The sequence below is a fragment of the Pocillopora verrucosa genome, chromosome 12 (assembly GCF_036669915.1).
Source record: "Pocillopora verrucosa isolate sample1 chromosome 12, ASM3666991v2, whole genome shotgun sequence".
In the NCBI taxonomy this organism is placed as follows: domain Eukaryota; kingdom Metazoa; phylum Cnidaria; class Anthozoa; order Scleractinia; family Pocilloporidae; genus Pocillopora; species Pocillopora verrucosa.
Window position 1 is genome coordinate 7,714,444 of NC_089323.1, and position 54,269 is coordinate 7,768,712.

The 54,269-nt window shown below is 37.9% G+C and overlaps 3 protein-coding genes, 3 long non-coding RNA genes and 1 pseudogene across 7 annotated transcripts; 5 read left to right on the forward strand and 2 right to left on the reverse strand.

The window, feature by feature from the left end:
* The first annotated feature begins 214 nt into the window (after positions 1-214).
* On the forward strand, positions 215-2,264 carry LOC136277499 (uncharacterized). The gene is made up of 3 exons (XR_010715920.1): positions 215-355; positions 848-1,029; positions 1,568-2,264. It is a non-coding gene; the product is annotated as an uncharacterized lncRNA (long non-coding RNA).
* A 4,536-nt stretch (positions 2,265-6,800) lies between these two features.
* LOC131777822 (uncharacterized) lies at positions 6,801-11,750 on the reverse strand. Its single transcript, XR_009339649.2, has 3 exons — positions 11,600-11,750; positions 11,079-11,201; positions 6,801-7,155 (listed from the first exon to the last, which is right to left on the reverse strand). It is a non-coding gene; the product is annotated as an uncharacterized lncRNA (long non-coding RNA).
* An 868-nt stretch (positions 11,751-12,618) lies between these two features.
* Positions 12,619-24,604, forward strand: LOC131777830 (microfibril-associated glycoprotein 4-like). Its single transcript, XM_066159199.1, has 7 exons — positions 12,619-13,032; positions 14,124-14,250; positions 20,332-20,421; positions 20,946-21,202; positions 21,327-21,444; positions 21,756-22,139; positions 22,600-24,604. Exons 3-7 carry the CDS (start codon positions 20,334-20,336, stop codon positions 22,860-22,862), a joined length of 1,110 nt encoding a protein of 369 aa, XP_066015296.1. The 5' UTR covers positions 12,619-13,032; positions 14,124-14,250; positions 20,332-20,333; the 3' UTR covers positions 22,863-24,604.
* Positions 24,605-27,064: 2,460 nt separating this feature from the next.
* Positions 27,065-29,491, reverse strand: LOC131777824 (uncharacterized). 2 transcript variants are annotated; one of them, XR_010715924.1, is made up of 4 exons: positions 29,473-29,491; positions 29,170-29,270; positions 28,648-28,770; positions 27,065-27,431 (listed from the first exon to the last, which is right to left on the reverse strand). It is a non-coding gene; the product is annotated as an uncharacterized lncRNA (long non-coding RNA). The 2 variants fall into 2 exon arrangements; XR_009339650.2 differs by lacking the exon at positions 29,473-29,491 and having other exon boundaries at positions 29,170-29,289.
* A 2,417-nt stretch (positions 29,492-31,908) lies between these two features.
* On the forward strand, positions 31,909-48,198 carry LOC131777826 (glutathione hydrolase 1 proenzyme). The gene is made up of 11 exons (XM_059094175.2): positions 31,909-32,212; positions 33,489-33,709; positions 34,224-34,325; positions 38,432-38,648; positions 39,605-39,737; positions 40,113-40,293; positions 40,642-40,775; positions 41,307-41,494; positions 42,428-42,659; positions 43,085-43,262; positions 46,550-48,198. The coding sequence occupies exons 1-11, from the start codon at positions 32,034-32,036 to the stop codon at positions 46,660-46,662; spliced, it is 1,878 nt and encodes a 625-aa protein (XP_058950158.2). The 5' UTR covers positions 31,909-32,033; the 3' UTR covers positions 46,663-48,198.
* Positions 35,446-36,141, forward strand: LOC136277335 (uncharacterized; annotated as a pseudogene).
* Positions 48,199-49,098: 900 nt separating the features above from the next.
* On the forward strand, positions 49,099-51,170 carry LOC131777827 (QRFP-like peptide receptor). Its single transcript, XM_059094176.2, has one exon. It carries the CDS (start codon positions 49,929-49,931, stop codon positions 50,892-50,894), a length of 966 nt encoding a protein of 321 aa, XP_058950159.2. The 5' UTR covers positions 49,099-49,928; the 3' UTR covers positions 50,895-51,170.
* Positions 51,171-54,269: the final 3,099 nt, after the last annotated feature.

Sequence of the window (54,269 nt, forward strand, 5' to 3'; positions counted from 1 at the left end):
TTATGAATAGTTAATAAAGAATGTAAATTAAACAAAGAGTGCCATACGGTGTTCCTCCGGCACCCAATTGAGGCCTTTATTTTCCTTTTTTTTAAGAACATTACACAATACGTGACTTTACCCATACTAAGGTTAGAATGAATGCTGGGATTGGCCAACCGTGTACCAGGTCCCTTAAGGGCATGTCGTTTCGCGCGACCTTCATCTTTGTTGTTTTTGCGTGAGATGCAGAGCCGAAAAAGCCTCGCAGATTCTTTGGAAATTGTATGTTGACAAATTATTTTCTCTCCTTGATAGGCCAAGGAAATCACTGTCTTGTGTTGGAAAGTGAAAATGACCGTAGACATCCCGAAAGGTACAACATTTAACGAAAAGCTTTTATTTCCAATTCGTGGGTTCGTACATACGTCCGTAATAGGTTGTTACACTTTCCGTTCCATCCCGTTTCGCGCGGCCTTTATCTTTTTCGTTATACACGGAGTCTTGGAAGATTCTCAAATGATTTAAAAAGTTTCCGTTGGCAGACCCTCTTTCGCTCCATGATGAGACAAAGAGAACATGTAACAAACCGAGATATCTTGTAACTTACGTAAATTTAAAGAAAACCTTTGTTTTTTAATTTCACTTAAAAACGTTATGTTCACGACATTTTCTGCTTTCATCACAGCTGTAATACGAGAATTTTTCCACCGGTATTTTTTTCGCCAATCAGGTACAGACACGTCATTAGCCTTTCGCGCCACTCTGTCAGGTTGATGAACGAACGGCAAAGTTACGATTCTCAATTCAAGGTCGTTAGTCAGAATTCATGGCTGCTAAAACACTGAAAAATCCGTTTCTCTTACAGACAGATACGTTTCAACAGCTCTAGAAGGGGAAGAAAACCAAAATGCAAAGAGACAAATCAAAAGTTACGTATTCAATGGCTTTGGTTAAAGGGCATTTCTCGCCGCTTAGAACGAAAATCGAAAGCTGGAAGTTTTGCCACAGGCCCATTTTGGCCGTGAACCTGAAAGATTTCTCTTGTTGGTAAGGAAAAAGTCAATAACTGAGAATTTTGAAGATTACGACCATTTTTGTTTTTCTAGTGATTCAACCCTTGTTTTCATCTTGAGTGCACTAACGTACTTTACAATTTTCATTCGGGTATTGTCGACCTTTTATTTTCATTCATTAGTAAAGTCGACTTTTCTTGTCAATAAAGGGCCACCGTGTTTATATGATAAACAAAATAATACGTGGTTGCTTGTAGATATGGAATTTCTCTTTGAGTGTTCATCTTGAAATCTCAATCGTTCGCTGCAGCCACATGTGAACTATCGAGTTGAACACTCATAAAGAAATTCCATTCCACGCGCGCTTATGTAATATTCTCTATTTAAGGCACAAATCGCTAACCATGCTCAAAGTCAATATGCAAATTGTCGGGGTTACGAGACAATTGCATTGTACCAGAAGCTATCAACTATATGCGAAGAAAAATGACCTAGAAATATCCGTCTATTCAAAATAGTGCAAAGATTGACAGTTCAGAAGCAAAAAACGAACGAATTTCTTGCATTTACAGGACCCATTACAGATGTCTACAGTCATTTCACATTCCCACACAGATCAATGATTTCCTCAGCTCATCATGGAAAGAAAAAGGTTTACAAACATTCAAGTTTAAAGAATTTGCGAAGCTTTTTTGCCTCTGCATCTCACACAACAAGAACAAAGATCGAGGCCGTGCGAAACAACATGCCCTTTGAGGGACCTGGTACAGGGTTGGCCAATCCCAGCGTTCATTTTGAGCTCAGTATTAGCTAAGTCGCGTACTATTCCATAATATGACCCATCCACTAGGTCAGGTCACAGTTTTCAGCCGGTTGGAAAATTCTTCATGTAATTTTCGCCGAGGAAGTGCAAAGTAGTGTCGATACGCAGTTTTTTTTGATTAAGATTATAATTAAATGAATCGCACGAGCTGCTCTTGAGTCTTACGACATGTGGTCACTCGTGATGGTTTTATAGGTTTCACATTTCACTCGCCTATGGCTTGTGCAATTATGAAAACTCTCAAAACATCACTTGTTTCCATAAATAACAAAAAACAAGTACGTTAAATCTTTTGAATAAATAAAAATTAAAAACAAACAGACAAACAAGAACAATAACAACCGTCCAAAGCTGGTATGTGAAGAACATTTACATTATACAATTTCGCTAAATAATGTGTGTACAAAATGGGACAATTTTAAAAAGGACTAGTGTCGTACAAAAAGGGGGGAATTCGAAAATGCAACATACTATAGTCGAGGTAAATGGAACCGTCAGGTCGACTGGTGTCTTCCTTTTTAACTCCGCAGCAGATGAGAATGTCATCAAATACAGGATCAATAGCGCTGGCGATGAGATGACGGAGCACTTCATCTGCAGAATCAATAAAACGTTTTTAACTTAAACAAAATCCAATTTAATCTCATTCAAACAAGGTAAAAATGCTCTTTTCCTCCTCTTTTCCTGCTCGTAATCTCAAAGAGATTACAGGCAGGATATTTGTTAGGGGGGAGTGTCGCCATCAGTTGGCTATGGTGATGGTTAAAAATCCAAACGCTATGAAGATAAATCGGACTTTCTTTATTTTCCAAAGCACTTTACTGAATGCCTGCATAACCACATATCAAGTACTGTGGTTGTTTTTCTAAGATCGAAGTTTCAAAAGCGTTAACTAACTTCTAATCGTTACTCTTATTAACAGCGGATTACATGTAGCAAAAAAGTGAATGAACAACTGGTCAACGTAACACAAATTATGTAACGAAAACTGATAATAATAAGAAAATAGCTCACTTTCTTGGTTACACGCTTCGAAGAGGAAAATCGTCGTAAAGTGACTCACTCTTCAACACTGCTGTTGCCAACTGCCGTAATAAATACGTTTTTCTGGGATATAATCTGAACTGGTGAGAACACCACAGACTGCTCGTGACCGTAGGGTGACCTGGTGCCTTGTGTAAGTAGCGCGTTAGGGCAGTTTAGTTTTCTAAGTCTAGCCTTGTGACTGCCTTAACTTGTAATCTGTAGTTCTGTAAACAGGAGTTATGTTTGCATTGAATATCGACAAGTGAAGGAAAAACCTTATACATTTGTTGAATTGCCAGATCCAAAGACCCAGCCCCAGTTGTCACGCTACTGCTCAAACCCCTAGGAAGTGAACCACGTGTGCTTTTCAACCACCTAAAAGTTTCGGCATCCAAGAGCAACATTTTGAACGCGTAAAACTTTACTCACAGCTTTAGATAAAATCTTTATGTCATTCTGAAATCGTAAATCAGCGACTTCATCACAAAATAAGAATAGTTTAATGTTATAAAAGCAATGAACCACACTTTCTATTGGTTTAACGGCCAATTAAAACCACTTGGCAAGAAGCGCTTTCGCGTGCTCATTAATTTCCCTGTAAACCGAGAAAATGTGTGGTTTATTGTATGTTTATTTATTTGACATATCCACCACAGTTTTCGTTTTTCTATAATCTCGTTGATGATATGAATGACGTCAACAAGGTCCATAATTAAAATAAAATCACGAGGCGCAGCATAAGGTAACCTGGTGCCTCGTATAAGTAACACGTTAGGGCGGTTTAGTTATCGATATCTAACCTTGTGACAGCCTCAACTCCTGCCTTAAATGGAAAGTTATTGTCGATTTGTTTACGTCAATAACACTGTCTATTTTACGCCAGTTTAATGCGCCAAAATTTTCGGAAAATCACATGCGCCCGATGTGATCGATAATTGCCTTGTTGTTTGAGCTTCCGTTGTCGTTTTGATTTGTGTTGTGTAATGACTTCTGCATTGAAATATCAGTAACAAATAGTTGTTTATGGATTCTATCACCCTGAATTTTTTCTATCGTATCAGCAATTATCTTCTTTGAACGTTGCGAACCGAGAGCTGACTTCTTCAGCTTCTTCTTCCACTTCGACAAGCTCTTCTTTAAAAATGTATCCAAGTTTACTGATCTAAAATTCGAAAAGTCGCCACGGTCCATATTTGCGAGGATTTTTTTCGCGAAATGGAGAGGATTGCTGAGTGTTGCGAAATAGATTACGTTTTGGTCATTTTTGTGAGCTTTAACCTTATCAACAACAGCCAAGAAGCGCCCGAGAATATCTATAGCTATTTAGAAAAAAATGCATGTATGTATTACATATAAACGTCCAGAGTATTTGATATAGTTTAAGAATTTTAGAAATTATATATTATTATATATATATATATATATATATATATATTGATAATAACATATATATATGTTTTTTTGTTTTTTGGAAAATACATAAAATTTATGACAGGAAAAAATTAGCATTACATGTCACGCAATCTAGCTGAGTTTTTGATGATCGGGAAAATGTTTTGGTCCATAACAGCGTAAATCATTAATGATGGGAACAAATTTGCAGAAAGGATGGACTTGTTCATTGCGTTCCGTGTGCTAAATCTCGGGAGAAATTACAAGAATTCTTTCAGAGTATATTCGTGTTGTTTTGTAAATAACACTGTAACGTATGTTAAGTTGTTTGTGTGTCCTTTTAAGCGACGCGATATGTCTGTGATGACCAGAGTGCCAAATTTTATTCTCTAAATTTGATTTTCTCCACACTGTGCGTATTTCATGACCTGATACTTCAACGAAAATTATCGAGAAGGCGCCTTCCGATCACCTCTGTCTACTTTGTAAGTCACGCAGGCGCGCAAGCGTTACAACCGATCACGTTTACGCATCGTTTAAAGACAACTCGGCATCTTTTCTCTATTCAGTTGTTATGAAAATCTAAAATCCTCAACGTAGTTTGAACGGTCAAAAGGAGATCTTAGTCAATTTTCATAATTATGCAAATAATGTTTGACACGAGCACAATTGAGCAAAACACTGATAGACTTGCGTTGTTTTTAGGATGATGGTGGATGAAAGCTAGATATAAACCCGCGGGTCTGAGGCAATCGGTGACCTCATTGGTGAATAATCTATGCAGTGATATACTCTTTTAGCCCGATTAACGCTTGCATTTTGAGAATTCTTTCGTACAGATTGGTGAATTTTTGATGTGCAAATTAGGGTCGAAGAGAAGGGTCTCCTCTGATCACGCTGGTATGAAAAATATTTCAGGTGAAGTTTCCATGTTTGAGTGTGAACTAACTGAGTACATCTTGTAACTCACAGCAAGACAGAATTCCGTGAGCTATATTATTGCAGTCGCTGCGCGCTGGACAAAATCTGTGACATTTACATTTTCGATCTCTGTCCGCACGGGTGATTTTTGGCTTGTGGCGACGCAGAAAAAGAGACTTGGAGTACAATTAAGCTATTTTTGAAACATGTGTCCTAGGCGTAAAAATTGACAATTATTAACCGTTAGTTGTAGAAAAAAAGATATTAACCGTTAGCCGTAATCTGGCCAAAATTTTAAAAGTTATCACCCCATTGAGACACTTAGTTGACCGAGCAGACGATCTTTGGAAGGCATGGGTGACGGAAGAAATTACATGCCGAGCCCAGTTCCGCACTTAGTCAGTTCTTCGAACTACAACTGAACTGAGACCGTAATCTGACCTCGTAATTGGGCAAAATAAGCTGGAGTGATATTCTGATCAAATTGATCATTATAGCCGATATAAACCCAATCTCCTGCTAACATGTACTTTCCTACTTGGCGATACATATTATGGCGCTAATCTCGATATTTTGTTTTTAAGAGGAAATTACCACTTAGCTTGTGCAGTCTCTAAATATATCTACCTCAACCAAATTTGAGGTTGATGGAAATAGTTTTCCTAAGCACTAACCGGCAACACTAGAGCGCTCAAAAACCAACTCCCCTCCTTTGCAGTCGTTCGATTTTGACACATGTTATTAGGAACGGATAGAAGTTTGAAATAGTGGGTGTGGCGTGGCTTAGCAATCGCTGGCAATGCTATTGGGAAATCCCACGGTACAGTTTTTGAGGACGGTCTCGAAAAATCCTTGATACGTTGTTTTTCGCTCTTTCAGGATTTCCTTTATTTTGGAGTTAGGTCCCACCGCTGGGTAATTTTCAACCAGTTAGCTTTTGTAAAATTGCTTTGCCACAAAGTTTATTTCTGATTTATCAGCTGCGAAATGATACAAATTTTCGATACGTTCCAAGCTATTGTTTGCTAAACCAGTTACTATATCAGTGATAAATTAAAATTAGGGAATTACGACTGCTTTTTCTTTTTCTTTTTTTACAGTAGTATACATGACGCTAATTCGTTAGGTCCGTTTAGCTCAGAGCTGGCTCCATACAATTTTTCTGAACTTTTTGTAAGTGAAGCACAACATATATACTTTAATTCAGAAAAATCGACACGCTGTAGGTAGAAAGGCTTGGAAATATTACCCCTATCTTTTCCTCAGTTTTTTGTAAGTTTGTTGACAGCGATTGTTTTTTCACGTAATAACAAAGCTATTTGCGTCAATCTGAAAGACGTGTGCAGAATTATTTCAATCAGCGACGACAAATCTTGCATTTTCTCATGTGTTTCAATTCTGCAGATCCTGCATCGCAATGGTAATTTAAAACGCTGGGAACTAGCACGAGTCAGCCTAAGGCTTGCCAAGATCTGAGCCCGTTTCAAACTGTGGCCGAATATTTAGTTCTGCAATTGAAATTTTTCCTATAACTTTGGAATCATGTGGCTATATGCATTACAGACAGCTTGCTTTGGGGTTATCAAATATACATTTGTGGAACTGAGTGCTTTTAAGAGAACCTAGATTTTGAACAAAATAAATAAGATATTTTGTGCTATCGTTTGTGATTTTATTGTGTTTACTTCAAGAATCTCATGACCATAACGTCATTTACATCAAAGTACTCCAATAGTTTTTTTTTTGAGCATTCCTTTTTTATTTCCAGCTTATATTTTATAACTGAGATTTGTGCTCAGGTATACACCCTTTTACAATAGGAGAACAAATGTATCCTTCCGGACAGCAATGTTTTAGGTCATAGCAACAAACAGCATTTGGTAGAGGACAACATGAATATCTCCAAGGAGGCCACCTTTGACAACACGTGTCAAATATACTGCATTCCAAATTATCAGGGCATAATCTATGTGATGCACAATCAAATGGTGGATTGTCCTGCAAAATAAATGAAAGTGTTGATTATTTCGTCGATCGATTGGACTACTGAATATATCCTCTTAACCAACAATTAATAAAAAATGTCTACATGTAAATTAAACAAAGAGTGCCATGCGGTGTTCCTCCCAATTCGAGTGCCATACGGTGTTCCTTCAAATCGAGGCCTTTATGGAAGACAAAATAATGCTTGACTCTTAAAAACATTACACAATACGCGACTTTCTAATTACCAATACTGAGTTTAGAATGAATGCTGGGATTGGCCAACCGTGTACATTGATTTATGTTGGAATGTGAAAATGACCGTAGTCATTACGAAATGTAAAAAATTTTAACGAAAACCTTTTATTTCCAATTCGTGGGTTAGTGCAAAAGTCCGTAATAGGTTGTTACGCTTTCTGTTCCATCCCGTTTCGTATCTTTTTCGTTGTGTATAGTCTCGAAAAGATTCTCAAATGATTTAAAAAGTTTCCGTTAGCAGACCGTCTTTCGCTCCATGATGGGGCGAGGAGCACATGTAACAAACCAAGATATCCTGTAACTTACGTAAATTTAAAGAAAACCTTTGTTTTTTTTTAATTTCACAATAAAACGTTACGTTCATGACATTTTCTGCTTCCATCACAGTTGTATCAGCATTTTCTTGATACACAGTCCGGCCTGTTTTTCTCTTCTTTGCATGATTTTTAATGACTGCTTTACTTCTTTGGTTTCCATCAGAAATACACATTTATCATATAAACTACGGTGTTATACAAGGATTTCCAGTCCTGAGAACAGCCGTAACAATATACGTGAAAAAAACCAGTACTTTTTCACGTGTAAGTGATTTCGCAAACCAGCTGCTGACACGTCACTTGCCTTTCGTGCCATTCGGTCAGGTGGATGACTAGACGGCAAAGTCACTCAATCCAAGGTCGTTAGTCGGAATTTTCTGGTATTGTGGCTGCTAAAACACTGAAAAATCCGTATCTCTTACAGACAGTGACGTTTCAACATCTCTAGAAGGTGAAGAAAACCAAAATACGCAAAGACAAATCGAAAGTTACATATTCAGTGGCTTTGGTTAATTGCATTTCTCGCCGCAGAGAACAAGAATCGACAGCCGGAAGTTTTGTCACAGGCCCATCTTGGCCCTGTACCTGACAGATTTCTCTTGTCGGTAAGTATCGGCAGAAATATTGGACAAGATGGCGGCCGCGCTTGCGCATTTCGTCCATAATGGCGTCCAAATAATATAAGAAACTGTAAGGAAATTTGTAAAATTTCTTAAATATAACAATCAGGAGCTCATGGTCCCGTCTGCTCTCGATCGAGACATATTCAGTACTGATTCTGCTATTCATCAAACCTCACAGGGACTCGATAAATAAAAGCCACTTACTTCCCGAGCCAGTTCTTTTGTCATTGATTATTGACCTAGGTCGCCATACAGTTCTTTAAAATCCGTCGTTCTCCATCCCAAACACTCGCCTATTACAAGAAAGTGCATCAATAAAGTCAACTGCTCTCGATCGAGTTGACTGCTACAGAGTTCGAAGCGTCCAAATATCCTGTAAAATTGCCATTTCCTCCCATCAAAAAAGTTCCCAACGCGCCAGAATATCCCTTATTTTCCATGTTGAGTAAGTGACGAGACGCCATGTCGAAAACTATTACTGAAATAGTTAAACACGAGCAACGCTGATCTTCGAATCGTCGGCCATATTTGTTTATGTTCTTGCAGGGAAATAAATTAGTTCTCGGTCCTTATCGGAATATAAATATGCCAGGCATTGAAAGCAAATTCAGTAGTCTTAGCGCGAAAATTAAATTAAAGCAAATCAAAATTCTGACATCATGTCATCGCTCTGCCTCGAAAAATCCCAAAGATTTACTTGCAGGTCTTCTTTTCTTTTTCTTTTCATCAAATAGAAGATCTGCGGTGCTCAAATTGTATAAGTCATGGTACGAAACACTCTTCTTTGCAGATCGAGCCGTGATCGCCGGCATATTGAATTCTCTTGATATTCTATTGTTCCAGAGTGTAATACGATATACCGCTGATAATTGTTAGCGGGCTCGAAATGTCCTTGATTTCTGGCGATGGACAAAGTCAGTAATTGAGAATTTTTTATATTGAATATTAGGACCACTTTTGTTTTTTCAGTGATTCGACGCATGTTTTCATCTTGAGTGCGCTAACGCGCTTTACGATTTTCATCAGGGTATTGTCGATTCTTTTATTTTTCATTCATTAGTAAAGTCGACTTTGACTTTTCTTGTCAGTAAAGCCACGGTGTTTATGCGATAAACAAAATAATACATGGTGAGCTATCGAGTTGAACACTGAAAGAGAAATTCTATATCTACGTGCGCTCATGTAATATTCTCTATTTACCACTAAAGTCACAACTCGCTCTCAATTCAATATCTAAATTTGTCGGGTTTACGAGATGATCGCGTACCTGAAGCTATTAATTATGTGTAAAGATAAACGACCTAGAAATATTCCTTTATTTTAAAGAGTGCTAAAATTGACAATTCACAGGCAAAAAACGAACGAATTTCTTGCTTTTACAGGATCCAAGCGATAGATTCACCATGATGGAATCGTTGTTTAGATAACTTCAGATCACAAATCGCGTAGCGTTACGTTAAAAATTCTAGAATCGTTTAGAGACAAAATCCATGATTGAACAATACTTTTAGTATACTTTTCAATAATCAAAATAATATTTACCGGTTCAAATAGTAGCCCTAATGTCGCAAAACCTCAGTTGAAGTCGGTAGGCGCTGTTTTTATATTCCAGCCATAGTCCTTGGCGCTTTCGTCAATTTCACGTCTTAAATTTCCATTATTTTCAGAATTGATTATTCTTCGGAATATATAATTCTCATTTGAACTCTTTAAGGTCTACTTTGAACGGGATGGAACGGAATTATGGCGTAACAACTTATTACGGACTTCTGCGCCACGAACCCACGAATTGGAAATAACAGGTTTTCGTTAAAATTTTGTGCCTTGTACCGATGTCTAAGGTCATTTTCGCATTCCTACACAGATCAATGATCTCCTCTGCCCATCATGAAAAGAAAAGGTTTGCAAACATACAACTTTAAAGAATTTACGAAGCTTTTTTGACTTTGCATCACAGACAACAAGAACAAGGATCGAGGCCGCGCGAAACAACAAACGCCTTGAGAGACCCGGTACAGGGTTGGCCAATTCCAGCGTTCATTTTGAGCTCAGTATTAGCAAAGTCGCGTATCATTCTATTATATGACCAATTCAAAGAAACAAGTTTTCAGCCGGTTGGAAAATTCTTCACGTAATTTTCACCCGAGGAAGTGCAAAGTAGTGTCGATACGCATTCTTTTTTGTTAAGATTATAACTAAATGAATCGCACGAGCTGCTCTTGAGTCTTACGACATGTGGTCACTCGTGATGGTTTTATAGGTTTCACATTTCAAAGAAAATTCAAAGAAACAAGTTTTCAGCCGGTTGGAAAATTCTTCACGTAATTTTCACCCGAGGACGTACAATGTAGTGTAAAGGTACAGGTAGTCGTTTTTAAGATAATAATCATAAAAATCCCACGAGCAACTCTTGTGTCCTATGATATGAGGTCACTCGTGGTGCTTTTAAAGGTCTCACATTTCACCCGCCTATGGCTTGTGCAATTATGAAAACTCTCAAAAGATCGGTTGCTCCCATAAATAACAAAAAACAAGCAAGTTCGATCTTCTGATCCTTTCCCAGAAAAAAACAAACGAATGAATACAAGAACAACAACAGCCGTCAGCTTCAAAACCTGGTCTGTAAAGAACATTTACATTAGACAGATACGCTTAATCATGTCTGTAAAAAATGCGACAATATTCCAGTAGAGAAGACAAGTGTCGTACAAAAAAAGAGGAATTCGAAAATGCAACATACTAAAATCGAGGTAAATTGAATCTTCAGGTGGACTGGTGTCTTCCTTTTTAACTCCTCAGCAGAAGAGAATGTCACCAAATACAGGATCAGTAGCGCTGGTGACGAGATGACGGACCACTTCATCTGCAGAATCAATAAAACATTTTTAACTTGAACAAAATCCAATTTAATCGCATTCAAACAAGGAAAAAATGGTCTTTTATATCAAAACGAGCTTACTGGTAAGATATTTGCTAAAGGGAAGTGCCCCTATCAGTTGGCTATGGTGAGGCTTACAAACCAGACGCTACGAAGATAAATCGAACTTTTTTCATTTTCCAAAGCACTTTACTGAATGCCCGCGTGACCACGATCTTAAAAGCTGTGAGTCTTTTTTGAAGATCGAAGTTTCGAAAGCGTTAAATAACTTTTAATCGTTACATTTAAATACACGTACATATAGCAAAAAAAGTGAATGAACAACTGGTCAACGTAACATAAATTATGTGGCGAAAACTGATAATAATAATAAAATAGCTCACTTTCTTGGTGACACGCTTCGTAAAGGAAAATCGTCGTAAAGTGACTCACTCTTCAACACTGCTGTTGCCAACTGCCGTAATAAATACGTTTCTCTGGGATATTATTTGAACTGGTGAGAATACATCAGACCGCTCGTGACCATAGGGTGACCTGGTGCCTTTTGTAAATAGCATGTTAGGACAGTTTAGTTTTCTAAATCTAACCTTGTGACAGCCTTGACTCGTAATCTGTTTTGATGAGGCAGTAGTTCTATTTGAATATCAACAGTGACTCCGCCATACCTTATTGAATATTAAGTGAAGAAAAAACCTCATACATTTGTTAAGTTACCAGCCCCAAAAACCCAGCCCTAGTTGTCACGCTGGCCCTGCTCAAACCCGTCTGGGAAGTGAACCACGTGAACTCTTCGACCACCTAAACGTTCCGGTATCCAAGAGCAAAATTCTGACTGTGCAAAACTTTATTTACAACCCGGAGTAAAATCTCCATGTCATTCTTAAATCGTAAATCAGTGACTTCATCACAAAATAATAATAATTTTATCATTCTTTTTGACAAACTTCACTCATATTTATCGGCATAAAAGCAATGAACCACATTTTCTATCGGTTTACCGGCTAATAAAAACCACTTGGGAAAAAATGTTTCGCGTGATTAATTACCCTGTAAACCGAGAAAATGTTTGGTTTATTGTATGTTTATATATTTAAGAAATCCACCACAGTTTTCGTTTTTCTAGAACCTTATTGATGATATAAATGACGTCACAATGTTCAAAGCTAAAATGAAATCACGAGGCGCAGCATAGGGTAACCTGGTGCCTCGTGTAAGTGATACGTTAGGGCGGTTTAGTTATCTATATCCAACCTTGTGACAGCCTTAACTCCTGTCTTAAATGGAAAATTATAGTCGATTTATTTACATCAATAACACTGTCTATTTTACGCCAGTTTAATATGCCAAATTTTTCGGAAAATCACATGCGCCCAATTTGATCGATTATTGTTTCGTTGTTTGAGCTGCCGTTGTCGTTTTGATTTGTGTTGTGTAATAACTTCTGCATTGAAATACCAGTAAGAAATTGCTATTTATAGATTCCGTTACCCTGAATTGTTTTTATCGCATTGGCAATTATCTTCTTTAAACGTCGCGAACTGAGAAATGGCTTTCTTTTTCTGAAGATGTTTTCTTCCAATTTTTCTTCTACCTCGACAAGCTCTTCTTTAAAAATGTATCCAAGTTTACTGATCTAAAGTTCAGAAAGTCGTCACGGTACATATTTAAAAAATTTGCGATAATTTTTTTCTACGAAACGGTGAGGATTTCTGAGTGTTGCGATATAGATTACGTGTTGGTCATTTTTGTGAGCTTTAACCTTATTGACGATGGCCAAGAAGCGCCCGGGAACAGCTACAGCTATTGTAGAAAAAATGTATGTATGTATTTCATATAAACGTCCAGAGAGCTGTATTTGATAAAGGTTTAGTATTCCTGGAATGATATGAAAAAAATGCCTCGTAAAACACTATAAATGTTTGAATAATTCTGTTTGAAACTGAAAGAATTCTTTCAGAGCGTATGCGCGTTGTTTTGTAAATAACACTGTAATGTATTTTAACTTGTTTGTGTGTCCTTTTTAGCGACGTGATATGTCTGTAATGACCAGAGTGCCAAATTTTATTTTCTAAATTTGATCTTCTCCACACTGTGAGTATTTCATGACCTGATACTTCAACGAAAATTATCGAGAAGGCGCCTTCCGATCAGCTTTGTTTACTTTGTAAGTCACGCAGGCGTGCAAGCGTTAAAACCGATCACATTTACGCAACGTTTTAGGACAACTCGGCATTTTTTCTCCATTCAGTTGCTATGAAAACCCAAAATCCTCAAAGTAGAAGATATACAAACGAATTTTGAATGGTCAAAGGAGGCCTCGGTCAATTTTGTGAATTATGCAAATAATTTTTGACACAAGCGCAATTAAGCAAACTTGCGTTGTTTCTAAGATGTTAGTGGATGGAAGCTAGAGAGAAACCCATCGGTGACCTCATTAGTGTATAAACTATGCACCGATATAATTTTTTTAGCCCGACAAACGCCTGCATTTTAAGAATTCTTTCGTACAAATTGGTGAATTTTTGATATGCTAATTAAGGTCGAAGAGAAGGTTCTCCTCTGGCGAAGTTTTCATATTTTGTCTGTGAAATAACTGAATACATCTTGTAACTTGTAGCAAGGTAGAATTCTGTGAGCTACATTATTGCAGTCTCTGCGCGTTGGGAAAAATCTGTGAAATTTACATTTTCGATCGCTGTCCACACGGGTGGCTTAGCTAAAAATGATTTTTGGCTTGTTGCGACGCAGAAAAAGAGAACTGGAGAACAACTAAACTATTTTTGAAACACGTAAGGCCACTTCTAAGGCCACTTTGAATTTGTTAGAACTAGTTGGTCGGACTGTTCCGTCAGCAGGAACGTTCAGCCCAGGGTTAGAATTAAGCTGAAGCGTTTGTTTCTCTTTCAGGAACGCCTTTACAGATCATGGGCGTAGTTCAACTTGTTGTGCGAAAGGAAGACGGAGAACGAAGAGGGCAGATTATCGCAGGGGTGAAGTCGCGGCAGGTTACCGCTGACCAATCAAAAGACTGAAGGTAAAATATGGAGTGAGAAGAAATACTTCGGTTATTTTCCGTGATTTTTTGTGTCCAAAGGTCTTCTTTGTTTTCTCGCTGCATTCCTTAGTAAAGGAACACTCTTCCAAAACTTGCAGTGATGCTCCGACCAGGAATCTTTCTATAACCACTCACTTATTTGCCGCTGAACAAGTCCATCGCTCAGAATTCTATTGTCTTTCGCGAAATGTACTTGCAGTGCCCATTAATCAGCGGGCGGTACAATAATTTGCATATCTTGAACTAGTCGGCTGTGATTGGTCAGCAGATTAAGCTTTGGGAATACAAAGGTCAGATTTCAGATTTCAGCTGCTGTTAATCAAACGATTGGATGCGTAAAGTAAATCCCAAGGTGAGATAAAGTGAACAATAGCAAAAATTAACAATAGCCACGCTCTTATCTAAGCGTTTCGCAAATTCGTTTGCAGCGATTTCTTATTTAACTCAGTACGGACTGACAGACTCCCGTTGGTTAAAATGTTATCGGAATTATAGAAATTAGTATCATAAAATAGAAAATAGAAAATAGAAAGATATATCATGAAGAATAGGCGGTTTAAAAAGCGTAACTTGCGATCAGGCGGTTTTCGAGTGAGCAAGGCTTGCGGTTGCGGACTGAAAACAAAAAAACGCCTGATCGAAAGTATTAAAAAGCGGTGCTCAGAAAGCCAGCTAACCTGTGGTCAAGTGAAATTTTAGTTTCATGTAATCTTTGTCTTTGTCTTTGTGGTTTTGGCGCGCCCCCGTATTTAAGAGAATAAGGAGCGCGAAAAAAAAGGCCTAACCGCAGTTTTATTGCGAGCGCGATGCGTGGGTCACTCGCTTTTACTTGACACTTGCGTTGTCATACTCCACAGAAAAATTTTGATGACTAGACGGGGCTTTTCCTCCTTGTTCATCCATCAAGAAGAAGAGTTGCGCGATGACAAAAAAACCACAACGACAACAATTGCAAAAGAGACTACGGTGGAACCCCGTTAAAACGGCCACCAACGGGCAATGGAAATCTATCCGTATTGACAGGAGTAAAAGCATATCACTCACTTGTACTTCATACTTGCGCTCTTTTACTCCACCGATTAACGCAGTCCGACCAAACAGAAGAAAAAACAAGCAAACTAACTAACAAACGGCCGCCTCGAACAGATTGACGGCCGAAGGAACAGTTACAAAATTATTCACATTTGGATCCGTTTTGATTAATCAGAACATATAAAAATTAGTTTCATTCCATTCAGTTGCTATTCAGTGTTCATGTTCGATTTTTCTGGCGTCGTTGCCTCGGAACCGGCATTGGCGAACTTCATAAGCCATCTGTAAAAAAAAAGCAAATAATTTTAAGCAAACACGGTATTAAACTATTGCGTTTGTGTTCCAACAATAACCACCCACATCTAATCAGTTGTGGCTTTTTCATAGAGTTTGACTTTCCGGCATTTTCAAAAAACACTCTACTAGACTATCACAACCATAAAAGACCAAAACCGTGAGCTGATGGATGCCAACAGTTTTAATGACTGATTAGGAAGAAAAACTAAAGCGCTTCTGTTCATTGCCTATTAAACGGTTTTGAGTCATATTAAAAAAAAAAAATAGCTCTATGTTAGCGTGTAGAGTATTATGTTGCTCGCACCAATCAGATCGTTGCATTAGGGTATGTATCTTGCACCAATCATATTTTCGCATTAGGGTATGTATCTCACACCAATCACATCAGCATTTGGACATCATGCACCAATCAAAGCGTTTGGGTATTGTTTCCTTGTAAATCGGATGTAATGGAATCTGGGGGCTGTGCACAAAGAATGATGTTAACCAGAAATCTTCGGCTCATTTTATTAGTGTTATGATTTTGGCCTTTGCAGGAGCTTCGTCGAGTTAGGTCGGTATTTATCGGGATATGAAATCGAATGAAAGGTTCGCATTCATTTCATTGTATAATTTTCAAGTTAAAATATGTTTTTTCCGCTTCTTTTCTCACAACGCACATGCCAAACAACTTACATTCCGTCACATACTATGGAAACAACGTCCAAAATGCAATCAGAACATACCCAATCATTGCACCACATGAACATTAGGCAATTTATCACGTGCTTGAACTGTATTCTACCGATTAAATTCCACTTTGCCATATTAGACTTCGCTCCATCACATGCCAATTCCTTGTGAACAACTTGGATTTTATCACGCATTCTAACCGCATTATCCAATACCACTGGTAAAAGTTCACATAAAATTTATGCTACTGATAATGAATTTTCCACGCATTCTCCCGCGTTTTGAGTTTTTCTTCGAATAAAATTCGCTTTTATCTACCTTGGAATTAGCCCGATCGCGTGTTAATTCCCTGTAAAAATTTGCATTTTATCACGTATTTCACACACAGATTTTTTTGTCTTCCTCTTAAAGTGAAGTAACGCGATATTTTCGCTCTTTCGAAAGTAATAAAAACAGGAACACAAAGTGTCCCATTTCGATCTACCCAGCTAAAAAAAAAAATAACTCTTGCATGCGCATGCCTATGTTTTTTGTAACCATGGTTACAGCGCTTAAAATAGTTTTATTAACGATGGCACGACACCACTTTTAGCCACCGATATTTTCTACTGTATTTTTTTAAGACCCTCACTTTAATCTAATAGAAAAAAAAGACCCCCTATACGGTATTTTCGTGGTTTAAATGTTTGGAACAGTTACCATATCCTTTGACAGCCGATTTCTATATAACAGTTATCGTTTAAAGATTTTTTACGACGGCTCTGATATTCTGCTTGTTTGAGATACAACTAATAAATAAATAAACCCCTTCGAGCGGCTGGTAAATCGGCTGATAATGTCCACGATTGAGACATTGTCCAAAAATTAGAAATATTTGGCCGAGAGGCAAAACTTTTAAGACAATCTTTCAGCCAAGGGCATTGCCAGCCGAAATACCAACAAGCCAGCTGCAGAAAGGGGTTTATTTATTCCATAACGTACCCGTCTTATTAATTTTCATATCACGCGAAACCGCTCGTAAAAAACAAGTGCTTATCTGATGCAGATGCGCAGTCGTGACCAGCTTTTTAACATTTGACTATACTCTAAAAAAGAGTGTTTTTCTTCCGTATAAGATAATTGAGCTGGCTCTCTTCCACTGGTTTTATTTCTTTACTGCAGAAATAATACGAGGGCAGACCGGGTTTATAGCGTAGTAACTGTTCGGTGATTTTGCACCAAGACACGTTAAGTAGCTAATATAATGGCTACTAAGACTAGTTGGCTGTTTAACAGTTACACTTGCTAACTTTTTCAAAACTCCTCTGCTGGACTTTTAGTGAAGTATTTCATTGACTATTATACTTGTACAATGTTACTTAGAGAAAACCAGTCAAACTACAAATAAGTAGAACAGCTGAACAGTAAGAAGGCCTGTGGCGTCTATGTTCACCACTCATGAAACCGTTCTGCTTTATAACCATAGTTACAGCACTTCAAACACTTCTCTAGAGGGTAAGAAGACATGATTTTCATTTCTGACACATCCAAAAAAAAAAAAACCCTCAAAGTCGACACGTACCCCTTGCATTTTATGGCCTTTTCTTTTTTCTAAGCTTCTGAGCACTTCCTGGCAAGATCACTTTTGTCAGCAGACAGATATTGAGTCAAAATATTTACTTTGTGATGATATCGTTTATAATTTCGGCATGTACTAAGACCCGAAACAGCAAAACGAAACGACCAAAACGAAACAAGCGAAACGACTGCAGGAAATGTAGATTTCACTTAAGATATTCGCTCGCATTTATTGTTTTTAATTATGATGGCTGTCTAACGAAACTTAATTTTCTTCCACCACGCGAGCAGCTGAAAGTAAAATTTGACATTTATATGTAGTTTTCAGGACGGAACGCCAGCCAAATTGAATACCAAAGCGTTAGGAGAGGAAGAAACAGATAACGACATTCATTGACAACATTTATGTACGTGACCTTTGTATTGATATTTTTTTCAAAAAGGTTCCCTCGACGTCTCACGTCAAGCTGATGGTAATATAGAGATAACTGAATTTCCCCATGAGGTAGATCAGGAGTAGAACATAATTTAAATGACCCCTGGGCGTTATTTTAATTTCTGATTTTTTTTTTGTACTGTTTTGGTCGTTTTTGGTTTTTTCGTTTGAGTCGTTAGGTTCGTTTCGTTTCAATCTTTTTGTTTTGGTCATTTCGGTGGTTTTGCATGTTTCGATTTGCTGTTTCGGTTTTATTAAATGTCAACAATTCTCATGATATCATTTCTTCATCCTGGTTCCTTAGGAAAATAAGTGCGATTTTGACGAGAGCATTTTTTGTAAGATACATGTAAATTGGAAAATCATAACCTTATATATAACACCGTGGTTAACGCTGGAGGAAAATATGACACATTGTGTAGTTCTAAAAATTAATATTTTCAAAAGAAAGACATAAAACGCTTTAATTATCTCCAGGGAAAATAGGAAAACATTGTGCAGTTCTAAAACTTCCTAAATGTCTCGCTGAGTGTTTTGACCAAATAATTTGCAGCTTTGTTTAAGAGTTGGACTTGCCATATAAGTTTTTCAAAACATTCTACTGGATTTCCATTGAAGTTTTTGATTGACTGTCATATCCAGTGGTGCTAAGATGAGACTCCGCAGTCATTTAGATTTAAACACTAAAGCTTTGACCTGATCACTAACAACAGTTAGAACAGCTGAACAGGAAGAAGGACTGTGGCGTATTAATCAGTGGTTTTGTTTTGTAACCATGACTATAGAAGTTCAAACAGTTCTATAAATTAAAGAAAACCACGAAAAAAAGTTGTCACTATTGATACCCCCAAGAACAAAACCAAGTACGAAAAACACTTTTTCGCTAAGAAGGTAAGGAATATCTCTGTGAGCTACTTGTCTATATTTCTTAGACCAAGCCTTTCTTGCTCACACCAATTTCGCTGATTGCAGAAATGATCGAGAAAAATTTTGTGTAAAATCTGTAAATTAAGCCACACGATATTTCACACTCTGTCACATTCTTCTGCTCAAAGTTGTTACAAATTTGAATCTTTTTAGGTTGAAGTTCTCAAAGTCATAGAATGCTTGCGACCTGTCTAACTAAGATAAAATCGGGTGATGTTTCATGCTAACTAACATGTTCAACTACCATGAGCAAAACGAGCCATAAAAACTTAGGCCACTGTATTTTAAATACATTGTATTGCATTGTTCAATATAAAGTTGCTACAAAGTTAATATTCACGTTAATAGAGTGCAATACTGTTCTATCGTACGGAAGAGTATTTTGTGATAAAAAAGGATAAGTTATTAAAATTTTGTATTTCAGAAGTGATCTGACATTTTTGTCGGTAGCAAGTCAGAAAAAATTTGCTCTTGCTCTTAACTTAATTGCCGCAAGTTATAAGGATAAATTGTCAAAAGTTTGTATTTTAGAAGTGATTTAACACCTTTGTCGGTAGCAAGTCTGCAAAAATTTGTTTCTTGCTCTTAACTTCATTGCCGCAATTTCAAAGTTAAACAGGCTGAAAATAAACATATTGATAAACTCCTGTCACCCCCGATGAGGTCGATGCGCTCTATTTCGTTCTTCTCCGAAGCTTTATAAAATATTATGGCTTATCAGAATGAGATGAAATTTACAAGGTAGACTAAGAATTTAAAAATACTCCAATGCAAACCAACAACAACGATCTATTATTTTCCCCTTTCTGCGCCTTTTGCAGTTGTTAATTCACCTTTGGAAATGAATATTTAATATGAATAAATTCATATTAGGCTTTTTTTGTGCAAGGGATGACACAAGCCTGTTAGCATAACAACGTGTTTTGGAGCAATAACATAATTGAACGAAGTATATATTTGCCTTCGAAATGTCGTGCTAATTAAGAGTCCCTTTAAGTAGACAAAGCTGGCAAATAATGTCGAGCACCTGCGTAACAATTGTCAACTTTCAAACTTACAGGAAAACAGGAAGGTTTATATTTTGGGACGCTCAATATCACATTTTTTATCTTGAATTTACAATTTTTTTTATTTTATAGCGATGCAGTTCAAGTTTTCTCTTCAACCGATCGTTAATATTCTCTATATCTTCCTTGGAATTATTCTCCCATTATGTTTCTGTTGCACTGGTGAGTATAAATCCCTTTTTAAATTTCTTCTGTTCCATCTTCGTGGTGTCGTTTCCTCAAAACCATTACACGAGCTACATATGCTACCTGCAGATCAAAGCGAATAATCTTTTAGCAGACAATCCGCTTTATCTAATTCAAAATGTCTTCAACTATGGAATAAAAGATACAAAAAAGTCCGATTTCAAATAGACCTCATCACATGCGCATCAATGGCTCAAAATGATGAATTAAAACAAACGATTCACAGATATCGTGGTGTGCTAATGGACGCTATGAAAATATTCTTGATATTTTTTGTAATATTTTCTTTCCGCTCATTAATTCACAATCAAAGGTTAATTTTTGGTAATGATAGCCTCCCAGTTACGTTGAATTTTCAAGAGATGAGAATTACCTTTAGGGAAAATTCGTCTATAAAGTTTTGAAATAAAGAGGTTTAATGTGCCTTTTTCATCGATGAAAATAATAAATTATCTCGAGTGAGTGGAAACTCAATGATGTATTTGTTTTGCCTACCACAGGCGACGATAGGCGACACATCAAATTTAAGGACCCAATACCGAACATGGCCATGAAAAATCACGCGATCAAAAGTGCAGAGGTGCCAAACGAAGGGAGCTGCAAAGTAATGTGTTTGATGGAGCCTAATTGTATGTCCATCAATGTTGGACCTGTTGCAGGAGGAAACCAAAAATGCGAGTTGAATAACGCCACGGAGGAAAACCATGCTCCATTTCTTCTCGTGAATAATCTAAGTTACACATATCTTGCAATCGAGGTAGCATTTCACATTCTTACGAGTTTTAGGTGGTAGAAGAGATTGTTTCATTTCCTTAGGCTAAAGTGATGTTATTCTTGACATAAGGAAGATCTGCACAATAGTTTACTTTTTTTGTCAACAGAATCCATGCAGCAGCAGCCCATGCTTAAACAGTGGCACTTGTCAAGCTGGATTCACCTATAAAGGTTTTCGCTGTGTTTGTCGGGAAAGATTTATTGGAGAAACCTGCCAAGTTGAAGGTGAAATGGCTGGATTGTGTGGGCTAGACTTTCGTTTAGTACTCGAGGAGTTACTCACTTAAGTCTCAAACTTGACTTCAAGAGCAAAATAGTAACCACTGAAGTAAAGCTGAAAAAGAAAAGCCTATTCCTGTAACTCTACATGAATATAACTGGTAGATATTAATGAAAAAGAAATAGTACTAGGTTAGTTCAGAATTAAGTTTTATCAGCCAAAGCAATAGTCAGGAAAGCATACAAAAAGCACTCAAATCCAAACAATTTAACGTGGGCGTTTTGTTTGTTTTTTTGTTTTTTTTTCTGATTTTTAGTCAAAAGGAACTGCGCAGAAATCTACAAATCCGCGGGTAAACCAATTGACGGTGTGTACACCATCAAACCTGATAATTTTCCTGCCTTTGAAGTATTCTGTGACCAAAAAACAGGCGGTGGTGGTTGGACAGTGTTCCAGAAAAGACTGAACGGCTCGGTTGATTTCTACCGCTACTGGAACGACTACAAACATGGCTTTGGTGATCTGAAAAGTGAATTTTGGTTGGGACTGAACAAGATTCACCGGCTGACCTCAGAGAATAACAGCATGCTGCGTGTGGATTTGGAAGACTTTGAAGGGAATACAGCTTATGCCGAGTATAAAATGTTTGGTGTTATGAGCGAGAAAGACAAGTATAAGCTGATCCTTGGTTCTTATTCAGGTAGAACCGTCATTTCTTCGCTTTTATTCTATTCTAGGAGGGGGGAGGGGGGGGGAGAGGAGGAGAGTGCTGAGTAATGTAAGTATGCTTAACTTTTTTTACATCAATAGCTTTGAAAAACGAAAAAAGGGCGTAACCTCAGCTCATCGATATGCAATCCTGGACAGCGCATACCGGACGTTGATTGGTGCAAATGTATTCACCGGTGGAATGCGCAGTTAACCTGACGAAGCACTACAACTCTGATGCTTGCCTCAGCAAACATATTTATTGGCATAATCATATTTAATGATTCAATCCCTAGAATCTTCGGCATGAATCATAGATATTACTAAAAATACTTTTACTCCATATCATTATTGTTTGATTATACTTATCCGATATTTCAAGATTTCTCTTGAATTACGAACTGCTCATTGTTAGTCAAACGTAATACTCATAGTGCGGCTGGTTTTGTCAGGAAATTCTGGTGACTCTCTTGCTTTCCATCGCGGTATGCCGTTTACCACTAAAGATCAAGATAGTGATAGTGGAGGTGGAAACTGCGCCATTACGTTCAAAGGAGCCTGGTGGTATAAGGATTGTCACCACTCAAATCTCAATGGTTTATATCTTCGTGGCAGTCACTCCTCAGAGGCTGATGGAGTGAACTGGATTCACTGGAAAGGATATCATTACTCTTTAATGAGAACCGAGATGAAAATAAGACCAGGGGATTTCTGAACTATCATGTTTATGGCACAGTAATGATACAGTACCAACTTTAAAAAAACAGCAGTGTCTCGATTGAGTCTATTCAGCATTAAGTAGTCATTCTTAAGTTAGAGCTTAGCAAAATGTTGTTCAGGTTTTTCTTGCTTGATCTTCTTTGCGTGTTTTTAAAATAGGAATAGTTGATTCTATAGAATCGGCTAGTTAACCAATGATGATAACAATCATAATAGTAATAATGACTCAATCTATATCGCGGTACGTGCAAAAAGCTGCTTATCATAGTTGTAAATTGACAGTTAATCATAAGTAGGTCTGAAAAAATGCGTCTTTAATCTTTTCTCAAAAAAACAGAAACTAATGGACTCAATTTAAGGTTTATAGATGAAACACTCTATAGCCCGAGGGCAGCGGCTGAAAATACCATGTCTCCATAAAATTTTAGGTTGGTCTGAGGTATTCACAAGAGTTATCCTCGAATCTCAATGGCTTGTATCAACATGGCCATCGCGCCTCCTTACCTCCTATCTCGGCCATACAAGTTTTGATTCTTTAAATTTTTGACTAGTATTTTCACTTGACGGAACACGAAGCGATCACACAACCTTCGTTTTTTCTAGGTATAGAGAAGAATAAACCCAGTCGCTAATTCAGTTCTTTTTCCCTTTGATTTCTATAACGAAACCCCAAGCAATTACCCAATGTTTTGACTCTGAAGAACGCTATCAGAAAAACAAATATTTCAAGTTCTAGTGTGCACTGGAATGCAGTAACGTAATGTCGATGATTATAAAATGCTTCATATATTGCTATTATTTGTATTTTCTTAGCTTTAGTTAAAGTAAATACCTTGCACTGTTATTGATAATCATATTGAACTTTTAATTGTAAGAACACATTGTCACGCCCCAGGTCCATTTTGTAGATAGGGCTCATCAGGTGATTGTGTTACAAACTGAGTTTGTAGAAATAACAATTGTAAGGATAAGTAGGCGAAATCTCTTTTGCTTTATTCCCCCTAGCCTCAGAGCCATTTTAGAATTTTGATATATCGAAAGTGGCCCTTTGGATCGCTTGTGATCATTGGTTTGCAAGCTAAAAGGGGACTCCTTACAGCTTTATTTACTGATAGATAATTAAAATATATGATACATAAAAGTTTTCGGTGTTTCACAATTTCAGTGTAATGGGGAACGAAATCAAGAAACCAAGACCGTTCTTTTGGCTCGTTCTGCGGCTATGGCGTCCAACTCGCGTAAGGTTTTGAATTTAGACGTGAGTTTGTCCATATGACTGGTTGATTATAGGCATTTAAGGAAAAATCTTGATCCAACTACGGATTGTGAGAGATTCTGCGTTCAGCCTGGAGTAATAGCACAGTTGAGAAGGTCTCAATGGGGTTAACAGTAAGCCGTAAAGTGGCCAAAAATTTATACGATAAACGTGAAAATTTACAAATTTTAAGCGTTATTCTTAGAAAAAAAGTCGATCTTGTGATTAGCACAATGGAAAGATATTAACCGTTAGCCGCAATTTGGCCAGAATTTTAAAAGCTATCGTTAATAGCTATCACCCCATTGAGACCCTCTGTCGATCGAGCGGACGATGTTGAAGTCCTAAATGTAATAACTTTCCTAAATTTAATAAAGTCCTAAATGTGGAATATTTGGTTATAAATGTAATAACATTTAGTTCTTAATGTAATAAGCCTCCAATGTAATCGTTTAACTCCGCCAGTGTATTGTTTCTGTAGCGGACATTCAAACTGAGATGTTAAAGTGACAGCTGATGCACCAAAAAATCCTCTGACCAGTATTCATGTCGCATTGCGGGCACGCTGATATCAATCAGCGCTTTTTTTTATTGCTAGACTTAAGTCGAGAAGCATTGGCTGCAAACCATTAAACTGATTAATAATTGGCATCAAATGACAGCTGGCAAAACAATGAGTACGCTAATCAATACCTCTCCATAAATGACTGGCTCAGACCCTTAAGTGAAATAGATTTTGGAAAAATGTGATAACGTAATACTTTTGTGATCAGTGACGGAGTTAACAAGTCATAAACGAAATTACAAACTCGGACCAGGGAGTTCGCTGACTTCTAGGTCGGACAGGTTGTAGGCTCGGATATGCATTTTATTTCTTTCCTTACCTGAATAAACCTCGTGAGCATGCACATTTTATTTCCCAATTCGGACCTCATGACAGCACTCTAGAGGGTTATTACTTTCAAATTCTCGAATATATTCGTGAATGGACAAAATAATGTTTCTTCCCAAGAAAACATAACTGGGACAATTACATTCTCTCGATCTTGTAATGCATGCGACAAATCCGATCAACGAATAAGGTATTGCATGAGTCTGCATCAAATTACATACTCAGTGACTTAAATTTACCAGCGTAAATGCAAAGAAGCAGCTGACCAGTACATAATCTGAAAATGCCGCCTCAGATTGCCAATCACAAAATAGACGTTTACAGGAGCCCATTACTTCTCCTGACGTTTAACTAAAATCTTGCGCGTGTCATCAACGACTGAACTCAATGACAAGCACTATAATCGCATGAACTGTCTTAGCGTTTTAAAAAATGCGGTTTATAAATACACGCTGACTGATATCAGCGTGCCCGCAATATACCATGAATATTGGTCAGAGGATTCTTTGGTGTGAATGCCCGCTTTAACAACAATGCACCAGCGCAGTTAAACGATTCCACTTAAGGCTTATTACATTTACGACCAAATGTTATTACATTTAGGACTTAATTACATTTAGGACAGTTATTACATTAAGGCCTTCAATACGATCCTTACAAGGCATGGGTGACGGAAGAAATTAAATGCCGAGCCCAGTTCCGCACTTAGTCAGTTCTTCGAACTCAACCGTAATCTAACCTCGTAATTGGGCACAAGACAACATAAGCTGGAGTGATCTTCTGATCAAATTGATAGTAACAGCTAATATAACCCCCCAATCTCCTGCTTACATGTAATTCCCAACTTGGCAATACATATCACGGTGCTAGTCTCGACATTTTGCTTTTAAAGAGGATGTTACCACTTAGCTTGTGCAGTCTCTAAATATGTCTACCTCCACCGCATTTGAGGTTGATGGAAACAGTTTTTCCTAAGTTCTAACCGGCAATATTAGAGCGCTCAAACATCAACTCTCCCCGTTTGCAGTCGTACGATTTTGACACATGTTATTAGGAACGGATAGAAGTTTGAAATAGTGGGTGTGGTGTGGCACTCGTTGTCATAATGCCAATGTTATTGGGAAATCTCACGGTACAGTCTTTGAGGAAGGTCTCGAAAAGTCCTACGTACTTTTTCATCGCTCTTTTAGGATTTTCTTTATTTTGGAGTAAGGCCCACTGTTGAGTAATTTTCAACAAATTAGATTTAGCTTTTATAAAATTGCTTTGCCACAATTTTTTTTCCGATTTATCAGCCGCAAAATGCTGTAAATTTCAACACTTTCCAAGCTATTTTTTGCCAATGTTAAAAACAGTTACTAGTATCAATGATACACTAAAACTTAGGAAATTACAACTACCTTTTTTTCAGCAGTAGTATACATGACGCTAATGCGATAGGTCCGTTTAGCTCAGAACTGGTTCCATGCAATTTTTCTGAACTTTTTCTTAGTGAGATACGAGACGATGTAACTAGAAAGGCTAGGAAATATTACCCTATCTTATTCTCAGTGTTTTGTAGCTTCACGGTATGAAGTTGACAGCGGTTTTTTTGGTTTTTTTTTTTTGTAATGACAATGCCACCTGCGTCAATCTGAAAGACGTGTGCAGATTATTTAAATCAGCGACTATAAATCTTCTATTTTCTCATGTGCTTCATTTCTGCAGATCCCGCATCGCAAACGCTAGGAAGCGGCTCGAGGCAGTCTAAGGCTCGCCAACATCTGAGCCCATTTCTAACTGTGGCCAAATATTTAGTTCTGTAATTGAATTTTTTCTGATACTTTGGAATTTTGTGGCTATATACATTACAGACAGCTTGCTTTGGGGTTGTCAAATAAACATTTGTGCAACTGAGTGCCTTTCAGAGAATCTAAATTGTTAACGAAATAAATGAGATATTTTGTGCTATCGTTTGCGATTCTATTTCTTTTGTGACTCTGCGTTCTACCTTTAAGAATTTCATGACCGAAACGTTATTTGCATCAAAATACTTCAATTTTTTTCGGTCTTTCTTTTTTAAGTATACTTTTTTATTTCCTGGTATTAAATATTACCAACGCCATATAATTTTATCCGACTGATTGTCATGGTAAAGAGGAATTGGCTTTGTATTCAGCCAACGACAATAAATGCCGAAACATCGTATTCCTTCAGCGATATTAATGAAATCTGTGCTCAGGTATACACTTTAAATCAGCTGAACAAGATTGCCCTTCCGGACAACAATGTTTAAGGTCAGGGCAACAAACAGCATTTGTTAGAGGACAACATGAATACATCCGAGGACTCCTCCATGGACAACACGTGAAAGTACTCCAGCATATCATTCCATCCGGGCATTTTTTCCATTTTGTACCATTTAATGATGCAGTGTCCTGCAATATAGATGCACGTGTTGATCATTTCATCGATCGATTGGTTTACTCAATATATCTTAGACAAAATACCCACTTTATGAATAGTTAATAAAAAATGCCTACTTGTGAATTAAACAAAGATTGCCATACGCTGTTCCTCCGACTCCCAATCGGGGCCTTTATGGAGGAAAAAATAATGCTTTACTTTGACATTTTTTTAAAAACATTACACATTATACGACTTTACCAATACTGAGGTTAGAATGAATGCTGAGATTGGCCAACCGTGTACCAGGTCCCTTAAGGGGCATGTTGTTTCGGGCGGCGTTGATCTTTGCTGTTGTTGCGTGAGATGCGGAGCCAAAAAAGCCTCGCACACTCTTTGAAAACTGTTTGTTGACAAACATTTTTCTCTCCCTGATGGGCCAATGTAATCATTGATTTGTGTGGGAATGTGAAAATGACCGTAGACATCCCGTACGGTACAAAATTTTAACGAAAACCTTCTATTTCCAATTCGTGGGTTCGTGCAGCACAGTTAAAATTTTGTACCTTTACCGATGTCTACGATCATTTTCATGGTCCCATCATGGAAAGAAAAAGGTTTGCAAACACACAACTTTAAAGAATATGCGAAGCTTTTTTGTCTCTGCATCTCACACAAAGTGAACATAGATCCAGGCCACGCGAAACATACAGGTTGATCAATCCCAGCGTTCATTTTGAGCTCAGTATTAGCAAACTCGCGTCTTATTCTTCTTCCAATCAAAAGAAACCACAAGCAGTTTTCGGCCAGTTGGAAAATTCTTCACGTAGTTTTCACCGAAGACGTACAAAATATTGTCGATACCTAATTTTATAGGATAATAATTAAAAAAAATCGCTAGAATTGCTCTTGTGTCTTATGATCTGTGGTCACTCGTGATGTTTTTGGTTTCACGTTTCATTCGCCTATGGCTTGTGCAAAACATCACTAGTTCCCTTAAATTACAAAAACACGCTCATTCAATCTCCTGATCCTTTTCTAGAAAAAATAAACATATGAATAGCAATTAAAAAAACAAACAAACAAACAAAAACAACAACCGTCAGAGGTTTTCTTCAAAACCTGCTCTGTAAAGAACATTTACATTATACAGATATGCTACATCGTGTCTGTACAAAATGCGACAATATCTTCAATAAAGGAGACAAATGTCGTACAAAAAAAGGGGAATTCGTAAATGCAACATACCAAAGTCGAGGTTAATGGAACCTTCAGGTCGACTGGTGTCTTCCCTTTACTTTCCTCAGCAGAAGAGAGAGTCACCAAATACAGGAGCAGTAGCGCTGGCGATGAGACGACGGACCACTTCATCTGCAGAATCAATAAAAATTTTAGCTTGAACAAAATCCAATTTAATCTCATTCAAACAAGGAAAAATGCTCTTTCATATCTCAAAGGGCTTACAGGCAGGATATTTGCTAAAGGGGAGCGTCCCCATCAGTTGGCTATGGTGAGGCTTACAAACCAGACGCCATGAAGATAAATCGGACTTTGTTTAGTTTCCAAAGCTTTTTACTGAATGCTTGCATGACCACGATCTCAATTGCTGTGGTTTTATTTTTTTAGATCGAAGTTTCAAAGCGTTAACTAACTTTTAATCGTTACATTTACTAACCGTAGATAACATGAAGTGAAAAAAATTAATGAATAACCGGTCAACGTAACATAAATTATGTTGTGAAAACTGATAATAATAAGAAAATAGCTCACTTTCTTGTTTACGTGCTTCGTAGAGGAAAATCGTCGTAAAGTGACTCACTCTTCAACACTGCTGCTGCCAGCTGCCACAGTAAATACGTCACGTAGCTTTTCTGGGATATAATTTGTAAAAAAGTTTAAGTTTTGAACTGGTGAGAATTCCTCAGACTGCTCGTGACCATAGGGTGATCTGGTGCCTTGTGTAGGTAGCACGTGAGGGCAGTTTAGTTTTCTAAATCTAACCTTGTGACAGCCTATACTCGTAATCTTTTTTATAGTAGTTCTATTTGAATGTCAACAATGAATCCACCATACCGTATTGAGAAGTGAAGAAAAACCTCATACACTGTTAAGTTATCGGCCCAAAGAACCAGCCACAGTGGTCACGCTGGCCTCGCTTAAACTCCTGAGAAGTGAACCACGTGTGCTTTTCAACCACCTAAAAGTTTCGGTATCAAAGGGCTACATACTGAACGCGCAAAACTTTACTTAAGGCTTTGAACAAAATCTTCATGTTATTCTTAAATCGTAAATCAGCGACTTCATCACAAAATAAAAATAACCTAATCATTGTTTTTTGACAAACTTCACTCATATTTATGTCAGAAAAGCAATGAGCTACACTTCCTATCGGTTTACCAGCTAATAAAAACCACTCGGGAAGAAGCGTTTTCGCGTGCTTAATTACCCTGTAAACAGAGAAAATGTGTGGTTTATTGTATATTTGTACATTTGACAAATCTACCACAGTTTTCCTTTCTCTAGAACCTTATTGATGATATGAATGACGTCACAAGGTCCAAAACTAAAATGAAATCAGTAGGCGCAGCAGGTTATAGACAATGGAGAATTATTGTCGATTTGCCAGCTTAATGCGCCAAAGTTTTCGGAAAATCACATGCACCCGATGTGATCGATAATTGCCTTGTTGTTTGAGCTGCCGTTGTCGTTTTGATATAAGTTATGTAATGACTTCTTCATAAAAATACCAGTAAGAAATGATTTTTAATAGATTTCTGTTACCCTGGATTGTTTTGATCGCATCAGCAAGTATCTTCTTTCAACGTTGCGAACCGAGAACTGGCTTTCTTTTTCTGAGGATGTTTTCCTCCACTTTTTACAATACAATACAATAGCTTTATTTGAATTGCAAAATAATGGATCAGATAGACTAAAAAGACTATCTGGTATTAACCCATGTGCATATATGTAGAGTATAAAATCTGTATGTAATAAAGCTCTTCTTTAAAAATGTAGCCAAGTTTACTGATCTAAAATTCGGAAAGTCGTCACGGTCCATAGTTCACGAGAGAATTTTTTCTGCGAAATGGTGAGGATTGCTGAGTGTTGCGATATATATATGACGTGTTGGTTATTTTTGTCAGCTTTAACCTTATTGACAATGGCTCTCGCACGAGAATATCTACAGCCATTGTAAAAAAAAAGTGTCGGTATGTATTACATATAAACACGAAGAGAGCTGTATTTGATATAGGTTTAGTATTTTTAAAATGATGTGAAAAAAATGCCTCGTCAAACACTATATATGTTAAACTTCCGTGAATAATTCAGTTTTTTGTTTTTTGAAAATGACAACTTCATCTTCTAGGATATGTTTCGCAATTAAAAAAAGTTCAATTGATTGGCGAAAGTAATCCCAGTTTTCATTGGATTTTTTTCGAACTTGCTCTCTGATTGATCCAGAAAGCTCCGGCGAATTTTTCAACCAATGAGATGCAAATCAGAAACTAATACAATGGGGCACCCGTGTTTTCCCGCGCCTTGGGTTCTCATTGACTCCTGGTGTTATTTTCCAATGCTCCTGTTGACCGTTGTGCTTAATTTGGTTTATTTATCAGCGATTCTCAATCAGTCGTAAGGCAAGATAACAATGTTGTCAATTTTGCGCTAATTACAAATCCTCTTTACTCAGCAGGCTTGGCTGAGACCGCGCATTTAGTTCAGATGCACCTTCTGTTGTTAGATAGGTAGACATGTAGAAAACCAACCAATCACGGCGGATGTGTAACCAGTCAACCCTATTAACAAAGTAGCAAAGTGAAGTGAAAATGAAGCAGTATATAATAACATCTTTACAATACTCTGGAAGTGACTACATCGTTCAGACAGAATTATTAAACTTTGTACGATTTTCACCACATTGGGTTGAAACACAACTCCTTCTATGACTTAAGGTCTTCCTTCAGTCAGAAGCCGTTGTTCCGTCCGTAAATGCACTAAAATGAATATTGTCGACCTGTTAAAAGCCCATTAACTTGCTGAATTATTCATTTGAAAACTGTGGTTTTTAAACTTTTACCCAAAACACAAATCATTTTCCTAGAACATAAATCAATTTCTCAAAACACAGGTTAATTTCTCAAAACGAAAACAATTTTCCTAAAACACAATTCAATTTACAAAAACAGAAGCAAATTTTTCAAAAAACGAAATAATTTCTGAAAAAAAAAATTCCAAAAACACATATCAAAAGACTGAAGAGAGAAAATGAAGAGGAAATGAAGAGAGAGAGAAAGCCCCGATTTCCCACGTCTAACATAGCAGTTGCCTTAGACCGTTTTAACGAAGCGTTTTTCCACGATTGCGGATGTGATTCAATTAATGAACTGAAATGAATATTGTCAACCTGTTCTTGTTAAAAGGCCATTATCTTGCTGAATAATTAATTGAATTACTGTGGTTTTAAAAGCAAATAACTCACAAACCTCAATCAGGGCTAAGAAAGAAATCATAACGACGCATTACTAACAAATAGGATATTTTAAGTCAGCTTCCCACTAAAAATTATATGGGTTTAAAATTATCTTAAAAGCGTTTTAACCCACAGATTTTCAGTTGAACAAATTTCAATTCAAATGGCAGAGTGCAGGGCTAAAAATAATGTTATTTTTCGAAGGATGTGTTTTGTAAAACGAAGCCTGGTTGTTCTCAACGTATTGTGTTGCCTCGGGGGAACTACTGACGCAACTGGCACTGGAAAGCAAATTATAGAGCCTCTGGAGCACAGAAATAAAGCTGGCATGCAACAGAGCAGGTAATAGACAAACATTGAAATATATAATCACTTATTTCAGAATAGGCTTTTCGTTGTATCCTTTCCTTTGAACAGTTAAATTAACCGTAATTACACTACCAATTTCCCCTCGGCTATTGCACTTATCAAAGAACACGTTGCATACTTTAAATCTAGCCAAGACCACCGCTAGTCAGAAATATTTTTCCCATCAAACATATTTGCGTAAAATTATTTGTCAAGCCATTTGAAAAGAAAATGTCGTTCTTCTTTTTGAAACTCCTTGTTCAAAAATAGTCCGGCACATCGGCATTTGGACAAGTAGATTTGAGAAGTGCCTTGACACTGCTACGGAAAACTTATAAGGTGTAAATTGTGAAACGAGGGGGGAAGGGGAGGGGATCAGTTGTCACCAACAGAGTATAAAGGTGTTGCTATAGATAGTTGTATGCCAATTCACTGCTGATGAAGGGGGAGAGGGGAGGGAAAGTAAAATTTACAGAGCCTTATACGTGGAGGATCAATTATTTTTTCGGTCTTAGAAGCGCAAAGCTCTTGTTGAATAGAAGTCACTTTGGCCATTATCTTTCGAACGTCTTTCTTAACGTATTAAAATGATAACAAAAGTCTCTCCTTCCTTGAAATAAATACGAGATGGGAATGTGGACGTGTAGCTTAAACTTTTCGTAAATAAATCCCTTCAGGCGGCTGGTGTGTCGGTTGACAATGTCCGGGGCTGAGATATTGTCCGAAAATTGAATATTTGGCACAGAGGGGAAGCTTTGAGGGCAAATGTAACTTATCTCTACTCTCTGGAACAGCCTAAGCGACCGACTTTCTTATTATATTATCAATGGACTTTGTGAAACGATTTTTTTATTCTTCTATGCAAAATAATAAAAATGAAAAGGTGAAACTCTTGAGCTGACTATTTTCCGCAGGCTTTGATTCTTATCGACGGAAATACCCGGATGAAAAACATCGAGGCAGACGGGAGTTATTGCATGATACTTGTCCCGTGATTTTGCATCATGTGTCATAAAGAAGCTAATAGAATCGCATGGAAGTTAGTGGGTGGATTATAATGGAGGAAATCATTGGACAGTCCTCAGTTTTACCAGAGGCGTATTCAGACTTGACGCATTCAATCCAGTCACAGACGACGGAAGGATCTTATGGATCTTACTGAGCAAAAAAATTATAAGTTTCTGATATTTTTATTAGCTATTCGAATGCAGGGTGCTTGAAATATCTTCTATCTAAAAAGACGTTGACTAAAACTTTCGCTTCCGTCTAGGTCGCTTTTACCAAAGTACTCCGAGCCTGTCAAGTTCAAAACTGCAGCAGTTGCAGCAGATTATAAAAACTGTTCAGAACGTGGAGCTGAAATTTTACGAGATCATCATGGAAATGCCGTGGACGCAGCCATTGCAACTGCTCTGTGTGTGGGTGTAGTGAATGCCCATTCAGCAGGTATTGGAGGTGGAGGTTTCATGATCATTCATGACAAGAAAAGGGGTGAGTTACTGTAAACAATGATCAAAGTGCTGCGATTGCATCTGCCAATAACAGTAGTAGTTGTACTAGTAGCAGAGTAGTAGTGTAGTAGTGTAGTGGTAGTAGTAATAGTAGTAGCAGCAGTAGTGGCAGTAGTATTAGTAGTAGTAGTATTTGTAAAACTTAATGTTTACATGACATTTCCATTCAGTTAAAGACTTAAATTGTTTAAGGGATAAAACAAACTGACCTACTCTAACTAGAAAAAGAATAGTTGTAAAAGTTAGACCTGTTTTATAAGGATGCCGCGCATGAATATCATGCAATAGCTAAAACTTCGTAAGCTTAGTAAGCACACACCGATAGGCTTTTGATAATTTAGAAGAGACACTGAAAGAGCCATAAGAAGGGAATTGGAGTTTATGTGATCCTCTCGCATAAGAAATAGTATCTGTAGTACCAAAAATTTTCTGCCAACTGAGGAGAATTAATGTAGCACGATGGCTTTTGTCTCGAGGTTCCAATTTTTTTGCAGCGAAAACTACGGCAATCAACTTTAGGGAGGTGGTTTCTCATCACGAAAATGCTGAAACGATGAAGGACTTTCTAAACCTTAAAAAAAAATGGAAAGAAAGAGGTAAAGAATAACTTTAATCCACTTCAATCTTTAAATTAGAGCTCACTGGTAAATATGCATCTAAGGCCGGCGACCCACCCGCCAATACGGCCCTTCACGTTTGCTTTCTGGGGGCTAAATTCTGAAAATTAATGCTATTAAATATCTGCAACTGATTCGCTGACTTGCTTGTGATACGAAAAGTCGCATTAACAGGCACTACAGCAAATTCATTCATATCTGTTGCTACAAATACAAATAAAGTCACAGCAATTGCATCCGCGACATGTAGCAATTTCTGCTAAGCACCGCGATTGGCGTAAGAAATCATTAGGTGGGTCGTTGTCCTTTATGGCAAGCTTTAATGGACAAAAGTGGTCGAGTCGAGATTTTTTTTCAAGACGAGAATTTTTTTCTCGAGTCGAGAATCCTTTTTTCGAGTCGAGAATATTTTTTTTTCGAGTCGAGAATTTTTTCATGGAGTCGAGAATCTTGTCATCGAGACGATAATTTTTACCTCGTGTCGAGACTATTTTTGTCGAGTCGAGAATTATTTCTTCGAGTCGAATTCTGACAACCAGTCGAGATTTTTTTCCTTGAGTCGAGATTTGTTTGTCGAGTCGAAAATTTTTTCATTGAGTCGAGAATACCCAACATGCCATGCCGTCAGTTGCCGCCAAAATGATCAAACAATATGGCGGTCTGCAGATCTGCAGCTTACGTAGCATTTTTATTCATCGTTGTCGTTCTTCAAGTTACTGACGGTAATGTGGAGGAATTGGAGAGGTTTCTGTTGTCCATGCAGGATTTTATTTCCCATATAGAACAATGCACAGCTCCCGGAGATGACAGAAATATGGAATACATATACGATTTGGGCTTTGTTGAAAGGCTTTGTGGAAATAATCGCACGTTTTTTTCGGTTTTCGCCAAAGTTCAAGGATTTTTAGAGATAAAAGTGTTGATTGACGACCTTTAGCACTCCTTGCGGGGGCTACAAAACCACGACAGGGATAAACTTGCTGCTTCTTTTCAAGTCAGTGCTGAGTTACCTAGTGTACCTTACCGCGAAAGAAGTTCATAAGGAAGACCAAAATACAACATTACAGCAGAACAAATTAATGTACTTCGCAGCACTGGCATGCAGTGGGCAGCCATTGCAAAGTGTTTAAGTGTTAGTGCCGGGACTCTGTCCAGAAGAAGAATACAATTTGGTATTCTTGATTACAGTGAGGTTAATGAAGAGGAACTTGATTGAAATTTAAGAGATATCTTACGATTAACACCTTTCTCTGCTGAAAAGTATGTACGAGGAGCTTTAAGAGCACGCGGCATTTATGTTCAGAGGTGGAAAATCCGGGAAGCATTACAAAGAATCGATCTTGTGAACCGCGCCGTAAGGCGCAGATGTACAATTCAACGACGTCTGTACAATTTTAAAAAACCAAATCCACCATGGCACATTGACTCAGATCACGAGTTAATCCACTGGAGGTTTGTTTTGCACGGCTGCATTGACGGTTATAGTAGGGCAATAGTTTACATAAAGTGTTTCTCTAACAACCGAGCAGGTACAATCTTGCAATGCTTCATGGATGGAATACAAGAATTTGGAATTCCATTACGGGTTAGAGGGGATAGGGGCGCTGAACATGTAAATGTTGCTCGATTCATGATTGATCAGAAGGAGCTAAGTAGAGGAAGCTTCATGGCATCTTTGGATGAGTTTCAGTTTCCCAGGTGGAATCACCATGGTCAACGTACTATGGCAAGCATGTCCTCCCTGGCACTTTGGTACTCTGCGTTTGTTCTCCCCAGGTGGATGACATCGATATAGGTAATATTTCCTTGTATGGTGTTGATCCTCATGGACCTGTAGCCAGTATCGAGACAGAAAAAATGTTTCTGTGCCTGAAAGCGCCATTCAACTGACTGACAATCAAGCAGATGACATAAAACGTCTGGTGTCTGATCCATGGTAGATGATAGCAATCATAGAATTGAACATTACCTTGCCATTGCTAATCATTATTGACTATTAAATAATACGACTTAAAATATTGTAAAGTAATGCAAGGCAATGTCCGATTCAATGATTAATAACCAGCAGCAGTTCAACAAGAGCGTTGACTTGTTTGTTTCAAAGTTTGCCAATGAGCATGAAAAACCTCTCTCGTATTACCATAAGCAATTTTATGATATAGTTATACCAATCATTGTTATGAAGGTTCAAAGAGCTGTTTTTTTCATTTCCATTGAAATAAACAGCCCAAGTAACATTAGTATTAAAACTTCTCGTATATTGAAATGTAATTATCACTTGAGCTCTTTCAGTTAGTTTTGAAGACATTTTTGTTTTTTAAAATTAAATAAAAATAGTTCATATTTTTAAATCGTTTAATTGGTACATTAAAATTATTAAAAGATAAAACTAGCATGGTCTTATAGACTGGTTGTACCTCAATAACCACTTCCTTCCTTTCACATAATAGTGATAAACCATTCTATTGTAGAGAATTGAAAAAAAGCTTCCTAGAACCAGAAAGGGACTGACTTGAGGCCGAGGTATGGTAATCGAAGAAGCTTGAATGGTTATTAAAAAATTGTTGTATTTATCAGAATTACTTTTTATTATTGGGACAGTTGGGCAAGCCATTAGCCTGCATATTGAACACATTCTTCATTTGCAAGCATGACTTGAACAAAAGACATACAGTCTTTGGACAAGGGGTGGGAAGGGGTTATGGAAGAGAGAAAAAATCCTCCACAGGCTGTACATTAAAAACTACCCACACAACAGACTACTGGAAACAAGTTCTTGGCTGAGTTTTTCAAAACAAGGTTAACGCTAATCCTACGTCAAACCTCTCGGCCGCCTTAAAATTCAACCCTGATGAGCATTAACCTTGATTTGAACAACTTGACCCTAAGCTGCCCGACAGAAAGTTAATTTCAAAGCAATAAATGAAATGATTTATTGTTACAAACACTATTCACAAAATTGAAGGGACAGTGGTTCTTGCAAGTGTAGGATAACGCCATGTCCATCAAAAATACTCATATATAAATTTGAAATGGTAGGAAAGCAAGACAGCACAATTCATATTTGGTATGCAATATGCTTTGTCAGCACACTTTTTATGAATAATCCACAAGAACAAAGACCATGTTGCCTGTAATAAACATTAAACTTCAGGCATCTCACCAAAAATCCCCAAACATGTCAACAGTGACTTTCAAAAACTCACTTTTTGGCAAAAAATATTCATCATACATAAAAAACTCTTCTTTGCAAAAAGCAAAGAAGGAACTTGTATGATAAATACATACCACAAATTTTCTTTATGGCAGTCTGTAGCTTAGTAACGTTGACAAGGGCACAATATGTTTCTATATCTCCTAAAGAATGCTGAAAGATCAAGCTTGACGGAATATATTACTATACTCTTATGAAAACTCATTTTAAGACTGATAGGTTGATGGTATGACGAGAAGGGGACCACAAGTATGTGCTACTGGGTATCGCAGAGCATTGTCATTAGCATGAAAAGATACCTGTATCCTATTCAAAGAGATGATATTGCTACCAGTCACAAACTGTGGAAACCCACTGAGAAGGTGATCATCCATAGACCTGATAAATCTCTTCAAGTGAAAAATGGAGGTCTCTGAGAGCCTTGGAAATAGGCGAAAACCAAAGAAAACGCTGAAGAACGACAACGATGTATACAAAAGCTACGTAAGCTACAGATCTGCAGACGGCTATATTGTTTAATCATTTTGGCGGCAAATGACTGCATGGCGTGTTAGGTATTCTCGACTCAATAAAAAATTTACGACTCGACAAAAAAATCTCGACTCGACAAAAAAAATTCTCGATTAGTTGTCAGAATTTCACTTTTGTCCATTATGGCTTGCCTTAAGGCATTCACGCTAAATCCCAGCGGGTAATGATGCAAGTAGAGTCTGGGCACCAGTTTAAGTTAGGACACCTTCCACCTTCACTGTTCTCTGCTACTCACCTCCCTCCCCCTTACATGTCACACTTACAAAACTTGTTCACGGCGAGAGAGGGCTTCGATAATCTCAAGAAGCTCACTGAAACCACTTGATTTCCACTTTTTCAGAAAGGAAAAAAAATATAGCAGGCGAAGGAGAATTTATCGGCGTGCCTGGCGAGCTTCGTGGATTTGAAATGGCTTGGAAGAAGTACGGCCGACTGCCTTGGAGAAAACTTTTTCAACCAGCTATCGAAATAGCAACGAATGGCTTTCCGGCAAATCACGCACTCGTGAATGCTGTGCGAATTAACTGGCTGAATGTTACGCACGACTTTGGATTGAGGTAACATAACTTACCGACGTTTAACCGACTTTTATACCACTGTAGCGAGTTTTCCGCAAGTTTTCTTCTACGCATAAGGAATTATTCTAAAAACGTGTGTCGAAAATGGCCAAAAAGATGAAAATGTATACTCAAATTTTGGCGTTCAATTAAGTCTTTTATAAGAAGCTAAATCCAGAGGAGCTTGACTCATAATGCCGCTTCAAAATGAGAAAGTTGGGACAGGATGTTGTTTTTACGCTTTTTATTTCAATTAAGGTCACAGATACGAGACTTTAAAGGACAATTACGTTTTAAGGTGAAAAAAAAAGATAGTAAATAGGTGAAGATCAATGAAGTCTAAAGCAAATGCCAAAACTGAAAGGGGAGTTGCGTCCTGCACATGGTAACACAGTACTTTGCTTAAGTCGGAAAACAATAATAGAGGACGTTATCGTGGAAATCTTAGTAGGAACGGTATTTCTGGCGGAATATCGCAAGGCTATTGTTTTAACAGCTGCGCATTATCGTTTCCGCCGCGCGATATATCGCTAACATCCAATCGAATCCAAGGAGATATCGCTACTGCCTGGCGATATCTTGTTTGAACCGAACGAGATATCGTGGCATCTCCGCGATTATCGTTTTCTCTTAAGTCAGTTATCTTCCCCACGAAGGGATCGAACGATAAGGAAACATTGCACCTTTCAGTGAATTTTCCCTGTGAGTTTCAGAAAACAAGATGTTTTAAGTCTATTTGAAAGTTGGTTACTCGAAATCAGATTAGGTCAAAAAGCAGTCATGCTTTTCCCAACGAAAGTGACTGTTGTATGCCCATATCAAGGCCTTTAGAGTAGTGTAGGAAGGAGCGCGGCAATATTCTCCAATCTCTAGCTTTCAAGTAAATTGTACCTCACTCGATTAGAGTTTAGCTACTTACAAACGCCTGTAGTATAGTTAATTTGCTTTCTTTGCAGAGAGTTATTCAGGAAAAACGGTCGAAAAATTAAAGAAGGAGACGTCATCAAGAGAACAAAATATGGAAAAACTCTTCGTAAAATTGCAGACTCAGGAGCCGATCTCTTCTACACTGGTAAAATGGCTAAGAAGGTAACGACAGGTCTAAAGTCATAATTTTGCAGTCTGTAAATGTTGAATATTTAAATAAATCATCAAAAATTATTCTTTCATATTATGGTTGTGGAATTTTGTTATGCAACGGCCTCCCGCCACATCCATATTAGGCTTTGATCTGTTCGGCACTTCACAATTTTTTCTTTGTATATCTGGTATATTCTCTAGCGTTCTACTTCTACATTCTTGTGGGATGTCTAATGAAGAAAGTGATCAAAAAATTGCCTCGAGAGAATTGTGTAAAAACTGAGAAGATTCAGTTCCTTGATTGATCTCTCGGAGGGTTAAAAGTTTATTTTTTATGCTGTGACTGAGTTTATTTAAGAAGAGTGAGGACTATTTTCTTGGCAGATCGTCAAAGATGTCAGATCCATCGGCTCCTGTATTTCCCTGACGGACCTGAAAGATTACAGAGCTACTGAAGTTAAACCGTTGGAGGTTTCTCTCCCTGGGGTCAAAGGATATAAACTTTTGACCGTTCCACCCCCTGCAGGTGGTGCCGCATTAATCAACATTTTGAATATTCTCAAAGGCAAGCGCTCTCTTTCAAGTTTAATAGCCTTACAGAGTAGCTAATTGCATTCCGCTCTGTCTGTTTCCCCCAGCTATCTCAATCTCCGCCAATTTTTAAAGTATATCAGTTATTTTGCAAGGTAACGATAAGCCAAAAAGTGACAATGACTTGAGCTACTGTGATTTTCCAAGCTTGACTCCTGTAGAAAGCCGTCCTACTTTGAGTAATGTTCCCAGAGATCATGGTGACTCCATATGTAATGTTAATGATTTCATCTCATCGGCCAAACAAAGTTTTATTTAAAATATATTTTTTAGGTTTCACGCCATAGGTTATCAACAAACTAAATGATCTTTCTTTTTTCAGGCTTCAATTTTAGTGCAAATGATATGAAGCATCATCCTGTTTTGACGTATCACCGCATGATCGAAGCATTCAACTTCGTGGCAGCTAAACAGACCTATCTTACAGATCCTGTCTTTGATGAAGACGTGAAAGAGGTGAGACATCAGATTTTGTAAAAGAATCGATGTGTTTCAATGTCGTTACGGATTTGTTATTGACGTGCAGTCAACTTTTCAGATCCTGAATGTGCAAGATTGTTAATATTTAGGTTTATATAAAACCTCATGACTTTATCTATTGATTAGGTGAAGAAAAGCTGTTTGCTCACTTACACATTACAGAACTGTTACATCCTAGCTTAGCATACCTGCACATCGCGGACCTGTAGTCTTTTAGTTGACCAATCAAAATTTACACACCAACGCAGCAATCACGTAAATTCATCGAGTCATATTCACCATAGGAGACCATTTACATCTTAGTGCACCTGATCTACAGATTGCAGGCCTATGTATTTTTACATTTACACATCGAGGCAAATTTACCATATGTACTCTTTCGCAGTAACTACATTTACACATCGGAAAAAATTTTTCTCTTTCATGCGGTAGCCACATGTACACGTTAAAGCTTATTTATACTCTGGCGCAGTAACACGACCAGGCCTATTTTTTCCCCTGTCTCAGGTTGTGAAGGAAATGTTGGATCCGGAGAGAAGCGAGCAGATACGCAGATTAATAAACGGCGAGACACATTCTTTTGATTATTATGGACCAATCAACTACAATACCGACATCACAGATGGCACGACTCACGTGTCTGTTCTCGATGCAGAAGGAAATGCTGTTTCCTTGACAACTTCAATCAATAAATAGTGAGTTAATTAATTTAACGAAAGACTCACCGGAAACCAATTCTTCCCTGCTCCGAGTCTTACACTAAGAGACTTTGTAACGTCAAATAATTACCCATAGCAATCAAGTGTTGTTGAGGTGCGTTTGATCTGGCTTAGCCAGAGGGTCTCAATAGGTGATGGCTTTTACGGCCAACAGTTCATATTTTGGCCATTTTACGGTTACCGTTGACCCAAAATGACACAAATGACACATTTTTGAGAGGAAAAATTTTTACGCTTAACTTTTCAGTTTTGGGACTTTTTTGTCAATTTTTACGCCCAACGGCTGAAGTTTCTGGACGTTTTACGGCTAACGGTTGCCCCCATTAAGAACCTTAGGGAATTAACGTTTTTGTCTCGGCCTAAAAAAACTCCCGTGTATAATTAAACCTACAAACATTGATCAGTGGCGTGGCTCGCAGTTCTGATTTGAAGTGACCATTTCGTTCAATTTAATCGTTGCAAAAAATCTACCCAGGCATCCTGAACGAGGCGAGTCAACTCGCGGGACTTCACTTACCCAGCACATGATATCGATGCCATGTGTGTCAGTTAGTCCAAGATGGCGATTTGGCTGCGGATTGACATCCGTGGGAAATCATAAAATCCGCGGGACTGTCAACGACAGGAATAGTATGCGCTCTCCCAAGTCGAGCTCAAATAGGAATTATACTTTTAAATTTAGATGTAACTAACAAGTCTGTGGGGTTAAATCCGGGTATGAAACCAATGTCTGCTCTGTTAACTACTGCGCTCGAGCTAGAATAATATTTATTCCATGTAGAAAAGAAGGCACCAATCTGCGGAACATAGCAACCACAAATTTCTCGTGCCACGAGATTTCTGTACTAACACAGCGCTAACTCAGAAGCTATTCAGTGATTAAAACAAGGTTATTGCTTTAAATTACAGTTTCGGAGCAAAACTTAGAAGTCCTAAGCTCGGGATAATTTACAACGATCAGCTGCTGGACACTTACGAGAATGTGAGATTAAAGGAATTTAAATTGGCGATTGACGAACTTAAACCTTTCAAAAGACCCGTGTCTCTTGCTTCACCCTCCATCATCTTAGATGAAGCAGGGGACGTGAAAATGGTTTTTGGAGCCGCCGGAGGAAAATACATCGCAACAGCTTTAGCACAAGTGAGTGAATATCAATCTTTCATTTATAATTATTACGCTGCAAGCTTGAGTGCTAAAATACTTTGTTTTCTTTATTCGTTTGCTTGTTTCTTTGTGTTAAGTATTTCTAGCAATTTCCTCCTTCTTCTCCTCTTCTTTGACTTTGATTTCAATTTTTGGAGCGTGAAAGGCAAGAACGGGACAACCTGACAGACTTGTCTCTGGAGAACTAAGTTTATTTCTCACTTTAACGGAGAGTCGTTTCTTAAGCCCCTGCTTCTCCAGGAACATCTTAAAATACACAAATACACTAAGCCTTTCATCTTTAATTGTGAGGTGAGCGAAATGGTCTTTTGCTCCGGGCAGGGCTCCGATTTAAAGGCTCAAGCATGCATGTTAGGGAAAAGAAAACTGAATACATGTATCCTATTTCTTTGCTATCATAGGTTCTGATGAACCATTTTTGGTTTGGAGAGAGTTTACGAGACGCTGTGTCGAAGTCTCGTCTCCACAGCCAACTGTTTCCGAATCTGGTCCTAGTCGAAAAAGACTTTCCCAAACAGTACATTGACGAGCTTAAACGCTTTGGACATAAAATTACAAACGACACCGTAAAAATTACAGGTAGGAGCGAAAAGGAAAGACAATTTTACGACTTTTGATCCTCGATTGTACAGTATAAACGAATCACAGCTGGCTCACGGTAACACTCACGGTAACACTGATAGTAGGGGACCGGTAATTTTTTTATCGCCTGAGTGGGGAGAGAGGGGGGGTGTGGAGGATTTTTGTCGCGACAACAGAGAATTTAAGTGTCCCCACCCGTAAAGTATATGGTGCTTTTTCTGAACCATCATATTGACGGTGGAAGATTTCATGATCCCTCTCCCTCCTCCGTCTTCTCTCCCAGCCACCACTAAAAGCCAGGGTTACTATCTACTTCCTAACTCACATCACTTTTAAGATTCCCCGCTCCTCCCTTAGCACTTGTCATTAAGGGCTGATGTCCCCTCTGTTCAAGGACAACCAAATGCAAAACCAATGATTTAAAGGAATCAGGCTTTGTCTGACTAAGGAAAAAGGACTTTATAATCCTGAAATATCTAATTTTTACCCATATACAGTATAACCGATACATCAGATACCAATTTATCTTACAATTCTAAGAAAAGCTATACCCAAATATAAATTAACTTCTGTAAGTCAGGAAAAAGAGTTCTAGGTACGATACACATGATACTCGTGGCCAGCTGACATCTATACATCTCTCCGTCCTCTTAATGTTGACTAAAGAATATGTTCAGTTCAATGACATAAATTATTCTTTCATTAAGAAATTTGATTCCTGAAAAATGATTAGATCATACCTCACTATTTGGTATGAATGAATTTCGCAACGCCAGTAAAGTATAAATTACAGGGCAATGGAAATTTCAACCAATTCCCAATTGAGATAGCCAATTAGGGACGAAAGTTGATTCCACTGAGGGAAAGGAAACGGAAGATTTATTAGTCTGAGCTGGTTTTATTCAGATGATTTAATTAGTTCAATATACGCCACTGTTTTTCACTGTTTAGTCTTATCCTGCGTCTACAGTTGTGCAAAAGATAAATATTCTCATAGATAATAATTAAGACCAGGATGATTTTGGTCTGTTAGCTCTTAAACAGCTTTCGATCCATTCTTTTTTCGAGTCGTACTCTTACTTAATCAGGAAAAATCTTGCGATGATTTAAAATAGTGCGTCATGTTAAAGAAACAAAGAACTTGAAAATTTTTTTTTTATGACATCAGTTGAGCATCTGAACTTTGACAGATCATTTGTACCATAAGCAACGACCAATCATGTAGAGCGCAGTGTTCAAATAATTGTATTATCTAAAATGGAACAATGGATTCATGATCGAGGAGAAGGCTGTATCCGCCTTACAGACCGGATTTCTCTTGAACAAAGCATCTCGCGAGTTAATAAGATCAGATCAGCTGTGAATGAAAGCTAAATCAGGGTTAGGTTTTGGTGTTTCAATTGTCATTGTAAACCCGTGACGCCCTGCATCGTCCTTAACCATTCTGAATCATTCTTGAATAATTTCAGTTCCTAGTTTTCTACCTCACTCATCCGTTTCATTGGTATTAAGTCTCCAGGAAAAAACGAAAATGACTTGTGGACATTTTCTTATAGTCTTCCGTGGCTTAAAAAAAATATCCTGTTAACAATTTCAGTTTACCAATGGATTTAAGATAACTTCGTTAATCACTTAACAAAAGATTGTGCGCCGGATTTTTTTTGAATAAAGCATCTCGCGAGTTAACGAGATCAGATCAGCTGCGAATGAAAGTTAAATCACGGTCGGTGTTTCAATGTTTCAATTGTCATTTAAAACCCATGACAAACTGCTCCATACTGAGCCATTTTGGATCATTTTGGATAACTCTAGTTTCCATTTGGACAGTTACTTTTCTTACTCACTGTGTCGTTTCGATCACATAAAATCTGTCAACCGATGAAGTTAAGATAACCTCATTAAACTGACTAAATGAAACTAGAAACTCGCCTAAACTGGTGTAAGGCCATTTTAATTTTAACCAGATCAGATTGGCTACAAATACAACCAGACAAGGAGTGTCTACCGTCCTGTCACAGTTTTTAAATGTTTTTCCCACTGTGATTTGCAATTCTTGAACTTTAATCTTCTTCATCCTCCACCCTTTCAAGTATTTTAACATTTATTCTTTAGTTACATTTGGATGATTCTCTATCTTGCTCAACCTATATTTCGTGGTTATTTCTTTACATTAAACGTGATTTTCTCTTCCCCAAAAAACAATCAACATATCGCAGTTGCACGCATTTTTAAATTCACGACGAGTCGAAAACTGAGAAGTCGACTTAGAGAAACATTTATTTCAGTTTCCGAGAGGGTGTGTTAAGATGTTGAACAAGTCTGAAGTCTTTTTTAATGTTAATGTTCTTAATACCAGGAAAACCTTTCTATGCACACGTCACTAGAAGCGACGGCGCCATTGTTGAGAGGCGGCTGAAAGTCTGGAGCACAAGGTGTTGTGCGTTTTGTCTGACAACGGTGGTTCGATTATCAACAAAAGCTGTACTAAAAGAGGTCATTTTTTGCTTTTACCAGAGCTATAAATGTCTTTAAACAGGAATATAAACTAAATGAAAATATAAATTCATTTCAAAAAAACGGATTTGAAAGTCTAGTGTTAAATTGTATTTGACCGTTCCACAGCACTCACGCCGTGCTGACAAGACATTCGCCACTCTTGACTAAATCTCTAAACTCCCCAGCCTCGCGAAAACCTTTCAAAAGTCAAAATCAGTCCTAACATGTTGTCATGCGTATACGCACAAACGTATTACTGCAGCAGTGGCTGTACCAGCAGTTGCGGGAGAGGAGGCCTGGGTATGAGATGGTGAGCAAAGGGTAATCATACACATGGACTCCAGTGCGCAAAGGGGATTGTTATACATACCCTATGGACTAGTACATCTTCCTGCTGCTCATTCATTTAACTCTCATTCATTCGATAATACCTGTGTTAGGCGGTCACCCACGGGGAATGACGTGGTGACCGCTTACTACAGGTTAACCGCTTCATACAAATGAAAGATTATTCTTAGTAACATTGGAATGGTTCCACCTTCAGTGACCATTTGGAAAATAGTAAAAACAGGCTGTTAGGACTTACTTAAGGGTGACCGCGACCGTTTAACAGAGTTGACCGCTAAATAGAGGTAAAAATTATATGATTAGCGGAAAACAAATTAGGAACTTTGACAACTGACCACTAAATAGAGGGCGACCGTTTAATACGGTGCCCCTACTACTGGTTTGACTGAATTTGTTAATTCGTCTATCTGTTTATTCACTTGTTTATTTAAATTACTCAGGAACCCCTTTCCAAATCGTTGGAGTGGTTCAACTCGTCTACAGAGAGAAGGACGGTGAGATACTGGCGCTAGCTGATCATAGGAAAGGAGGTGGACCCGCAGGTTACCGCTGACCAATCGAACATGCTTATGTAAAAGGCTTAGATTTACAACAGGTTCAACCTAGCTAGCCACAACCTAATGCTGTATAAAAGTTGCCATTTGTTCTTGGAAGAGAATGCACGCTCTGTAGTTATTCATAAAGTGTCATCAAGCTTAATTTATACATCAGTGCATCCTATACTCTGGAAAAAGATCAACTACGGCCGATAACTACTAGCCGCTCATTTCTCACAGGCCCGCTTTATTAATTCAACATGAAACTTATGTGTCATAAAAACTGTCATTCGTAACTCCATGATGAATAACCAGATGTGAGTCTGAAGGTATTCTTTGTGAGGTACCCAGTAGGTAAGCATGAAACCATCTTGCGCCGCTTCTAAAGCCTAATACTTTGGCGAGTACCAAGTGTGAACAAGAAACGTTTTTACGTTAGGAGCTCCGGCACGTTCCAAAGTGTTCTTCCTTGATAGTCCTGCCACTTCACTCTTCAAATGCCTGCATGATAAGAAGTTGAATGGCAGGTTTTGAGCGGCGGAACATCAAGTGTGATGGCTCCATGTTTATTGAGCGATCAAAAACCCCAGAGAATTCGCCAAACTAACAGGCTACAGTCCTTCCTTCTGCGTAAAATCCAATCGCTTTCCAGTACCACCCAGTCATAGTCAGAGATTCTGGGGTTTCCCTTGATCGTCCAAGCAGGTTTCAGGCTCTCAGTTAGTGAAGATGAGCAAAAAGGTGCAGAGTGCTCAAGAAATGGCACCCGCGGAAAGGGGCATCACAACCGTAACTGCTGCACGTCAACTCGTTTTCCAGCTTTAGCATGCTCTGTTTTCGTTCATCTCCGTCAACGGAAGGCCTGGCACAGATTAGGTCGTCCCAAGTAATGCTCAAACGATCGGGACAATTATATGGAAACCAGGCTAAACGTTCTCTCCCGGGCGATCACCTGGTTTCCACATGATCCAAACTGAAAAAAAGGATCGCGTCGTGTAAGGTCTGGAAAACTCAGACAATCTCATGAAACCGTAGATCGGGGCGAGCATATGAAAACCAGACATTTGGATAATTAATTCTGAAATAAATTAACACAAAGAAACGAAATTGCTTCAAAAAAACGTAATATCGATAAGAAATGTGTTAATGTCGTCAATTAGTATATAACGTGACACAGTTGAATACATGTAGTGTTTTTCGCGCACACTTGAAAGCAATTTCGAAAATGATCAGCGAGCAACTGTTCACCTGTAAGCAACCGAAGAGAGAAAATCGTTCGTCAATGGTTTCCGGCCATTTTACAGTATATCGACAAAAAAAAGAAAAAAAATTGTTCGTTTATTGTTTGTGTGTGGTGTACTTTAATTTACCTCAGTGTCCGCCGTTGAAAGTTGTGGACATCGCAGACATCACCGCTTCGCGGCTTGGTAAATATCCACTAATATTAACCTCTTCCTCAGTGAATAATTGCTAATTAAAAGAAGGAACCAATTTTATGTAATTAGTTATTGCAGTTCGCATCATTCCACTGTAATAAATCACTTTAAAGCTGTACACTGGGTCAGTCTTGTAATATTGTCTACATTAAAATCTTACAAGAATTTTGAAAATCTAACCTCTGTGTTTGAGACATTTCCGACAGTAAGAAAATTAGAAATGACCAAAAATTGAAAGTTTTCATTTCGCTGTGTTCTTCAGATCAATAATAATATGTCACGCAATAGGAAGTTTCGGCGAATAAATATGAGCGTTTGGGAAACAGGATTTTTACTAGGATTTACAAGAATAATGAAAAACAACTTCGTGCTTGGAGAACAAGATATTCTCCGATTACGAGGAGCCGTATTTTATTAATTCTTTGTGGGCATTATTGGAATTTTAATTCAATGGATGTACCGTGAATGAGTCTTTTATTATTGCGGTGTTTGACGAATGGAAAATTAATTTTAATGCGGGGACGTTCAAGGTACTCTAGTCATGGAGACGCCAGCTTAAGCCGAATTACCGATATGGATCAATGCTTTGTACACTCGCTGTTTCGCTCGAAGACGAAAGTTTGTCTGTAGCCGTTTCAAGCCTTGGATTACCATCTAAAAGAAGAAGAAAAAAACGTGTTCAAGATCAAATTTCTAGCGGTAAACCCAACTACCTTTGTCTGTCGCCATGACCCAAATGTCCTCGAGGTGTGAAATTTCATAAGTGTCGAAAAATGGAGCAAACCTTTAGTTCCCATTGAGTTGGATTCGGTTGAGTTTTGGAATAAAAAAAGGCGTGTTAATAGCCTTTAACGAAGAAAATACTTGTTGATTTAAATCAAAAGCTGATGTTATGCAAGGATAATCCTCCAAAAAATTGCGCCTTTACACCGAAAGAATCCATGGGAACAGGGATTGCGTGATTCCGACTGATACGAAACAAAAGGAGCATTTCCGGCTATTTTTCTTCGTTATCAATAACATTTTATCATCGGGAATATTGGAGCCAATGTGTCTTCCCGACATGTCGGAAGCGTGTGATAGAGTGAAGCTTTCAAGAGTCCCTAAAACTGTACGATTTCGCCAAAAATAAGCGATTTAACAATGAAGATTAAAAGAGGAATCCTTTTAATGGAGAGAGCACACTTGTAACCAACTGCGCACGAGCGAAATTCGAGGCGCCCTTTCGCATGACAAAATCCAAGTGGAAAATAATTACGTTAAGATGTGTGAATTGTTTGCACCAGCCAGGAATTAAAAAGGTAAAAAAACAGGCCCGGAATCGCAGAAAGACACAGCCAGGCGTCGGATTTCAAGAAAAATACTATTGTGTAATGTAAACATTTCTGGCAATCTTCATTGTCGATACAAGCCAGTGATTAATGTCAACTGCGTATCTACTGACTCACTGTCGAACAAACTTGGCCCACGAGGTGTTTCTGACTAAATTTAGTCTTAAATCTTAAAGGTGTGCTGTATGTACTTCAAGAGAGCTCGGCTTTAATCACGATTTCCGCCTCGTCGTAGACTGTTTGGATCAATCTGATAACGGCGGCTTGAGACGAGTTGTTTAATTACCCGAGTTGAGGGAAATTTTAGCTGTGACAGCGGAGGCGCCGATTGCAGCGACTGATAAATTTAAGCATTCCTGTTAATGCCTATAACCACAGCCTGCAATGAAATAGTCAGTCTTTACTGGCGAGGAGTTCGTTGTTAAGCTTTTAGAGGTGTATTTGGCGCAATTGTGTGGACCAAATTGTATCTTCACAAGATTTAATCAAATAACAAACAGGCAACTGAATTGGACGATGGCGCATGAATTGCATATTTCATCGAATGACTCTGTTCCTGAAGAGATGCCCGCCGAGAGTTTTTACTCGGACAGTCTTCCAGTTCATGCAATTCTACAGTTAGTCATCTTCACAATTATATTCATGGTTGGATTCTTCGGTAATTCCATTGTGATATACGGAGTTCTTCAACAGGGTTCATCTAAGACAACAAGCAGTTGTTTTATTGCGAACTTGGCCCTGAGCGACCTGGCTGTGCTGGTTCTAAGTTTACCCGTCGGTCTGTTGCAAGAACTTGCATCTTGGCCGTTTGGCGAACTTGCTTGTAAGATTTTCTTTCCATTTGGCGATGTGTTTTTGACCGTTTCCATCATGACCTTGACAGCAATCGCCTTGGATCGCTACCGAGCAGTTGTTACGCCGTTCAAAGCGCGTTTCACGAAAACACAAGCAAAAATCTGCATTTTGTTCATTTGGATCTTTAGCTATCTTGTCGTAGGAATTCCCACGTCTTTCATTCTTAAACTTGTCGAAATAGAAAACGGCGTAAAAGTTTGTTTTCCTTTCTGGAGGAGTAACATGGAACGGATAATTCACAAAGTGCTAACGGCGTGTCTGGCTACATTTCCACTGTTTCTTATCGGGTACTGTTATATCAGAGTTGTTTTGGCGTTGTGGAAAGTAAGAATAATACATGATAACCGCAATACGGCCAAGAACTCCATCACAGTCATGCGACTCGAGCAGAAGCGAAAACTCGTTAAAATGTTAATCGTTATTGTGTTTGCCTTTAGCTTGTGTTTACTACCGTATGTAACATTTGCACTCGTTTTGGAGTTTACGGGAATGGAGCGAACTTCCGATGTGAACGTTGGCTTGGTAACATGTCTTTCCCTTCTTTATGCAAATAGTGCTATAAATCCATTAATTTTATGCACAATGAGTAAAGATTACAGGGTTGGACTGAGGCCCTGCGGATGTTGAAGTTCTTCTTTTCCGCCAATGATTGATAACGCTTTACTCTGGAGACTCTTTTAAACGAGTTTACTTTTTTTGTAGTCTAAATGATTACCATTTAGGCATTCAATATGTGTCGCAAAGTGTTGTAAGTTATTCCTTCACATGTTATAAGATTGTGCAACAAGACATCTCGAGTTGTAGATCTTAAAGGTTTTGACGCTTTTTATTTCGATTGATGTACATATTGTTTGAGGTGTAGTAACAATTACAGTTTCGATTAAAACGCTACGATGGGTGATTTATTTGTGTTGTTTGGTAACTACAAATGATACTTTTAGCGCTCTGTAATGGGACACAAAATATTTAGCTATGATATTTTAAGTGATATTTACCATCATCGATTTAACATAAACTTGTAACCTCGTGCCTGCGATTAACAATAATGTCATTCAGCAGCTCAACGACTTTTGTAGGATGATCCTCAAATAGTGAAACTTTTAATTCAAATATCTTTGGAAAGAATTATGGTCCTTTAAATTTCTCTTGTGTTTGAAACATTAGCATGTTAATCTAATTAAGTTTCATTATTTTCAAACCAATTCACGCTTTTAAATATCACAAATTTATTCAGCGATTGCAATTTATTTCGATTATCCCCTTTCTGATGGGACAACATGTTACCATACTTTCCATTAGAGCCATGAAATTCTAACATCCAACAACACCACAGTAATTGGGAGCGCTTTAGGAGTAAAACAATCGTTTAGAAATCCTACCCAAATTTCATTGGTCAACGTTGAGTGCCTGACTTGAAGCTTCTTTTTATCTGTCCCAGTAAAACCGCTGTCATTAGATGTCAGATCGTTTAGCCTGATACAGAACTAACCTCACAATCCTTCTTAATTTCTCAAACCCTAATCCATCTCCAGTAATCATGCCAACAATTCATGGCTTATTTTGCATGTTTTAGCTCTATTACCCAAAAACCCTGTATTTTGCAGTGACAGTAAACCAAGTTTTTTGAAGCCCTTGATACATAATTTTTTCCGTAAAAATATCGCGAAAATTTACCTCATAAACTTACATCGTGATATATAAGCGTGAGGTTGTAATGGCGCAGCGTTTTAATCAAATTTTGGATGTCGTACGCGCGATACAGTTTTGAGATAATAAGTCGCCCTCCGGCTGACCTGATTAACTTAGTCAATATTTACAAAGGCGCAAACTATGCTGGATTGCTATTTATTGAAATTAAATTTCAACCATGATACTAACTGAAAATACCTCTCACTAGTTTTCTTTTGAGTGGTGATACATTGGAACCTCATCTTCAAAGTCATTCAATGTTGGAACTACTTTGTATAGCATAGTAAACACTTAAACAGATGCTTTCATCCAATTACAAGCAACACTTGGAAAATGACATAGAAGTTTATGCTCCATAGCACAAATCGTACATGTGACTCTCCTTCAAAAACGTGATCTAGACTGATATTTTCCGGTTGAATATGTCACAATCATAAGTTTTTCGTAACGTTTGATGAGTCCTTATGGCGATCCCAATGGACCTGATTAAAACTGGTCAAAAAGTGTTGCAATCAAAGTCCAGTTCTTGCAGAAATCATTTTCCACAAATAGTTATACTTTTATCACCTCTGGCTGATCAAGATCTTTCATGATCTCGCTTTAAGCGCTAATCATTGTAAACGGTTTTTAACCAACTGTACAATAACTTGAGGATGCAGAACCATTCCAGTCCAGCATATGATAAACAATGCCACATTAGCATCGTACCCCTTCAAGATCAATGATCACTTTCAATTAAGTTGTCACGTTGTCTTCATCCAATTAGTACCGATGTTATTTATGAAATGCGGGTATGTTTCGTTCCTCAGCGAGAATGCGGCTGTCGGGGAAGTTATCACACGAAAAGGGGAAAATGAACCGACTTTCATTGAAAAAGATGGCTTATCCCCAAGACAAATATTAAATGAACATCTATTTAACCGTTTTAAATGCATCACGAATCAGTTGCTCGTAGAGATTTTGCTATCAAAAAAAATTTTTGTGAGGAAATAGCTTTCTTTCCGGATGTCCTTTAGACGCTAGAAAATATAATTATAGCATAGTCTATTATAGAGTTCGTTAACAGCTTGATTATGAACTTGTTAATTACTGCTGTCAGTGGCAGCTGCTGAGAAATCTAGTACAAATGTGTTACACCAAAATAGGAGATAGTCGGAAGAAATGTTTTATTTCAAAACTAGTTTCAGTGTTTCACTTAAGTAGGACTTTAATCATAAAATGATGTAAAAAAACCTATCTCAAAGTGTACCAAAATTTATGGAATTTTAAGATCGTTCAAGAATGCGGTGATCCTAAGGCTTAGATTGTTGTCGGGTCATGTGATTAGATCAATGAAGAAAAACCATTTAAGCTACGCAAACAAAATTTTATCTGTAATCTTTGTTTCCTTTCTCATGATCTCTTCCTGGGCAAAAATAATCTCTGACCTTTCACGCAAGAGAGAAAAGAAGGGAAGTCAGTTAAGCCATGAAAATTCCCTCCAGAGAAGATTTCTCTTAAAAAGTGTTTACGACTCATGCGACAAATTTCTTTCGTTAAAACAGACTCAGGAAGATTTTTCATCGAGGAAAACAACGAAGAGTGCATTTACCAAAGAAACTGACTTCTAGTTTAATTTAGCCGCATATGTGATAACAATAAGAACCGTAATCTTTCTCTTCTTAGTGCTTTCTAAATTTTTAGAAAAAACATTTGAAATGAATAAGATTGAGAATAAATTGATCATGGACTGAACGTTTGCAAAAATAGAGAGTTGAGCCGTAAAAATAGCCAAAAAAAAAATAAAATAATAATAAAAATGAGAGGAAACACGTCTCACAGCAAAGTACACGCAAACAAAAAGGCGTTAGTTGTATTTGACCAAGCGAAAGAAAAAAAACCTCGTATTACAGGTTCGATGGCTCATAATATACATCTTTTATGGCAGATTGTTTTGTTTCGTGCAAAACCTTCATCCTAAAAAAGCTACAACAAGATTTTGATCAGCAGTTTGTCGAATGATACGAGCCCCTCCCCCCCCCCCGCCATTTCCCATGACAAAAACATGCATACTCGTTGATCACAAGCGTACAACTATATATTTGTCGAAGAACGATCGAGACAATTATTCCATAATGCCTCATGAGAACTTACGCTGACGCAACTCACACTACCTTTACCAAATAATTTAGTGACCTTATGAGGAGCCACTATTAAAGGTGAAAATCCACTCACCACTGCACCGGAACTGCTTTAAATTTTTATAAGTTGGACTCTTTGGAAAGAATCGGAGCTAAAAGCTCTTGTATAACATAGGACATAAGTATGTGCAAA

Excerpts from the sequence above, each read along its gene's own strand:
- LOC131777830 (XM_066159199.1), top strand. The coding sequence starts at position 20,334 with ATGCAGTTCAAGTTTTCTCTTCAACCGATCGTTAATATTCTCTATATC. Across the intron at positions 21,203-21,326 it reads ACACATATCTTGCAATCGAG|AATCCATGCAGCAGCAGCCC; the intron begins GTAGCATTTCAC and ends TTTTGTCAACAG. Across the intron at positions 22,140-22,599 it reads GATCCTTGGTTCTTATTCAG|GAAATTCTGGTGACTCTCTT; the intron begins GTAGAACCGTCA and ends TGGTTTTGTCAG.
- LOC131777827 (XM_059094176.2), top strand. The coding sequence starts at position 49,929 with ATGGCGCATGAATTGCATATTTCATCGAATGACTCTGTTCCTGAAGAG.
- LOC131777826 (XM_059094175.2), top strand. The coding sequence starts at position 32,034 with ATGGCAGAGTGCAGGGCTAAAAATAATGTTATTTTTCGAAGGATGTGT. Across the intron at positions 40,776-41,306 it reads TTGATGAAGACGTGAAAGAG|GTTGTGAAGGAAATGTTGGA; the intron begins GTGAGACATCAG and ends CCCCTGTCTCAG. Across the intron at positions 41,495-42,427 it reads ACAACTTCAATCAATAAATA|TTTCGGAGCAAAACTTAGAA; the intron begins GTGAGTTAATTA and ends TTTAAATTACAG.